At 37.4% G+C, this 72,089-nt stretch overlaps 6 protein-coding genes, 2 long non-coding RNA genes and 2 pseudogenes across 23 annotated transcripts in view; 6 read left to right on the top strand and 4 right to left on the bottom strand.

The window, feature by feature from the left end:
- LOC147483595 (uncharacterized) overlaps window positions 1-1,313 on the top strand; it is a 6,853-nt gene extending 5,540 nt beyond the window's left edge. For 14 of the 15 annotated variants that reach the window (XR_015204440.1, XR_015204425.1, XR_015204424.1 and 11 more), the window contains one exon: window positions 1-1,313. This exon is cut by the window's left edge. This is a non-coding gene — a long non-coding RNA (uncharacterized LOC147483595). The other variant, XR_015204428.1, reaches the window with a different exon arrangement.
- Window positions 153-2,227, bottom strand: LOC147483594 (uncharacterized). The gene is made up of 2 exons (XR_015204441.1): window positions 1,955-2,227; window positions 153-1,673 (listed from the first exon to the last, which is right to left on the bottom strand). It is a non-coding gene; the product is annotated as an uncharacterized LOC147483594 (long non-coding RNA).
- A 1,477-nt stretch (window positions 2,228-3,704) lies between these two features.
- On the top strand, window positions 3,705-5,069 carry LOC147483593 (uncharacterized). Its single transcript, XM_086579603.1, has 2 exons — window positions 3,705-4,324; window positions 4,547-5,069. The coding sequence occupies exons 1-2, from the start codon at window positions 3,705-3,707 to the stop codon at window positions 5,067-5,069; spliced, it is 1,143 nt and encodes a 380-aa protein (XP_086435729.1).
- A 26,360-nt stretch (window positions 5,070-31,429) lies between these two features.
- LOC147483592 (uncharacterized) lies at window positions 31,430-32,845 on the top strand. Its single transcript, XM_086579602.1, has one exon. It carries the CDS (start codon window positions 31,430-31,432, stop codon window positions 32,843-32,845), a length of 1,416 nt encoding a protein of 471 aa, XP_086435728.1.
- Window positions 32,846-34,990: 2,145 nt separating this feature from the next.
- On the top strand, window positions 34,991-38,137 carry LOC147483591 (F-box/kelch-repeat protein At3g23880-like). The gene is made up of 2 exons (XM_086577335.1): window positions 34,991-36,372; window positions 37,778-38,137. The coding sequence occupies exons 1-2, from the start codon at window positions 35,104-35,106 to the stop codon at window positions 37,796-37,798; spliced, it is 1,290 nt and encodes a 429-aa protein (XP_086433461.1). The 5' UTR covers window positions 34,991-35,103; the 3' UTR covers window positions 37,799-38,137.
- Window positions 38,138-41,559: 3,422 nt separating this feature from the next.
- On the top strand, window positions 41,560-44,379 carry LOC147483590 (DNA N(6)-methyladenine demethylase ALKBH1C-like). The gene is made up of 4 exons (XM_086577334.1): window positions 41,560-41,781; window positions 42,014-42,517; window positions 42,775-43,110; window positions 43,906-44,379. The coding sequence occupies exons 1-4, from the start codon at window positions 41,686-41,688 to the stop codon at window positions 44,179-44,181; spliced, it is 1,212 nt and encodes a 403-aa protein (XP_086433460.1). The 5' UTR covers window positions 41,560-41,685; the 3' UTR covers window positions 44,182-44,379.
- Window positions 44,380-44,567: 188 nt separating this feature from the next.
- LOC147483589 (tetrahydroanabasine acetyltransferase-like) lies at window positions 44,568-49,466 on the bottom strand (annotated as a pseudogene). Its single transcript, XR_015205524.1, has 4 exons — window positions 49,461-49,466; window positions 49,059-49,310; window positions 45,417-45,615; window positions 44,568-45,126 (listed from the first exon to the last, which is right to left on the bottom strand). The product of XR_015205524.1 is annotated as a tetrahydroanabasine acetyltransferase-like (transcript).
- Window positions 49,467-50,141: 675 nt separating this feature from the next.
- On the top strand, window positions 50,142-53,136 carry LOC147483588 (DNA N(6)-methyladenine demethylase ALKBH1C-like). Its single transcript, XM_086578194.1, is given in 6 exon segments — window positions 50,142-50,526; window positions 50,825-51,295; window positions 51,552-51,894; window positions 52,701-52,760; window positions 52,763-52,863; window positions 52,865-53,136. Coding segments are annotated over 6 exon segments (1,257 nt in total). The 5' UTR covers window positions 50,142-50,349; the 3' UTR covers window positions 52,970-53,136.
- Window positions 53,137-53,267: 131 nt separating this feature from the next.
- On the bottom strand, window positions 53,268-55,134 carry LOC147483587 (tetrahydroanabasine acetyltransferase-like). The gene has a single exon (XM_086578193.1). The coding sequence runs from the start codon at window positions 54,836-54,838 to the stop codon at window positions 53,441-53,443; it is 1,398 nt and encodes a 465-aa protein (XP_086434319.1). The 5' UTR covers window positions 54,839-55,134; the 3' UTR covers window positions 53,268-53,440.
- An 811-nt stretch (window positions 55,135-55,945) lies between these two features.
- On the bottom strand, window positions 55,946-58,329 carry LOC147483586 (pentatricopeptide repeat-containing protein ELI1, chloroplastic pseudogene; annotated as a pseudogene).
- Window positions 58,330-72,089: the final 13,760 nt, after the last annotated feature.

Here is a 72,089-nt window from a genome sequence, read left to right as displayed (position 1 = left end):
GAACCAGCACGTATTCGGTAAGGGTGTTGCAGGCTTCCTAAATCTTCAGGCATTGGTCCACTTAACTAGCTACCTGAAACTAACATATTAGTGAGTTAGTCCCTTCTTCAGATGTTTTATGACCTCTGTTCTACTGAGTTTTTTATCCTCTTGGGCCTGTTTATATTTCTATAATATAAAGGGAGAGGAGTTATGAAATGGAGACATAAGGCCATTATAGACTGGGGGTGAGATTTAAAGCTTTCTTTTGCATTTGCTACATTTTCTCTTCTATGTGTTAAGTTTCACTTAAATTTTAGAAGTTTTTCAGGTGAAATTGTCATATATTCTGTATAGGCTGCCATCAGTAAGGATATAAGAAAATATTGGTTAGAAAGATTTTATTGGATTTTAAAATGTTGACATAACGTCACAGTAAGAGTTTTGATTCTATGACGACCAAATAGAGTTGCACTTAGTCGATACATCGCTTTTCATTACCAGCATGTCATCTCATGTTCCATGATAACTATAGTATATACCGAACCCTAAAAAAAAACTTTGGTCTACTGCCAAGCATGGAGAAATTAATCGTGTCTTGATAGTAAGCATCAAACTTGGTCTTGGAATTGAAGCTTTGACAGCATGTCAATAGGGTCATACTGTCATTAATTGTGACAAAAATCCACTGGTTTAGCAATCAAATCTTTCAATAAATCAAATTTGGCTTATATGTTAATGCAACTCATTCATCTATACGTTACGTTCTTTTATGAAAATTTTTTGTTTATAAATGTAATCTTTGTACTAACTTTATTGGATTGTTGCAACAAAACGGCTGTAGCTATATTAAGGGTTCTGATACTGCAGACAAATGATGAGTGAGAAGGTACTTTTGAAACTGAATGCCTAAGAGGCTAGGTGCAGATATAGTTGTAATTCTTTTGAAAATTTGCAGCTAGACAAAGTAATTATCATGTGAGATAACTTGGAAGTGATAAGAAAGCTGAAAAATAAAGGCAGGGGAGCTGGATTGGTGACAAGAAAATAGAGTCCATATCATTGGACCTCCCTTATCAAATTTTTGTTTGGAGTTATAGATTTAATAAGTTTTTGGAGTAACCTTGGCGGCAACCTGGGAGTCTCAATACAACAAAACTTGGGTCAATACTATGTGACTGTTTTGTATCTGTATATGTATGTGCATAGACTTTAGTCTTTTCCTAGACGTTATTTTCTGACTTTTGTCTCTGTACTCTAACTTAATAGCTTCTGTATTATGGTTCAAAAGTTCAATACAATTCTGCCATGATGGAGATGTACAGTTCTAAGAATACTCACTGTCTTATACAAATAGTTTGGCATAAAAACACGTGCGTATGCATGTGCATCTTACTCGTTATTGTTAATTGTTGGAGAAATAATGAGACCTTCCAACGATACCTGTCCATGATATATTTCTAAATTGGTATGCTAAATCCCAAAAAGAGTGAAGTGACTTTCCAATAGATATATAGTCATAGCCCATAGCCAATGTTCCAAGATTATTTATGTCTAGACAAATTCAACTCTATACATATCTCTACAGCTTCCTGAAAATAAGGGCTTTAGACCAAGCTCCTTTAAAACAATTAAATTACTATCTTGTTTGTACGTGACCTCCTTGTCATCCAATTCCATTCCTTTTTTGATACCTGCAATGTGTAGCAGCAAATTAAAGTAATTAAAGAACACAAAGTTTACTTTTGAGTCAAATGCAACACAAAAGATGTAAGGTAACACTGAATAACAAAATCAGAATTGGTGTAAACGTACTTCTATAGTGGGTCTAAATAACAATAATCCAAGTATGGTATTCAACAATGTCATTTATATAAAATGATACATATGTTTTTAAAAAAAAACTTCTTCGCCTCACATAAATTCCTTTACCATTACAACTGTAAGTAGTAAGTGATTGTACATGAAGTTATACCTATTGAACCGTTGTAGTAAAAGCATCTCTAACCCCAAATTTGACAACATAATCAGAACTTTTAATTTGGAATTTAAACGATAGAAAAAAATCAACAAAAAAATTTGAGTATCGTAGCCAAATTTTGAATAGTTGTAGTCGTAGTGATCGATCTCGAAGTTTTAAGAGACAGGACCGTCGCCTAGTTATTTGTTTTCATGTAAGAGAGAGAAATCATTTGGAGTTGGAAGAAAGTAGAATAGAGAGTTTCAAGCGTAACCAGTTGAAGAACAAAATAAAATACGAATGTTTTTTTTTTTTTTTTAAAAAAAAGATTAAAAAAAGTTTGAGAAAGTTTTGTTTAGCGACTAATAGTGTTTGTAAAACTTTGGTTGACAGTTTAAAAATTGGACCCAACTAATTTATGGAACGAATGAAAAGGGAATTACTTTTACGTAGTAAAGATATTTTAAGGGTAATCTTGGACATACCAACAAAACGCTCAGTACCTGAATTTTAAAATAAATAAATAAAAAAAGATTTTAGACATATTTAGTTTCGTAAATTATCCTTTTTTTTTCATTAGATGTATCCAAAAATATTTAATGACTAAATTAAACAAGTCATTTACTCTACGTGATTCAAAAGAAAAAGACTGCGGTTTTTTTTTCCTTCTTCTTCAATAACCTCTTATTCTTTTATCTCATCAATAATTTTATCTCATCAATAAACATGCAGACACCAACTTTTGATTTGAATCAATCATACAAAAGTAATGAGGATGAATACCAACTAAACGAGAATGAAGAAAAAAATTCAAAATCAAATTTTAACGAATGGGAGAACGCAGAAGACTATTATACTTTGGATTAATACAATGTACAGATACAAACACCAAACAAAAGTGTGAGTTTGTTTGCAATATTAAACAAAGTGCTATTTTTTTTGGGTGCATACTGAGTATAAATAAGAAACCTAAACCATTTTTTTTTTTTGATAAAATTTTACTTTGAACAGCCTCATTCTATTAGTAGTGCATCTCCAAATGCATTGTCTTTGCTTCAGCAGAATTATGAGTCAGAAAATGAAGAGTAAGAAAGCCCAACAGAAAACTATAATTTTGTTTGTCCGGATACGACCGATACATTTACAACTGCAACAGTAAGAATTTGAAGACACTTTTATATATTTAGTATATCGTTTTTCCGAATGGTGATGTAATACAATCTATAACAAAATGATTACAAATATTTGAAAATCGAAAAGACCTTGTTGATTGGTGCAGAGAGGTAGGGAGCAGAGAAATTGGTTTTGTGGTTATCATTACAAAGTCAGATAGCGTTGAAAGTGGCCGAAGACCTAGGGTGCTTTTAACTTGTGAGAGAGGTGGTGTTTTTAAACCTCAAAAACCAAAGAAGATAGATCGATACAAGCTATCCATGAAACTCCCTTGACAGACAGGAACGAAAAAGTGCAAGTGTTCATTTAAGTTGAGGGTTATCAGCGTAATCAAGGGGGATGGGAAGTGGTAATAGTTTGTGGAACTCATAATCACCGTCTTGCTGAAAATCTTACAGGCTATTCTTTTGTGGGAAGGCTAACACGAGATGAAGAAATGATTGTGATCGAGATGTCTGAGGCTAACGTTAAACAAAGAGAAATTTTGAATGCTTTGAAAAGGAAAGACGACCTAGAGAATTTGTCAACCCTAAGTACCATCTACAATTTTCGAGCGAAACATCGTCTTACAAAATTGCAAGGGAGATAACAGATGCAACAATTATTGAAGATGTTGGACAATCGCGATTACTATGAGTCTCATAGAGAGAACGTGATTACAGGAGAATGCAAGGATCTTTTTTTTGCTTATTCGAGATCAATTAAGTTGGCCAAGTGTTTTCCAGAAGTGTTGATTATTGATTGTACCTATAGGACTAATCTTCACAATCTGCAATTGCTAGAAATTGTTGGGTTTACGTCTATAATGAAGACGTTTGCTATTGTTTTTGCATATTTAGATTCAGAGAAGGAAGATAACTTTGTTTGGGCTTTGGAAATGTTATACAGTGTTTTGGAAGGCAAGGCATCTAGTGTAAAAATTATTATGACTGACAGAGACTTGGCATTGATGAATGTTGTGGTACGTGTATTTCCCAAGGCTAAACACCTCCTTTGTCGTTGGCACATTCAGACTAATGTGATTACTAACTGTAAAAAATCTTTTGAAGAAAACAATGAGTTTCAGAAGTTCTACGAAATGGTTTGTGATTTATTCAGTTCACCTACTAAAGATGTCTATAATGAAAATTTGGTTGTGTTTAGAAATGAATATGCACATATGACACGTGTAGTACAGTACGTCGAAGAGTTATTGAACAAGTACAAGGAACAGTTTGTGGTGGCTTGGGTTGATTTAGTGATGCACTTCGGCACTCACACCAGCAATAGAGTAGAATCCCAACATTCATCTTTGAAGAGAAATTTGAGGAGTTCGCGCGGCAATTTGTACCAAAATTGGGATGTGATTGATAACCTCCTTGAAAATCAGCTCAATAGTATACAAACTTCATTTAATATTAGTTGCAACATTATGTGTCATTATAGTTGAGACAGGGCATATAGTGAGATTAGAGGATTTATCTCTAGGGAGGCGATTGATATGTTGTCGAAAGAACTTGTACGTTCAAACAAAGTGGGCATTTATGAAAAAGAATGTGGGTGTGTTTTGAGGCGTACTTGTGGTCTTCCATGTGCTCATGAGTTGGTACATATGGTAAAACTTGGTGATTGTTACATACCCTTGAGGTTCATAAATCGTCGTTGGCGGCAACTTGATTTTGAGCCAATGGAACTTCCAAGAAGGTCGCTGGACATTTCACCTGAGGTGGAAGGAATTAAGAAGAAGTTCAACTGCTTACCAGAACACCAAAAACTAATGTTGATGAAGAAATGTTTAGAGCTTGCTGATCCAAAGACCACACACATGCAAAAGCCTCAAGAAAAACTCAATGTCAAAGGTAGACCATCAATTTTAAAGAAACATGTGAAAGTATCAACTCAAGATCAGAATGATACAAGAAGAGAACCATTTGCTTTTGAGTATGCACAGACGCAAGAGGAGAAAAAAAACAAGTGAACAAGTTCGGAAGAAGAGAGGCAGACCACGTAAGAACCAAGGAGAAATGCAAGCAATTGAAAAAGTACCTAAAAAAATAGGCAGACCACCTAAGAAGCCAGCTCAAACATCTTTGCTAGAAGATTTGAATCCATTGCTTAGCAATTTTATTGTTTCATGTGAGGATGTCCTTGGGGATGGACACTGTGGATACAAGTCCATAGCAAGATTATTGAACTATGGTGATGAGACTGGATGGTTTACCGTGAGGAAGAGGTTGTTGGTCGAGTTGATGGAATATGTAGAAGAGTACATTGAATGGTCTGGATTCACCATTTTCAAACACTTAATTCAAAATTTACAATGTACAAAGTCAATGACGATGAACCCGACTGAGTGGTTTGAACTTCCTGACATGGGTTAAGTTGGTTAACTGCTTGTGCTTATAATTGTGTGTTTGTCACCCTAGCGCCAAAGCAGTCGTTAACTTACCTTCCTTTGAGAACTCCACCAGACTTAGAGCATACTCTCATTATCTCAATTGCTCATATAAATCACGGCATATATTATGTGCCGCTTAGACTTAGTGATGATGCTCCCTTGCCACCAGTTATATCAGTTTACCACAATCTAGCCTACTCGGGCATTGCTGACTTGTGGATAGCAAATGTTCAAGAAAAACTTGCCCACTGGGATAGGAAGGTAAATTCAAAAAATAAAATAAAATAAAAAATTATAGGCTGGACTTGGGTGGAAGCATTTTTGGTTCTTGATTTGAGTTTGTTAAATTATGTTGAGCTTGTTGAATTAATTTTAGTAAGATGTTGAGCAAGTTGTATAGGAGCAAACTAAAAGAAGAACAAACACAACACATGGGACTTCAAAAAAAGAGAAACAGAAACAAGAAAGATTTGTCATATATGTATATATACTTGTGTAGGATTGCATATATTAAACTATTTTTAGGTAAGTAGATTATTTGTTGGTAATGGGCATCGATGGGGTCTCGAGTTTTAGTCAATAAGAGTTTGTTTTGATTCAACTCCCTTACTGCCTTACGTACTAGATTGATACTTTTGAGATATATTTCCTCTATGTATGGGTGTTTCAGTTCTAAATGGCAATCCTAGCAGCTTGTTTTATGTAGTTTAGTTTAAGAGTTCTGTAGTAATATTGTATATCTCGGTTTGTTTGTTTTTTCGGTTGCCTTGGTCTTATTTCATTTTTGCATAACATTTTAACTTGTCTCATACTTATTTCTTTTTTGAAGAACAAGGTGATACAAATATTGCTCAAGGCACAAGCAATAACCAAAATGTTCATTCTAACATTGGTGAAACAGCTGCATGTCCCAATTCTTTAACCAGCATGTGCGGACTACCTGATTTAAATGAAGATGTTCATCCTGAAGTGAGTGGATCGTCTGACCTTGATTCGTTTAGCTTTCAAGAACTCATTAACGAGGCTAAAGAGAAAATGAAGAGAAGCAGAAAAAAAAAATACTAGGTCAGAGATAATTCTAAAAGATGAAGAAATTGAGCATAAGTGGGAAAATATTTTACGTGATTTTAATCCTTTGATCTGTGATATGATTAAAGATTTAGTTGAGGTAACCCCGGATGGGCATTGTGGTTATAGATCCATCGCTACACTACTAGGATATACAGATGATTTAGCATAGTGGGCGATGGTGGTCTTATCTTTGGAAGAGTTGATGCGACATCGCGAGATTACTATCTGAGAGGTGTACGGTAATGACGGGTTTGAAAACCACAAAAGAAACTTAGAGTGTACCAAGTCTTCTACAGTGAATGAGAAAGAATGGCTTGATCTCCCGGACATGGGTTCCTTAGTCGCAAATGCTTTTAATTCTGTTTTTGTCACCATAGCGTCGCGGCAATTAGGTGTCACGTACTTTTCGTTGAGGACAGGTCCAGAAGAAATGTTCTGGATAATCGCCATTTTCCACATAAACAAAGGACATTTTGTGCCAGTTGTGCTAAAGGATATTGCTCCTCTACCTCCGATTTGGCGAGATTGGCAGTCTGTTAGATAGTTAGAAGCAGCAGTGTGGAAAACTGTTTTGAAAGGAAAATTGGGCAGGTGGGCCGGATCGGTTCCGATCAATATGCAGAACCTACAATATGTTTTTCCAGATTAGTTTTAGTTGTTGGATAGAAAAATAAAATAGTTAGTTGTAATTTCTCAAGAATTACTCTGTGCTTATTTCATTATAGAACATGGCTTATGGCAATATTGAGGTTTAGTTGTTGGCAATATGTATGGCTTATGGCTTATGGCAATATTTCATTTAGTTGTTGGCAATATGAGGTTTTGAGTGTCAACAGAACAAAGATCTCTTAATATAGATATGCTTAACTTGCGTAGTTACTATAGAAGAGAGACCTGCATTTCACCATTTTGCTGTTTCTGTTGATGCCCCTTTAATTTTTTTTCCGTCGTCTATGATGGGAAGTGAAGTGTTGATTCTTTGAAATATAAGGAAATTTGGAGGGTGATTCGAGGTGAAGGCGGTTTGCTTATGAGAAAACAAATAGTCGACAAAAGAGAAGTAGAGGTGGGACTGTGGGAGATCATTTGCCACTTGACATAACTTGGGTTTCATAATTGAGCACATTCTAAGACCAATGTCACGATTGATATGAACTTGAATTTAACAGTGAGCAGAGTGCCCACTTTCAATGAAATACAAAGCTTTGTAACGGTAAACATACTATATATGGTGGCATGGATCACGCTTACATGCAAAATCCTGCACTAAAACTTACATAACTATAGAAGCAAACACTCTTCTTAGCTAAGTTCATTATAACGACACAAAGAGCAACAAACAGAGGAGGATCAATGGTGAGGAAAACATCTCAAAAGATAAAAGACACTTTTCTTGTATCATGATATTAGACCCAGGTGGATTCGAACCATCAACCTCTCAACTAGTGAGCGCTCTTTCCATTTTGAGCTTATGGATCCACTGATAGCAAACACAGAGAAACAAACATTTATTTTGATAAAGTAAATAAAAACCATCCAAAGTCGTTTACATCACAACTAAAAAAATATCTTAGCATAGATGGGGGATCTTATCACAGCACGGGGAAAACAGAGACAAACATTTGATTAGAGCAGCAACACAGCAAGAAGAGGGTACAGGAGCAAAGAAAGACACAACACAGCCAGTGCATCAAGGAATATCATCAAGAAGTGAAAAAATTCGAAGCAAGTGGAAAGAAGTGGAGATGGTTGCTGGTGTTGTTGCTGTTGTTGTACCTGTTGAGGATACTGCTGAGGCCATTGCTGTTGATACGGTGAAAATGGTAGCCCATAAACATCTCAACAGCAAATCGTTCGTCAATACCACCTCTCCGGGCCTACAAATGAGGAAATTATTGGGCAATATGAAAGCACAGCAGCATCAAGTAGATATTTAAAAATAAGATGGCTAGCTGCTTTCAAAAAAAAAAAAAAAAGGATATATACCAATGGTGGGAGGCGACTAGGGTCTTCTTCGGGTGGGATTCAGCCTTGGTGACAGCCATGATAACCAAGCAATCCCCAGAAGGCACAGACTTGACCTTCCCCCTCAACCATCCTGATGCAGCAGTAGCCGACGCCATCCTTGAACAACAAGAAGAGGGTACAAGAGCAAAGAAAGACAAAACACAACCTGCATATGTCACGACTGCTGGCCGGAGTTCGAGGGGCTATAACAACTATGTCACTACAAGGATTAAACAGGAGCATGGCAGCTACATGGTTATCGTGGCTGGAGGAGGGAAAGGACACTAGCAAGATGCAACACGTCTGCTGTGGAATGGGGTTAACTTCAGGAGCGGGTAACTGCGGAATTTTTTCACTAAGGCACAACAACAAATGCTCTTGCTGGAGAATTTATCACCAACAACTAATAGAATAAATGCATCCACCAACAGACCTAAGAACTCAAGAGGATCATTCCTGGTAGATATATAAGCAAGAACTTGAGCAGATATTGAGTTGTGTACACTCCAATGGCCAATTTAAAACTGCCTACAGAACTCTTAAAATCCCCAATGCACAAGAAAAAGGCACAACCTGGTTTGGGATAAGCTTGTATGGCATTCCTTCACTAAATGACGACTATGTTACAGACAACAAGAAAAAGCTTATTCAAATGGTTGGATGTTGGCTATAGATGTCGACTTTGTTACAACAGAAGGCTTAATATATGTTGACATCTACCAGACGGCACACCATGTGAATCTACAGACATAATTAATTAATTACATACTTTCAAGTTTCAAACCCAGCGTCCATATAAAACAGATTACTGCTAAGGAAATTTTCACAATCAACAAAATTGATCACATTTTCAGATGGATAAATTCAAATTTATACAAAAACACATAACTTCACAGATAGAATAGATTAAGCAATCAAATAATAGTAAACGACATGTAATTCTGCAGATACATATAATGATATAACACAAAGTCACAAACACTACAAAGAACACAACTCAAAAGGACTGTAATTATAACTATGAAATAATGAGAAACAAAACAAGAAAGATTGCTGCTCACCGTGTAAAAGTGTCGACAAGCTTCTACAAGATCATCCACGAGTTCTTTTATAGTCTAGCTTCAGAGGAACTCTGGGTTTATGAAGAAGAAGACTGCGAAAAGAAACAACACAGTGCGCATAAACTGATGTCTGACGCACTGTTTTCTGCCAACCAAACTTCCAAACATCATATCTACCACCACAGACCTCGGAATGCAACGAGGCCAATTGGGTTGGAAAGAAGACTCAGAAAACTCACTTTTTCATGTTTTGGCGAGAGTTTGAATCTGACCCTAACTAGGTGAAAACTCGATTCCAAACCAAGTACATATTCGGCCCAAAAACAAACTCTAACCCAAAGCCCATCTAGATTAATAGAATCCGGTCAACTTAAAATAAAAAAGACCCAGCCCACAAAAATAATAGAAACCAACCCAACAACTCAAGGCCCAAAACCATAAACTACTTAAGCCCAAAAGTTTATAAAAACAACTCAAGCCCACCATTCAAATTCGGCCCAAACCCAACTGAAAGAAACTAAAACCCAGCCCACTTCAGGTCGTCTTCTACCTCCGTCTTCTTCCCCAACATCCCACACCACCACCGAAACAACCACCACCCCTCTCACTCACTACCACACCAAAACCATTCGATTTTGATCCCACTCAAAAACCCAACTTTTTGCCATCTTCAAAACCCAATTCCATCACTTAAAAAAAAATGACCCCGATCCCATTAACGACAATATGGGCGACTTGAACAGTATCCAAACATATACCCATCACCCAACAACAACAACCAACAAATTTTAACCACCAAACCACTTGATTCAAATACCACAACCCATATATTCACTCAATCACTCGGCAGTATACAATAACCCCTATACCCAATCTAAATTGACAGTATAAAACAACCCATATACTCCATCTTAATTGGCAATATAAAAGTATTCAATACCCATTACTTTAAATTTAAAGAGAACAATTTTGATAGAGCATACAGAATAATTTAGAACGGCACAAAATGAATAAAACTTAACTGACACAATTATATGTTATATGTAATCAGTTTTGAATAAGCACTGCACAGTTATATGAAATCAGTTTTATCGAATCAGTAAACCGTTTGTTTAGAGAGAAAACCTGTCACACCCCGAATTTCGACAAAATTCGGAAAAACAATATTTGTTTCCGACTCTTCGATTTTCGAGGTGTGATGCACTCTCCACTCCTAAAAACCCATAATCAGTTTAAATACGCGGATAATTAAAAACCAGTAAAAATTTCAAATTAACAAAAGTCATCTTCATTACAAAAATTCACAAAACTGATTAAGTTATAAATCTCCTTTCAACCCTCTTTAGTTATAAATACAACTGAAAATATAAAACAACATTGGTCTCAACTTAAAATCTATTACACCTTAAGGGAAAACAAAACATATCCTGAATGCGACGCTAATGCAAACCACAAGCAGCAACCAACCTTCTTCAACATGAAACCTGACAAGACTTATCAACTATGTTCATTTAATGAACACACCCGATAAGCAAACATGTAAATCGGGCCAACATTATAAACAATGCTGGTATGAGTAGCTTTAAAATACAACATATACTTATACATATACATACACAATCCATAAGGCAGTTAGTTCCTCCACCAAAGCGCCTTAACTTCCAACAACTAATACGACATTCTTAACTACAATAAGTAAGGCAGGTAGTTCCTCCACTGAGGCGCCTTAACTTCCCACTAACCACACAACAAACCATACGCATAATAAAAAGGCATTTAGTTCCTCCACGAGGCACCTTAGGTTCTAACTAAACGACCAGCCAAGCATATTTTATACTTACCGCATTTCATGCTCAATTACAGAGTGGGTAGATCTCACGCCAAGTAATAGGTTTGACCCACACTACGCAAAACCATATACGATCATCTATCTAAAGATACATCATTAACCAACACATTACCATAATTATATTAATTAAGGCTTTCTTTTGCGTGTCCCTAAAATCCGTCAGATCTATGTCTTACCTAGTTTCCTAGCTACCATAATCGCTTCCCAACATGTAACATGTACATCCACATGCCTCCCTTCACATAATGAACCACTTCATATGTGTAACTACCCGGCGGGATGCGACACGGTAACCCTCACACGAAAGCCATTATGCAAGAAATCTTGCCACTATTCGCATAAAATATCGCGCATCTCGTTCTAGTTTTGCGAACGGAATAATCAAGCCACCATTCGGCTACGCCAGAAGGGCCTTTCAGCTTCACTGAAACGCCAGAAGGGCCATTCAAATTCACTGAAACGCTCGAAGGGCCAATTTTATCACATACGCCCATCACAAAGGCCAAATCATATGAGTTGTGGTAGCTAGGTTCTAGGATTTTCGTTACGTAATTTATTCAGGTGTCATACATTTATATCTCAGAATAATTCTTATTCTATCTCATGCCAGTATACTTAATTGTACTGAAGCTCAACGTTTCTCGTTATAATACAATCCACATTATCACGTGCCAATACTTTTTTATTCTTTACACCCTACTCACGTCAAATCTTAATTAGATAATGACAAACAAAGTTATACAATATTGACAATATTTTATTACTACCTTTGTCCATATTCTTTAATATATGAAAAACTAGAAAAAGTCAACATTCCACAGTCAACGGTCAACAGTCAATGGTCAAAGTCAAAGTCAAAGTCAAAGTCAACACGTCATTTCCATATTCAACAAGTTCATGGTCATAGCCATGATTCATGGCTAAGGTCAAAGGTGCATGGCTCATGGGCTCATGACTAAGGTAATGGTTCGGACCCAACTAGCCAAGCCCAAACCCAAAGAAAATAGAAACTGGCCCAACACTCTACTTAGTTTGGCCCAAAACAAAAGAAATAGAAAAAATGACCCAAAGCAACTATGTGGTTCGGCCAAACCAAAAAAATAGAAATTTCGGCCCAGCAACTAAACCACCTAAGGCCCAAGCCCTAAAGCCCAAACCGACCAATAGTGTCATCTTCTCCATCAGCCACCACCAGCACTAGCTCGCGCGCCGGCCACCACTCCTCACCTCCTCATCACATCGGTTTGACTCCCCATAAAAAACCAACTAACTTTAACAAAAGCCCAACTCGATTTCCTATATTGCTAACCCTCCCCCTTTGAATGGGATCTGGTCGTCCGCCATTAACAGCTTGTTTCAAGCTTCCACCAGCACCCATTTGCAGCCCTCCATCACCAACAACCCATTCAAGCCGACTAATTTAAAAATCAAAACGACAAGATATCAAACAACATCAGACAGGCGACGCCATTAACGTCTCCCTCAAAGCTTCGATAGCACCCTTTCTCCACCACCAAATCATCCCCAATCATCAATCAATCCCATAACAAAATACAACAGTTTAACATCACAAAAAAACATAGTTTAAACAAATATGAACAAGACGATTCCGTTCCTCGGGCTTAATTGCATTGACACCCTTCGCCTTGAGCTTGAGCGGCTCCCCTCACAATGTACCACCACAACCCAACATCCATCCATAAACCCCGACATCAGCCAACCATCAAGACTGTATACCAGTTCAACCCATTTACTGGCTGATACTTTCTTTGGGCTTTAGCCGCCATTAACGAGCCCAAACAAGGTTCGACAGTTCAATAATAACCAAAACAATATACTAATAATTAACCAGTTTAATAAATAACAAGACATGACGAATAAGAATGAACAGTAAAACTATTAATGTATACTGGTGAAGTAGAAAACTAACTACTCACCTGTATTAAAACTCGACGAATCCCTCATCGTCCGAATTGTCACGCTCCAACGCTCTAGCAATCCAGCTTCTATCTCTGTCTCCATTTTTATTTTATTTTATTATCTAAGAACCCTATTCTCCATAACAATATGAATATATACTTGGGTTTGAAACCTAAGCCCAATACAGACTCGGGCCTAGAAACCAGGCCCACATATCCCAAATCCAATCCAACAAATTTTAAATAAATAAATTAATTAATAAATAAATAAATACGTATTTTAAATATGGGCGTTACAAAACCTTCGATAAAAGTTCAGTGAAATATTAATTAACTCTGTTATGTTTACGAGCGGCGTGAAGGAATAAAAACTTGAAAACGAATAACGCCCCGTAACAATCGTCAGAAAGCAATCCCCATAATCTTTCCCTTTCTCTCTGTTAAAAAAACTCCGTGTAAACTCATGTATAAACTCTTTTTTCTTTTTCTTTTTTTTCAAAACCCCCGAAAATAGGGATGAAGGTTTATCTCTTTACCTTTCCTATCTCCACTAATCTTTATATTTTTTATTTTATTTTATCTATTCTTATTATTCTTATTATTTATTGTATTAGGAAAATAGAAAAAAAGTGTGGTGTTATAATTATTATTATTTATTGTACTAGGAAAATAGAAAAAAAGCGGGGTGTTATAACACTCAAACGGTCTCGCCATATTGTTTCAGTGTACACTCAAGCGGTCTGTGCATATCGTTTAAGACAAAGTTGTTGGGTTTTTAGTTAGACGATATGGCTGGGTCGTTTGGGCAGTCTCAAAGATGACATGAATCGGTCGTTTGGAGATTCTCTTGGGCGACATGGCTGGGTCGTTTGGAGACTCTCAAGCAATGGAAACCATCAACAAGAAATCGTGCAAGTAATGGAGTTATATAACAAGTTGTACATTTTGGTTTTTGTTCTTCAAGACTACAAATTCTTATTCAACAGAACAAAAGTTTGTTGGAAGAAAAAAATGATATGCTCAATGATGACATTTGCATTGATGTACAAAGAGCTAGAACAACTTATACCCCTCAAGTTGCAGCCGAGAATTTGAATGCACTGAAGTTAGCTGCTTGTAGGGGTGCAAGTGGATATCCAAATATTCGAATTCGTATTCGAAAAATCGGATATTATCCAAAAATTTCGGATATCGGATTCGGATAATTTGTTATGTCCGAAATGGTTTCGGATACGGATTCGGATTCGAATACTGCCATATCCGCATCCGAAAATATTCGATTTGATTTAAAAAAATTAATAGTTATTATATATAATTAAATAATTAATTTATTATTATATAAAATATTATCTAAAATCATAAACTAATAATATAAAACTATAATAACAAAATAACAATAATAAATGACAAATATATATATATATATATATATATATATATATATATATATATATATATATATATATATATATATATATATATATATATTTATAATAGTGTTTGATTGGTAAAATGAATTATTCAAAGCAAATAAAATTTTAATCAATATTAATTTTCGGATTGGATATTATCCGATATCCGATTCAGATATCCGAAATCGGATTCGGATAAAATTGTTCTACATCAATAGTTATAACAATGTTGTTCATATTTGTTTTCTATAGAGAACCAGATAACCATATAACAGAGGACCAAAATCAAAGACCATTAATACTGAGTAGTTGAGAATGCTCCTAGTGAAACACGTCAGCCCCCTTTTTACTCTAATGTGGACACGTCATTGTTCGGCATAGAAAATTGAAATCCACACCCTTTTCTTTTCAATTGTTCGCCCAATAGATTAGGGAAAAAAAAAAAAAAAAAAAATGTCCAAAAGAAAAACCCTCTCTCTCTCATCTCTCATTGCCATCTAAAAAACAAAATTGAAGACCTCTCATTGACGGACGAAGAAGGAAGCAATATAATCAACAAAATTTATTTTCACAATTTGCCAGTCCAATGATTTGTAAGTTTTTTTTTCTTTTTTCATTTTGTGTTTTTGGGGTTTTGAAATCGATTCAATCAAAACTTTCCTTCTTCTGAACAGAAAAAGGAGACCCCCAATCACAATGACAGAATCATCGTTCTAGGAAGTTCAATCAAGTCAGCATTTTTTTCCCATAACCTTCAATTTCGACATTGTAAATCACTGGAAATTTTCATGAATGCATGATTTCATGTTGCCATGGCATTAAAGTGGCTAAATGGATTATACATTGTCGAGGAATTTTTTGCATCCTTAATCACAAATCCAATCCAGTCAGGCATTTCGTCTATTGCCTGGAGCAATCCAAGCGTTAATTTGAGATATTGGTATGAATTCTAACAGCTACGTTAGTTAACTTTTCATTTGTTAATTTTCTTTTGTAATACAACTGCAATAGCAACAATTTTGATATAATGAGATGCTTTTTTAATGTAGGCTCAATTTTCTTGACATACTTGACTTCAAAGATATATATTGATTGTGAACAGGGAGGGAATCACGAATCAACATATAGATAAAGGAGCTTAATTATGAAGTAGGGAATAAGACATGGCAGTGAAGTTATGGTGGACGCCAAAGGAGGGGATTGAGGCAACAACAAAAACAGAACAGGAGGACTCCTTACAAAATATGTTCTACTTCAAGTGCTCATCTAAACTGACTGTGAAGACTGACCTGCAAAATTCAGACTATGTTGTTGGGTCATTAGGTGCTACCCGCAACTTTGAGCCTTGGCAACGTGCTTTGCAATTTGTGGATTGTATATGATTTTTATTGTGGGTATGGTTCCAGTACTCTTTGAAACGTAATTGTGGAATTAATTGCTAAGTTTCTATGTATATTTTCTTTCAGTGGAGAAATGGGGGATGCCATGCGTGAAATCGTTGGATAAGTGGCCATTCTTTATTTCTCTGTATTAAAAGTGGGTTTATTAATCTTGCCCAGTATGCTTTTTATGTGTGACAAAGTGATTATAGTTCAAGTTGGGTGGTCTTTATTTTGCGAGATTAGAACTGGGTATTGCTTAATTTTTTAAGATATGCAGATTATCTTTCAAACCATTGATTACCGAAGTGGCGTATGGGAAAGACAGGGCTTGAAGAAGATCATAAGAGAATATCAAATTTGATCATAGAATAAATGGGCTTCCGTTTCTTTCTTCACTTCTAATTCCATGTATTAATTATTCTTACTTCATATACATGATACATTCACCTAAACCAATTTTAAAATTTCATTAAGAATTTTATTTTTGTGTTTGTCCATCTTGCATTGAGCTAAACACGTGCATACTTTTAATTTGTGTTTGAAATAGACAACTCTAATGATGTGTATACTTTTAATTTCGTGTTTCAGATTACTTGCTAAGAATCTGGGTTGTGTTTTTGTTTTGTTTTTAATAAATAATTTGCAAGCCATTGATTTGGTAGAGTTTAGAAATTAGAGAGTTACAAGAAATGATAATAGGTTAAGGAAGCTGTGGAATTTGGTACTGTGAGGTACAAGTATCGGTCGAGCATGTCATGATTTCAAAAATAGATTAGTTGATTATTCTTGAAATTAAAGACTAAAGCTGAAAAATTCTGAGTGTAGTTATTAGTCGTTTATAGGAACTGAATCTTGAGAGATACATTGGTTCCTCTTGATTGGTTTAGGAGTTTACATGGTATTCATACATTGCTTTGTTCAATTTTCCTTTGTGTGTTGTGTACTTGAATTTCTAACCATGGAACCTTTTGACGACCTATATGATACCTCAGTCACTGTAAAAGTTTCATATCGTTGGCATCCCATATGCTCCTTTAATTGGTTTTTTCTTATAGAATTATTTGTGATTCCAGTGATAAGTGACTAAGCATCATCATACAACACTAAAAAAAATGAAGAGGGGTGGCGTCAAAATCGCTAATATGTCATCAATGGGGTTCAAATGATTTTAACAGGCCTCAAGGTATGCTCTTTGCCACCTTGCTTTTTGATTCATTAGAAATTTGTCAATTTTCTTATTAGCTTTTCTTTACTGAAAGATGTTTTTTTTTTTTTTTTTTTTGCCAATTTGAACAAGTTTTTGTGCCCAATAGATGTTGTGTTTTTATCTTTCTTCTCCAATGAAACCAACGGATATCCAAGATGGAAGAAAGATGGAGGTCCAACAGATTGCTTGCTTAATGATGTGGAAAAAATATATATAAAAGTTCGTCCCATTTTGGTTACATGTACTTTATCTTTTCTTTGGTTGCAAAAATTAATCTAATTAGCTATTTCATAATTGTCAATGTAACTGAGATTTTGATGGGTGGTAATTCTCAGAATATTAAAAGTTAACGATGATCTTCTCATCTCACACAATCTTTACAAATCAAGTATCTATAATTTATTTTTTTCATTTCCGTTGGTAGATTTATATGAGTTAGATATATTACGATTGTGCAAGGATGCCTTGGGTATAATTATAAATGATATTAGTATTTAAAAGTTGGTTGCAGTTGATATGACCTAAAATGCGTGGGGAAATAGCTTGATCCAAAAAGCACAACTACGTTAGCAAATTAGCTGAAAAAACCCTTTAAGAAAATGAATTGATGGAAGCCAAAGAGTTGTGTTGCTTTGGTCGACGTTTTGCACCCAAATTTTCATTGTTAACCTAACAACAAGAATTGTAGGTTATACTCCCTTTTTCGATATATATCTTTTTTTGTTTCTTACTAACATATACCCATTTTTTAGCACAACGTATGGTTAGTAAGGGACAGATTCTGTCACACCCCAAATTTCCAGAAAATAAAAATAGGGAATATATCCAAGATATAATTATTTCAATCGTCACCCTATTCCATTTTCTGAAAACCCAGGATGAAACGAAACCCTAATAATCCATTACTAAACACGATATAGAAAAATGAGATCAAATTAAAACCAAAAGAACGTACAACTCTTAATGTACGAATTCAAGAATTACTAAACAACTCTATTACCTCTATTACCTCTGTTTCAAATCAAGACTTTATACTTCATAAAACTTATACCAGTAAGACTCCAAAAGCGAATCCAAATTAAGTGTCTTCATCCACTACATTCTACCATCTATGTTTCCAAGAACACACCCACGTTGCAAAAGAAAGCAAACATGGGTCAGCAAATTGAATTTGCTGTTATGAGTAGACCAACAACATAAAAACAATTTCATACTTTAATTATCCAAACAAACACTTTATATGTATCCATAACTTAACCATTCTCAGCTTGGAAGACAAGTAGTTCCGTCATTTCAACTAGCATAGTTTCTTCCCAAGCAAAACATCCATATCATTCTATTAACTCATTATAATAACTCATTTTAATAACTTAGTAATTGAATTAAATCTTGCCGATATCCACTTCTGTATATGGGTAGGACAGCGTCCCTACACAAAATATCATTAAGTCCTACCCTCCTACAAAACAAAGTTAGGTTTCCCAAACCTAAACATTTAATTCATACATCTACTTCTCTCACAATAACCATGAGAATATACAATCTGACATAATATACCATCAATATTAACATTCATGTCACCCCACTGTATCAATTATATCACGTTAACAACATTTACATTCCTTTGTAAGAAATCATATGTATCTTATCATAATACACAACCAATCATATCCAATAACTTGCTCATACATAAAGCCAATATTTTTCTTTAAAACCACTCGTCTACTTATGAGAACGAGAAGAATCACAACCAATGAGTACATTCATCCCTCAAGAGTATCAACTCACACAAACCACATAAACATTTCTCATAAGAAATCATATACATGATAATATATAAATATTCATATGCAATAACTCCATCACACGTAAAATCAATGTTTTACTTTGCTTATTAATTATCTCGTTGACTCATTTATTAAAAAACACAACCCAACCTTTAGTTCCTACACCACAATTTGCACTTCACACATTTGCCAAATCACACATATCCGTGTGCCTCACTCACACCGAGTACCACTATAAGACATACATCCCAAGCGGGGATATCGTCTCCAGAAAACATATTTTCATCTTGTAAACTCGTAACTTGTGAGTCATAGCCATCTCTAGGCTTTCCATATATATAATCACAAAGCCTCCTTTGGGCAAAACAAAATATCAGGTCATTCATGGCACATTCAATGAATACCTCGGGTCATTCCAGCCACATTCAAGGAATACCCATCATAATACTAACAGGTCATTCATGGCACATTCAATGAATACCTTGGGTCATTCCCGCTACATTCAAGGAATACCCATCATAATACTAACAGGTCATTCATGTCACATTCAATGAATACCTTAGGTCATTCCTGCCATATTCAAGGAATTCATGCCTACATTCCCGTACACTCAAGGAATACAGCCCATCCGTAAGGCGAATGCCTTAGTTCCTCTATAAGGCGGCTTTTCATATGACATCATTAGTCATAAATATTTCTTTTCATCAAAGAGGCGTGGAGAGATCTAAAGATGTGGGCGACATATTAAATTTTCACCGAACACTTTTACACCGGATTTTAACACTCAAGAATTATCATTTATTATAATATTTTTATTATAAAATAAACATTGTCTCAAGCAATAGAATTATTAATAAAGATTCTAAACATAATAACCAATCAACTCACCTCATTATCCATTATATAAATCATAGATATCACGATTCTCAATTATGATTAACACGTTAATTAAATGCCTCGTGAATACCTTTTAAACCACCACAAACATGTACACAATTAAGTATTAACATTGTACATATATAATTATCACAATAACTATTATATAATATATAATATAGTATATAATATAGTATAGTAGCTGCACTTTTGCTCAAAGCTGCCTATGTATCCAAATCTTTCAAGATTGGAATCAAGCCTTCGTAGTTCTTATCAGCCACATAGTCAAAATCAAAGTCTATCAAAGCCAAATATATATTATTACATAATACCACGCCAAATCTTTATTAGATAATGACAAACATGTTTATACAAGTTTCAACACATCCTATTATTGGATTTGTCCACAAAGTTTAATATGTCAAAAGTCCGAAAAGTCAACATTCAAAAAGTCAACGATCAACAGTCAAAACCCAACAGTCAACAGTCCTAAACTGGTGGTCATCTAAACAGGTCCTAACCCAAACCCATGTTTAAAACAGTTCAACCCATTGTCATAATTCAATTAAACAAGACAAAGCCCAAAACCAAGGCCCAAGGCTTTATAACATGGCCCCCAAAAGTCTAAACCGATTTAAATGACTCAACTTGACCCACTTTAAATCATGTGAGCCCAGCCCAAAGAAAAGAAAATAGAATCGGCCCAAAGAAACAAAAACTGAGGTGGTCCGGCCCAAAAACAAATCAAAAGGAACTGGCCCAAAGAAAACAAAACAAATGTTTCAGCCCAAGCCCAATCAACCAAACAGCTAAACCAAAAAAATAGATTTGGGTGCACTGGATCGCAATCATAATCACCCTTTCCAGCGCACCACCACGTTCCAGCCACCACCACCTCTCCTCTTCCTCCCCTTTCAACCCAGTGGTTTTGGTCCTAGTGAAAAACCCTACTACTTTAACAAACACAAAACTCTAATACCTAAACTTCAAAATCACTCCCCAACCATAGATCCGACCGCCATTAATGCCTCTTTCCAGCTTTTCAACAACACTCAAACGCCCCACCACCACCAATCATCAATCAACCAACACATAATACCATATAATAGTTCAAAATAAAATAACAACACAACAACAGTATCACAGTTCAAAAAGTATATAGGACAGGACGATATTTGGGACTCGCGCCTCCATTAACGCTCCTTCAAGCTTCAATAGCCCCATCCAATCGACCAACAACCAACATCAAACATTTAACCCCCGACATCAACCAACAAATTCAAAACCACAACAAAAAAAGAGTTCAAACAAAAATGCAGGATGATTTCTTTATTTTAGGCTCGCGACGCCATTAATGGCCCATAAAGCTTCAACCATTCAATCCCAGAGTTTCCATAATACTACAATTTAACAAGTTTTAACAATGACAGGACGAATAATAATGACAGAAGAATGAGCATAAAACATGAGTGGAAACCTTGAACAGTAAAATTATCTCTGTATAGACATGAAATAGAAAAACTAAACTACTCACCCGTGATACGCTCTTGATATCCGCTGATATCAGCTATTAGTAAATCTTCAGCAAGAAACCTCTCCTCTCCTCTATGTGAAAAACTCTTTATATTTTTTCTTCTCTGTGAAAAAAATAAACTCTACGTGTGAACTCCTTTATATCTATCCTATTTTTGTTTTATTTATTTATTATTATTATTATTATTATTATGGTACTAGGAAAAATAAAAGAAATAAATGGGGTGTTATAGATTCACAAGTGAATACAACCGACATACGTAGAGATGGCAATCTAAAAAAAGCTAAGAAAAAATATTCGTAGTGGAGGTGAGATCAATTCAAGTTTTAACTGTGTTTTTTTTTTTTTTTTTTTTTTTTTTTTGTGCTTTTATTAATAGCCAATAGATTAGTTGCTAAAGGTTATGTTATCGGTAAAGCAGTGTTGTGACTTTCTTTCTATTTTAATTTGGTGTGTCGTTGTTAGGATGGGTAACCTCACAATATGCCATGAGAAGGAATAAGAGTTCATCATTTTGGTTCGATAGAATATTCTATTAGTATGATTTCTTACGGTGCCTATTATAAGAGGCATATAGATTCACTCTAAATTGTATATCATGGATTTCTAAGCAGATGATGTCTTATAATATGACCTTTTTGAAACAGACGTTTTTGGAACAATCATCATTTATGAACAGGTAAGATGGAACAACTTATTGTTTTTTGTTTTTACAGTTGACGTATTGTTATAGTTTTGAGTGGCAAGCATGTAATATATACCCTCAAGTTGTTTTTTGTCTGATTGTTATGTTACTTTTGTATATATATTTACTTATTATTTATGATCAAACTTGAATTAGGATTTTAGTTCTATTGTGAAGGAATTGGTTTGTATAGATTACATGAGAATAGAACATAGATTAGTTGGATGATTATGCCTATAACACATTAAAACCATGTGAAGGTTATGGGTGTATGGTTTAAACACATAGACATGCAACAGTTTGAGTGTCTATTCTCGCTTAGGCTTGCGCCTACCTAGAGCATCTGCCTTTATTAACTATATAGAGTGAGAACATAGGATAGACTGCAGGTAGATTTTTTATAGTGGTACTTGTCTCCTTCATACATAAATATGACTAGAATCCTAAATCCCTTGGTAGATGCCAAGTTAAAAACGCACACGTAAATCCATCTAACAAGTTATTCACAGCTTAAACAAGTTCACTTTATTAACTAGCGACTTTGTTTTTGAATTATTCATGGAAAGCAGGTGCATGGAAGCACATATAGCATGGCAGTGAAATAATTAAATCACAAAAGTTTTATAGGTTGGCTACTTACATATACTTTCAATCTTTTGTTACGCCAAAAAAATAGTTGAGAAGACCCACTTTGATTTACTCTTTGATTTCCCTTTACTTTGCAACCACTATAGATTCACGTACGTCACAGGAGCAAAATCGTCATTTCGATCGCTAAACTCTCGGTTTTTCCTCTCTCTCTCGGTCTCCTCATTTTGCTCTCTTCTCAAGCTTCAAGCTCGCCAACCCTTTCTCTCTACTCTAACTCTCTAAAAATATTATCTCTACGCTTCTCGATTATTCCTCTCTCTCTGTGCACGGTCTCCTTCTTCGTCCTATTTTGTTATTGTTGTTAGAATTGGTAGAGTGGTGGAGATGATGGTAATGCTTTTAGAAGAAAGTTTAGTAGAGAAGGCTATCTAGAATCGTGTTTGTCACTGTGAACACCAGGTTTAATTTTTTTTTTAATACTTTAAATTTACTTTTACTAATCTGGTTATGATTGATGTTTATTGAATAGGATGAGGATGAAGATGAAGGGTGTTGTTTGAGTTTTACTGTTTTTGTTTGAGTTTTGGTTTTTTTGGGAAGAAAAAATTGTTGACATGTGGTGTAAAATGTTGCGAAAGGACCGCCGGTGCAGAGGAAACCGTTGAAGCATATGGTTTATTGAAGTGGACTTTGAATCTCGATTGGGAAAAACACAGGTTAGTCAGATTGTTTTATTTTTATTTTTGTTTATTTATTTATGTGAATGTTGAGTGTGTTTGATTGTTGATTTAATGGTATGACTTAATTGAATGTGTTTGTTACAAGATGACTATTGTGTAATTGAATGGAATTGAACAAGTTAAACTTCTAAGTCAGTTGCGGGTTCTTAGAAAGATTTTAGAAGACTAGAATTAGAACACGAACACGGAACACCTATATAGAAGTGATTTATAACAGTTTGGACTGAGTTCACATTTACCAATCGTTGGAAAGTAATGTGGATAAGCATTTCAATGATGCATATGTCGAGATTGATTTTTTTTTAATAGTACAAAAGGAGGGAAAGTCAAGATGGGAATATCTCCATCTCCCCTCTTTCTCTCTCTGCTGAAGGCTTCGGTCTCTATCTTTATCAAATTAATATGTTCTAATTGCCAATATTTTCAAATAAACTATCAAAGTTATTGTCTCATTCTCTTATGACCAATTTATCAAACAAGGTGTGCTGGAATTTGGGTGGGAAACTAAGTTTGATGGGTTACTAAACAAATTGTCGGTGTCAGCAGTTTGTTAACTTGGTTATATGGAAAGGCTAATTGGCAAATTTGATTGTAGAAGCTTGGTGGATTTGATTGTGGAAAGAAACTCTCAATGTCAAAAAATTCCGGTTTAACGAGGCAAGGTTATCACCCAATTCACTAACAAACGGTGTAAATTGAGTCCGACCGCAGGTGTCTATGTTTAATTAGAAGATGGTTCCTTTCAACTACTCCTTTGTTCATTTCCAAAACCCGATATATGTTACGGGTTACCTGTTCCCAACTCTATAAGTTACGTATACAAGAATATTATATCAAATGGTTCAGACGTTATCAATATTACTAATCATTTGGAATAGAGTGATAGATGACTATGATTAAAATATGATCAATTGATATTAGGAATGTTGTAGACTGGAATCCCGCAGTTTAATTTCCAAAATAGGCATGCATTTGATCTTCCTCTTGGTTTGTATGTTTATAAAAGTTTAACGTTATGCCCACAGTTGCTACTCAATCAATGCCTTAGCTCTATTGTAGTGCACGATAGACGTTTACGCCACATTACCACATGGGGCAACGGATAGTGATGGAGCCTTTCATTTCAAATCTGTGTTGGTGCATCTGTGCAACCTACCCCAAGTGAAATATATCTCTTTAGATTGGTCTGTTTTTACTGAATTCATCATACATAATACTTCTTACTGATGCAACAAAATCTGCAATACTGTGACATCAAGGTTTGAGAGCTTGCAATCTCTTAAAAAAAAATAGAAAAATATAAACCCTTCAAACAAAGTATGCAATGAATCATTAGCTATCAATATACATATATTATTTATTCAAGCGGACTTTAGGCTTTTGAGTCATTAGCTATCTATGTAGCAAGTCCGGCCAAAGGTTGGGCCAAATGGCTAGTATAGGAAAGTAGGAGACATAAATAGTCCAATATCTGTGGCTTTATGATAAATTGGTGAAATATTCCATTCTATCAAAATTTTGTGGAATAGGTTTGGGATAAAGAGGACAAAGTATTTGGAAAGGGAGAATCTATCACAATCAATTCAAACACATCGTTGTAGACACACATATGTGTCCTCAACTCATCATGCATATATGAATTTGGTCGCGCCCGTCATGCCAATGGTAGTCATTTTTAGAGAAAACAATAAAACGTCCAAGAAGACAATCATTTACTTTTAAAACTTTCTACTTTTTTTTTTTTCGATAAAATTAAGAGGACTACTAGGACTCTAGGGTCAGGTGTACTCATGCACATTTTTTAGGCCCTTGACAAGTGCTTTGTAGAGCAATACACGGTACCTTTGCTGTTATGAGTGGCCTAAATTCAATACACCACTCTCTCTCCTGATGCACACTAGCTTTACTCCAGGAGGATGCAAATTAATATAGACCCAATTAATATTATTGAAACGAGCTAAGTACAGGTAAATTGTTCAATGACCATTTTTTTGCAGGGTAAATTGTTCAATGACCTCATTCCATGTAAACTCGTGAATCATTTCAATTGAAAGAGACTGACAGACCTTAAGAATTCCTTGAAATTAAAGCACTAGACGTGTAGATAGACTCCATAATATATATTTGCTAGACTCCACAGTATATACTGTTACTGAAAATTTAGGCAATTAACTAAGGGTATGAGGCCATATAGCTGGCCATGTGAAAATGTGGGTGTTGTATACCATTTTTACTAGAGTGTGTGTGTTACTAATAAAAACTTATTGAAAAAGTGAGTATTACTATGGTAGGGAGTGGTTTTGGGTGTCGATCATAGTATCATATATATCTTTTTTTAGTTAACTTGATTGAAAACGAATTGAAGGTGCATGATGTGAACGTGATGCATGTTAATACCCATGTGAAAATGTGGGTGTTACCATCTTACAAGAGTCTGTTTGTTTGTTTGTTTGTTATTAAGTGCAAGGGTTTGTGCATGGCCTTATATAAAGAGGAGGAGGAATTGATGAATTGCTTATCAGAAATTCAGAACATCTCAAAATATATTTTCTTTAATACTAGATAAAATGGTTTCTCATTTCTACCTTTCAGTGATATTGTCCTTTGTGTTATTCCTAATCCTTATTGTTGGTGGTGTTGATTCATGTGTTGGCTGTTCAATACCAACCAACCATGACTGGTGTCCCTGGAGGAGGCCTGGCTATATTCACAATCCATGGCCTATGGCCATCAAATGGTAGAAGAAGTTTGTTCAATTGTGATCCACTTAACAGAGACCCTTTCGACCCTTCCAATCAAGGACGGAGCCTGGATTCTAAGTCAGGGGGTGTGAGATTATGTGCACACCCCACCCCCACCCCCCAAAAAAAAGTATGCAATTTTTTTTATTTTTTTGTTAGAAGGTCTAAATAATAAATATCAACAAAATTATATATTTATTTCAATTCACAAAACTATAGTGCGTTGATTACTATGTCTATATATATCTACATAATCTAGTCCATAAGTGTACAACAATTCAACAAATTGTTAACTTCCTATAATATTATAAATCTATATGACCCTACTATCATGTGGAGAAAACTATAAAATATTAACATTGAAAGTAAAAAATTACTTTGTTTTGTTTTGTTTTTTTTAAGTGAAAAATTTATTGATAATGATAACGAGTTTTACAAATAATTAGGACACGTGTGCAACAAGCTGCGCCGCAAGTCCTTTCTGAATTTGTTTTTTGTTTTTTGTTAAGATCTGACGCTTATTTAAGAATTGAGAGTGAAAGAAAATAGGAAGAGCTTACGAGTTTGTTATGGGTAATTAGAATTATACAAACTGACCGGTTGGGCTTTGGGCCTTTAGCTATTTGTTTTAGTCTCATCAACCCATCAAACATTCAAAAACACATTTGTCCCTCTTTAATGGTTTTGGGTTCAAAATAAATGATAAATGATAATTTTGTAAGGGCAAAAACAGAAGTAAAAAAGTTGGTTTATTGGAATGTTTTTTTATTAGTTTTTTTTTTTTTTTTTTCATAATATGGGTAAATGACGTTGGCGCTAGTACAATCGAAATTCAACATAGAGGTTGGATTAAAATTATATGTATATATAATTCAAAGCGAAACTTTAACATCTCATTAGGTGGATTAAAATTACTTGTATAATTCATAACTAAACTCTTTTTTAACATCTCATTAGATTCATTAATTATATTACATTTGCAAAACATTGCGATACTTACACAATGTGCATTAAGATAATTATTTAACAATTGCATCTTGAAGACAGTACGAGTTCCCCTAGGGTATCCAAGACTACTCAGATCGACGTTCGGTGAAGTTTACGAGATCAAACGCCTTCTCAAAATAAAGGTATTGTCTTAGACCTAAGTATGTGCTTTGTCCATTCATGCGTCCCAAATCCCCTAATTAGTATTTCCATAAACCCAGTTAGGTCATGCCTTGAATAGCCTAGACTATAAGTTTAGTATCTACAAAAAAATGAGACAAAAGTAAAAAACATTTTGATCAGTAAAATATAACTTCAAGTAGTATGGAGAAATCACTAAAATAAAAACTCTAGCTAAATATTCATTGATTATAGTGTGCAGGCATGCTAAACAGTCTCAAGTTTTCTCGATCACAATAAGTGTCACTCTGTCCACCAATTTCAGGCCATAGACCATGAATAGTAAATTTTAGTAAGCCTCCATTTCTTGTTATAGTAGGCAATGGCGGAGCCAAAGGGGTGGCGGGCAGGGGCAGTTGCCCCCTCTAAAATTTTAAGAAAAAAAAATGAAATATATATCTTTCTCTCTTTTTCATTTTCCAGAAGTTAATTGTTTTGTCTTTTATATTCTTTGTTTGGGCTTACTATCTAGTGAGAACAGAATCGATGGGCCCTTGACATAAATTAGACCTTTGTGAAGACCGGAAAGTCAAAAATCTACCCTCTAATAGATCAACTACTCCGTCTCGTGTTGTCTCTTCCGGTTTCTACAACAACAACAGAAAGAACATTTTCTGCAATGAAATTGGTTAAAACTAGGTTTCGGAACAAGATGGGAAATGAATTTCTTGCATATAGTATGACAGTGTATATCGAAAAGGAGATTGCAAGAAAATTTAGCACTGATTCATTGATTGTAGACTTTGACGTCAAGTCTCGTAAAAGAAAATTCTTTTAAGTTTGAAGTTAAAACTTGATGTTTTTTGGTCGGCCTTCATTTTGCATTTAGACATACCTATTTATGATTCTTGGTATGCTTATAATATGTTGAATGTTTTTGAGTTACAAACTTATTTTGCTTAATATTATCAATGTGTGTGAAAACTTATTTGACTAATTTAGAATTATAGAATTAATATATGTGATTTGTTATAAGTTTTTTTGTTAACCCAAACTCCGCCCCTTGGATAAAAATCCTGGCTCCGCCCCTGATAGTAGGGGAATACTTAAAGGCTAGTAGAAATGAGTCAACAACACTAATCGTGGAGATCATGAGTGATCAACTAATGGGCAAAAGAGAACAAAAAGAAAATCCATTTTTTTTCCTACATAATGATAATTGGAAATGACCATGATGAGTTTTTGATTAAGTTGTAGACGTAGAACTAGGCTGTGTTTAAATGTTTAATCACTCACTGTGATATATAGAAGAGCTTCTAATCTTGCACTTTAAATACGTTTTTGTTAGACTAGGTGGTGTCGATAAATCCAAGATTCCAAGGCGTGGTTGTATTCTAGTGTTTGGTGTGTTATTAAGAATTTAAGACTAAAAAAAGTGTATGATGTATTTTAGTCCCTTTAAAGTCGATAGTAATACAAGGTGTCTTTGGTTTGCCTTTGGTAGATTATCAAGTTCTTGGTACTACTTATGTTGGATTTACTTTTGTATATGGGGAGCCCATTGCTAATAACATAAAGAGAGTATGGGATTTTTACTGCCCCCTGGATCATCTTCGGGGACTTCAATGCAATCACTTGTTTAGAAGAAAAGGAAGGAGGTAATAGAGTCATTAACAAAAGCATGATGCAGTTTAATGACTTTATAAATAGCATTGGGCTGATAGATTTAGGTTATAAAGGTTCAAAATTTACATGGTGTAATAACCGAGCCTATGGAAGCCACATTATGGAGAGACTTGACAGAGCACTTGCTACCCCCAGTTGGCTGGAGTTGTTCCCTGAAGCAAAAGTCACAACCATACCAAATGTATCATCAGACCACCTAGCCTTATCCATAACCTTTCACAAACCAGAACTCATACAAAAAAAACCCTTCAGATTTTATGAAATGTGGCTGCGAGATGACAAGTGCAAGAACATTATCAATCAAGCTTGGAATTCTATAGAAGATAACAAGATGCTCGAGCATAGTCAAGCGAGAAACAAGAAGCCACAAGAGAGAAACTAAAGGTCTGGAACAAAAGGGAGTTTGGTAATGTAGTTTTTGAAATACATAAAGTTAAGAAGCAGTTGGAGAAAATGATGACAGGAAACATGAATGAAAAGAAGTACAAGAGCATTCAAAATCTCAAGAAGGTGCTAGAGGAATTACTTTAGAGGGAAGCAAGCATGTGGAGGCAAAAGTCTGGACAAAATTAGGTTAAAGACTATGCAAGGAATACCAAATTCTTCCATATATCGACAATGTATAGAAGAAGAAAGAACAAGATTGAAAAGTTGAAGAACGATGAAGGTACATGGAAGAAAGGAAGAGAAGAAGTCGATTGAAGTAATCAATACCTTCTTCTGAGGATCTTTTCACCACTGATAGGCTCATAAATGATCAATCCATTATGAACCTTTTCAAGCCAGTAATCACCAATAGAGAAAATGACATTCTGGGAGAAGTACCATTTGATGTGGACATATGGAGAGTAGTGAAGAAGATAAACCCCCTCAAAGCACCAAGCCCTAATGCCTTCCAGGGGGTGTTTTACCAAAGTTGTTGGGATATAGTGGGTTCAACAATCAATAAAACTATCAAAGATTTCTTTATCTACAATATTCTTCCGCCTGACCTAAATGAAACTTTTATCACCTTTATCCCAAAAATTCCATGCCCCATGCCCATATCATATATCCAAATTCAGACCAATAAGTCTTTGCAACTTTACCTACAAAATTATCTCAAAGCTTTTAGCCAATAGATTAAAAGTCCACCTCCACAAGATCATATCCCCCTTCCAAGGAGCATTTGTTAAAGGAAGGAACATAGGTGATAACATTGGCCTTGCAAGTGAAATTCTCCATCATATGAGAAAGATGAAAAAGAAGAAGCAAGGATGGCTTGCGCTCAAGCTGGACATGAAGAAAGCATTTGATAGAGTGGAATGGCAATTTCTATATCAAGTTCTGGAGAAGCTTGGATTTAGTAAAAAATGGATAACAATGATCTCGAAATGCTTGGAATCAGTCTCTTATAGAGTGCTTTTGAATGGCTCTCCTCTAAGCCATATCTTCCCAGAATGAGGGCTCAGACAAGGGGACCCTCTGTCCCCTTATCTATTTATACTTGTTACTGAAGCATTATCAAAACTTTTGAAGAGAGCTGAAGAAGACAAGAAGCTGAATGGGATTAAGGTTAGGAGAAACTCACCTCCGATAAGTCATCTACTATATGCAAATGATTTGATCACTTTTAGTAAGGCTAGTTGGGGAGAAACAAGCAACATGAAGGATGTCCTCAAGATGTCTTGCCGCGGCTACAAGGCAGGAGGTTAGTTGGGAGAAATCTAGTGTCTTCTTCAAAGAAAGAATGTGCATAACAAGTATCGAGAAAATATTGATGAGAAGATGAAAGGTCATAAGCTTTTAAAGAGAAAGAAAAAATACTTAGGAGTCCCAATACTTCTGAGTAAAAAGAAATGAGAGGATTTCGAGTACTTAATAGAAAACTTGCAGAAAAAGGTAACAGGTTGGAAGGCCAAAGTACTTTCTCAAGCCAGCATGACAACAATGGGTAAAGCAATAGGGCAAGCAATCCCTATATATGCTATGGGGGTGTATCAACTACCAAGAAGAATCCACAAGAAGTTGGATCAAATAAACAGAGATTTCTGGTGGTGTGGGAAAAAATATGTCAAGGCTTGGCTTACTTTGAAGTTGGAAACCTTATGCAGACCTAAGACACATGAATGACTTAGATTTCGAAGAGCAAAGGACATGCTATGCTTGCAAAGCATATCTAGAGGTTGATAAATGACAGTGATTCAATCTGGACCCAAACTTTTAGAAGTATTTATAAGTGGGATTCATTTTCTCAAGAGGCAAAGGCAAAGAAAACACCAAGGTCTTTTTTCTGGAGAGGGGTCATGAATAATAAACAAGCAGTTGAGAAAGGATACATGTGGAGATTGGGAAATGGAGCAAGTATAAAAACCTTTACTGAACCATGGATCGCCCTTAACAGTAAACCTATCCTTTTGTCAGAATACATGAAGGACGAATTCTCTTTCTCAGCAGTGGATGATGGTAGTAAAAAAGTTAGTGATCTACTGCAGTCAAATCATATTGACTGGAATCAAGAAAGGTTGGGAGAATTGTTTCCCGAACCAATATCAAAAAGCATCAAGCTCAAAGGAGTAAGACAAGACTCTCAGGATAAGATCATTTGGTGGAGAGATACAAAAGGTGTTTTTACAGTAAAATCAGCTTATAAACATGTTTCTAAAGCAACTGAGCAGGGAGAATGCTCAAAGACAAATCTTAAAACTATTCGGAAAATATGGGAGTTGAACATAGACGCGGGAACTCAGCAATTCATATGGAAATTGTATGTTGGAGGGCTTCCAACTGGGGATGTCTTGTTGAAAAGAAAATTCAAAGGAGATGCAAGTTGTGCTTTCTGTGGTAGAGAACTGGAAACATATTATCACTGCTTCTTTGGCTGTGAATGGAGTAAGGCAGCATGGATAGGATCAGAACTTGGGTTAAGAGGGATACAAAATGCACAAAAAGATGTCAGAATAATACTAGATACTATGCTGAATTGGGGAATCAAGAAGAATGATACTGAAGGAGAGTTTGCCAAACTATATAGCATGAAACTGTTGATGGAGATTTGGAAAGAAAGGAATAGCATCAAATTTGAGAAGAAACCCCCATCTTACTCAGAATTATATCGACAAGCTTCTTTCCACACCAGTCAAGTTCTTGAAGCCTACAAACCCAATGAAGAACTCTTTATGACCAATAGGATCCCTGTGCCTCTTGCACATACTATAGAATTTGGTAACAGAGAGAAGGAGTTATACAAGGATATGCATACAATATATTTTGATGGCGCATATGACAGAGGAACAAACAGAGGAGCTGCAGCTGCGATATGTAAGTGTCAGAGAGGAAGAATACAAGGGGCAATATATACCAAATTCAAGTGCCAAGATGCAATACAAGCAAAATGTGTAGGAGTGACTCTGTTAGCAATGCTAGCAAGGAAACTAGAAGTGTCTAGCATAGTGATACTGGGAGACCATCAAGTCCTCATGAAAGCACTAACTGAAGATTCTAGCTTGGCGTGGATTTCAGAAGAACACTTCAGCATAACAAAAGAAGCTTTTAGAGTATGTCAGGAGGAAAAAGATACCTTCAATGTAAAGTTTTTTTGGATTCCAGGAAATTGTAATGGGGAGGCACACAAAATTTCCAAGTGGGCAAACAAATATGCAGGGATAAGCCCCCCACCAAGCTGGATTTATGACTCAGTAACCCCTATGTATAAAGTTTAGATATAAATGAAAAGTTTATTATCGAAAAAAAAAAAAAAAAAAAAAACTTATGTTAAATTTTTTTTTTCTTGGCTGGTAAAATCATTAGTGGGTGTTTGGGTCTCATTTTTTCTTAAAAAGCATTTTTATGAAAAGATATTTATTCTAAAAACAGTTTTTGAATAAACATGTTTGGTTATAATTTTTCTTAAAAGCTATTTTATCAAATCAGATTTCACACTATATTTCTCGATATATTTCGGTATATCACGGCATATAAAGTATTAAAGTGTAAAACATCCAGGCAATTCATTTGCCTTGAGCGCCCAAAGTGTTTCCCTCAAAGAAAAATAGTTTTTTAATTTGAAAAACAAGTTTTACCTAATTATCATAAAACTAGTTTTTGGGACCAAAAAGTGTTTTTATGATTTCATATTGTTAGTGTGTTATGCAAAGAGATATGATTTTATGTAATTTTTTTTTAATACATGCACATTTGTCATCGATCCAATTGTTAAAAGTCACTGTCAAGATGACATATTATCTCCTCTTGACTTCACTCAGCGTCTAACTAGTCTGGGTATCCAAGGAGAACTCATACTACTTTTAAGTCGCAATTGTTGAATGGTTATCTCAATGCACATCGTGTAAGTATTGCAATGTTCTCTAAAAGTAGTTAACACATCCGTTTATATATGGGCATCCCAGCAGCAACAAATGATTGAATACCAATTTAAACTAATATTTAATTAATGGAATGCACTAAAATTTATAGAAAAAGATAAATTTGAGTGAGAGCATTCCCAATGCAAGTCAAAATAATCCCCCCCTTATCACCGCCACGTAGGCAGTTATTCACCAATTTTTCACCGTTTTAGTAAAAAACAAGGTGAAGCTGTGCAATGCAAAGGTGGAAAAAAAATCTCGGACGGGATGTTGGATTCCGTCTGGAGGCTTTTTGATTGAGACGAAATGTAACATCCCGTTTGGTATTTTGTCTTAAGTTAAAAAAAAAAAAAAAAAATTGAAAAAACACGCGAGACGGAATGAAACATTCCATCCGAAAAAAAAAAAAACACACGAGACGGAATCCAACATCCCGTCCGAAGTTAACAAGTCATCCACTATCTCGATGGAAGGTTTCACCTTGAAATCAACTGGGGAAAATAGTCATCAGCTTTTCACCTCTGCATTGAACACCACTTTTTCACAAAAACTGGTGACTATTTTCACAAACCCCCCAAAACCCCCTGCATTGGGAATGCTCTGACAATAATTGATTATATTACGTAGAATTGGGTTATCTCAAATGATGGAAAACCAATTCAGATTATTTCTGTCACGAGACATTTAGGCCTTGTTTGGCAGCATGAATTGCCCAACCAGTAGAAGGAATAAGACCCTGTATACCAGGTCTTAGTGTTTGGTCCCGTCCATTTAATGAATTGGGGCCACAACTAATGAGTACGGTATAAACCAGGTAGATTGTGAAACCAGAAAAAATATGTATAGTGGATCTTTGGGTTTAGGTGAGATAACGTAATACACGAGAGAAATACAGAAGAGAGAAAACATCATTTTATTATTCATTCAAGTTATACACTCAAAAAATTGAGCCTTCTTCTTCACCCACTCATTTTCTTCTCTCACAAATTTCTCCCTTCACCTTTCCAAATTAAAATTATATATCATAAACAGGAGGAGCAAGCAACAAAAAAAACATAAATAGTCTATGGTTTCTTCTTCTTCACCGTCTCCATTCCAATCGACCGACCATCACTTTGATTCTTCAATGAAATTATGTAGAATTGAAGTTTGATTTTTCTTTTTGAAATTATTAATACGGGTTTTCTTTGGTCGATTTGTTTTTTTTTTTTGATTTTTATTCTATTGGGGAGTGAAAAAAAAAACAATGAAAAAAAGACAATTTCTCTAAAGAAAAAGGGACCAAACAGTTTCTATAGTAACTACTTTTTGAGTATCCACCACTTGTTTTTCATACCCTAGACATATCTGAGTACTACCGAATTTCACATGGCCAAACAAAGCCTTAAGATAATATAATACATGACATAATTTAGCTCTAGCAACATAGTCAGTCGGGCTACTGGGCTCGAGCAAAAACTTAAGTTGGGCTTGGGTTTCAATTTGAAAACTTGAAGGTTCTGACAACAGACACGGCGGCATGGCTCTCTCATTATTCGTCGTCCCCAGGTACTAGCCGTTTCATTATCGTTATTAATATTATTTTAAAGAGTAATTAGAGAGAGAGAGAGTGGATGGCAATAATAACGACGAGCAACGTTGTTTTGCCAGAGGATGTGGTGTTTTACATTCTGTTATGTCTACCCGTTGCGTCTCTTTTGAGATTCAAGTCGGTCTGCAAGTCGTGGCGCGCTCTCATTGAGAGCTCTAGTTTTGTTAATCAACATCATTTCAAGGATGACTATAATAACTACAGTCTCATTGTTATGAACCCACCTAGCGCGTTTGGTAGACCTGCTCCTAATCCTGATCTTTATGTTTCCTTACTTTCTGGTAACTCATTAGAGGCGTCCGTAAAAGTGGATTTACCAGACTGTTGTAATGTCAACTTGTATAATGATAGCATTAATGCGCCCCCTAGGTGTAACAGCACATACGGCAGTATCGGCCTAAGTATAGTGGCTTCTTGTAACGGCATTGTTTGCCTATATAATAGATTTTCTAGTGATATTTTTCTGTGGAATCCTGCAACAAAACAAGCGAGAGTTCTATCAAAATCCCCATTCCCTTATCAACCAGAAGATGGTTACTTCAGTCTAGACATCTGCATTGGATTTGGTTTCGATGATAAAAGTAATGATTACAAGGTGGTGAGGTTTTTCAGTTTGTGTAAACAACCCAATGTCACGACACACAGCCCAGCTGAGGCATACAACTTGAGTACTGATTCGTGGAATATTATAGACGCGGTTTTGCCTATTATTTTTATTCAATCTGATCTGAAAGCACCATACAGGAATGGAACATATTGCTGGTTGGTAAGAAATGATGGTGTTTCACAACATGAGAAGATAGTTGGAAAATACATTCTTACATTTGATTTTAGAAATGAGGTGTTTGGGTCTCTGCCATTACCGGATGTTGAGAGTGTTGATTGTCGTCCACATTTAGCTATCTTAAGGGAAAACCTTGCTTGCATTTATAATGTGGAAAATTTTTGTGATTTCACTGATGAGTGGAGGCCTTGGGAGTGTGAAATATGGATGTTGAATGAATACGGTGTCAAAGATTCCTGGACTAAATTGTACACCGTTGGGCCCTTTACAATATCTAGACATATTGCATATGCTGCTGCTGGAAAGATAGGGCTTTCGATGAATGGAGAGTTTTTTCTGATATTCTGGAATAAACAGATATGCACGTATGACCTTGTTACCCAAGAAATAAAAAAACTTGATGTGCATGGTTATACTAATCCTAATAGTATAGAGGTTGCCGCGTACAAGGAGAGCATAGTCTCAATCAAAGGAGGAAATAATACCGCTAATAGGGTGACTTATGCAGTATGACACTATTCTCTTTCTTAAACTCAACTTTTGACCTCTATCAATCAAGTAGGCTTTGTTCAGATAATATATTATGCTTATTGGAACGAACAAGAAATGAACTTTTTCGCTTATTGATATCTTGACTTTCTTGTATATTTTGGCTTTTATGGCTTGATTGGATGTCTGTGATTACGAGAATATAGATTTGAATGAATTAGAAATCGGGTCCACCTTTTATTCCAAATTCATTTATTTTGTACTGCAAGGAATCAAAAAATTGTTTACCAAGTCTCTCATGTTCTCTTTTCCATTTAACATTCTTCATATTCTAAACTTACAAACACATCTCATGATTTATGGCATAGGATGAGGATTTGGTGTTTGTGAATTTTACTCATTTATTTGCCAATATATTGTTTTTTTAGGCTGAGTATGATTTACATTTTATATCCAGTTTGTGAATCCATAACTACTGCCACTACTGCTATAAACTTTTGTAATTGTTGTTTTATGTTTGCGAGTCTCGGCCTTTTATTCCTTCTGTATTCCTAAACAAAATCTTTCATGTCTTTGTGGGCAAACTTGATGCTTCTTCGCTATTATCTCAAACTAATGCACACTTTGTACCACTCAATATTATGTTCTTAAAATTTCCTTGTGCTGTTATTTTGCTTTGATCTAATGCAATCTTGTCGACTCACACGGTTAAATACTAGGGCTAGGTTTTTGCTTAATAAACCCTAAATCTCTCGATTAAATTCATGATTCATCGAAAACAAATTCTTTAGAGAAACCAAATTTAATCTTTCTTAATTGATAAAAAGTAATCTCTCCAAAATGATTAGGCATTGCTAGAACTAAATACAACAGGTCTGCAACTGCAAGCATTTATATATTAGAGGGGGATTGCTTGCTTAGCAACCAACCTAGTAGACTAGGAATCTACTATTTTTTGCTTCATAAGCTAGAGCAACAAGTGTATAAAACTACGATCAAAATGAACAAAGTAGACGTTTGTTGGCTCTTGGACGCATGGTACTTATTGGTGCATGGGTATATGATAGGCATGGTTTAGGTTTTGGCATTATTTATGACTGTTGGAATGTATTTTAGGTTTTGCAGGTTCTTCTTATTTTAAAAGGATTGGTTTATTGTTTTGGGTGAGGTAGCCAGATATCAATAGCATGCCTTTTATTTTGTTGTTTGACCTGCTTTTGATAATGGTCATTGGTCAGTGTCGGAATAAGGTATCTGCCATGGTCCAAGTGCCTATCTCTTGTTAGAGGAAAAAAACGTGCCTTTCGCTTTTGTACTCTTCATTTAATTTGTTATTATTGATTCCCATGCACTTTTACCTGGATGGTTTCTCACGGATTTTAACATTGAAATTTCGTTAACCAAACTTCTAAGTATTGATTAGGTAGAACACTGGTCAGCGTGAGCCTTTGCATGATCCAAATCCAGAATCTAATTGTGTAGAATCCTAAAGCAACAAAATCTTTTTGATGGAAGAGGAAAAGATGGTTCGAAGCTACTCGTGCTGTTTGCTTACTAGCATATGGTAGCGGCCTAGCAGACCTTATATCGCTGTCTGGTGTTTAGATTGTTTAGTCTCATGTCTGTCTGAATCATATATGTTATATTGTGAGTGCCTTTAGTTTTTGCTGTAGCTAGGATGGCTGTTGTGTTCAAGTTGTTGTGCGTCTATTTCTGTACTGAAAATTTCACAATATATTATTGTTTATGGTTGGTACTCTTGGTAGACAGACTTGTTTAATCAGGTTCATATGTTCAGCATCAATGTTAAGTGCTCAGATGCCAAAATGTGCGTAATAACCTCGTTTCTGAATGTATAGGGCATTCTGAAGCCATGGGAGGGTTATTATTTGGTTTTACTTTGAATGGCATGATAAATTAAGTGTAGGTCTATGTCAAATGCAGTATTGCAATTGACAGATATTTTGTGATACAGAGAAAACTACAATTTCTTTAGTTCTTCAAAAACAGTTGCGGGTTAAAACATTGTTATCGGAAATTATTAGTATTTCTTTTGAATGTTTAATTAAAGCATATCAGGTGGCATGATTGGACGAACGAATGGCGGTCAGCGCCTTCTAGCAATCCACTGACAGCTGGGTTTCCAGAGAATACTGACATATCCCTGTTTCATATTTGGCTGTCAGATATGAATATGGTTGGAATAATGTTTTAAAGTTTTTTTCCCACCCAAAATAAATTACGATGAAGGCAGACGAGATGCAATAGATGAAATGACTCAGAGACAAGTAAAGGGAGTGGATGAGTAGCTTGCAAAGCAGGCGGAATAGACGAAGGGTGCCATACTAAGATATGACCCAAGATACCAGCTTACCCTTTGATACTGTTTGTTTCGTTTTCCATCTTCGTGTGCTTTTGAAAGTAACGTTGCAATCGATGGCGTAGTAAATATTATTGGTCATCTGTCTACACAAGTTGCCGATGCACCATCCAAGTACCTCTGTTTATTTTTTCATCTTTGATTACTATTGTAGTCACTTGGTAGGTACTTGGAGCCTGACTAATGATTTGAGTCCGGTCTTAAACAATCTTGATTTGGGGGGCAAAAGTTGCTAAAGCATCATGATGGCTGCTTACATTTTGGCGTGGGTGAATTTGAGTAAGTTTGTTGTACTCCAAATTTGTTGCCTAGTTTTACCTACGAGGGCTAAACTGTATGCCAAGGTTCCTTTTTTTCAATGGCAAGCCTGTTTTAAATGCTGGCGGGCATGCCAAGGTCCTTGAACTCTGGCTATCAGCTCAAGATGTTTATTGATAAGAAAACCCCTTCAGAGGTGTCTATATAAGGTGTTTTAGGTGCCGTGGAGACTGACTCTTGGAGGGAGGTACTAGTTCAGCGTGTACTATAAGATTCTTCAGAAAGCCAAGTAACATTCCAATTAGAAATTGAGTGAAAGAAACTTGCCAATTGTAAAACACCTCATAACAGTTCTTTTATTATAATTATCATCGCCACATCAAACATCAGCTTGCATGCATAAGTGTATAAACTATAATTTGATACACAGTTCACTAAATCATTATCCACACTTCAAAGTGGGAGATCAGCATCCGGCTTGGGACAATTCTTGAGTTCATCATTGTTTATCGTTAATTCATCCTTGGCATTCGTACTTATTTTCAGTTGGAACTCTTGTATCTGCTGCTTGCCGACTGAGTTGGTATTGCACAAAATACGTGGTTTCACTTTTTAAGTTAGATCGTAAGCATTCATCATAGACTGTAAGTTGTATGTTCCCCCCAACACATCTTTAAGTGCACGTACACGTTGAATAAAGTCAATCGCATCAAACAAATCCAAAGCTTTTTCAAAGAATTCATGTTGCTTTAGCCCAGAACAAGTCCCATGTTTCTTCCACTGCTCGCCCCAAAATTTGGCATTGTTAAGATTTTGTACGTCAGGCCAGGCGGCATTCAACCTGTCCTGCAAACCTTTAACCTGTACAAGAAAATGGTTAGCATTTGTACTAGTAAAATGTACTTCATCAAATTCATTAACAAATAAATAGCTGTACCCGCGTAGGATCAAATATATCCCTTGGGGCACAGTTAGAACTTAGAAGGCTGTTTTCCTTTAAGCACGGAGGGCCATAGACCGTGGATCGAAAACATGGGTTGTCCACGGTCCTTTCCAAGGCAATGTGTTCCTGGCTTCCTGCTGCGTTACATACACTGACCCCCCATTGAAGAGCAAAGATATAGTAGTCAAAAGAACTAGGTGAGGGTGCAAGGGTTCATAATACTTGGTAGGATCAGAGAGATTTTTGTAAGCATCAGAAGACACATAAGTGGGAGCATAGACATTACTATCAGCAGCAGGTGACACAAAGTTGAGAGCAGAGACATTATTGTGAGCATTAGCTGACACAAAGGTGAAGAAGGTGAACAACATAAGGTAAGAGAAACATAACGCAGGGTGGAAGAGATTGAAAGAAGCCATATGGTGCTGTAGAGTAGAGATGTGGGGATGGAGAGAATTCTGAAACACATCACTCTTATATAGGTCCCTCATTTACTGCTGTTGAAGTATGATATTACCATATTACTGAATGTAAATATGAAAAGAAAATAAAGGCATCTTTTATAATCAAAATAAACAAAAACCAGGCAGACACCAATGAAAGCTATATGCAACAACGCGTAAACAATCTCTGTAGCTATAGTAAGGTGAAGTTAATTTCTCCTCCTACTCTTAGAAAAGAAAAAAACCACCTCTCCTACCATTTTTTGCATTGATAGCATAGAAGTACGTATTAAGTAATTGTGATAAGAAAAAACAGTCATCTTGTATAATCAAAATACCCCGATGAAAGCTACGCGCAACCACTAAAGAATCTCTAGCTAAAGTCGATGAAGTTCAATTGTCCTTCTATTTATATGAAAGAAAAACTAATAGTCTTACCATTTTTTGCAATAATAAGGTAGAATTATGATTTTTATGTGAGTTAATGTCATGCCATAATATAGCCAGGAAGTTACATGTCTCGTTCACTTGGCCCAGCCACTAATTCTTTGTCCAAAACTCCAAAAGTACCAAAAAGCAACAGCAAAATGTAATTTCCAGAGTACATCATTCATCTTAAACTTGAATGGAAACATATTTTCAGGGAAAATGTGTGCCATAATGCTACCATGAAACATGTTATCAGATCAAAGAAGTCAAACTTTTAAGAATTGGAATGGCTACACTTTCCTTAAGTTCCTGCTCCAATGCCCTATCGGCCACATGTTTTCAGGGAAAATGAGTACCACAACGCCATGAAAACCTTTTGTTAAAATCAGTGATCAACACATACGAAATTTGTCATAATTTTACGAGTTGCAATGGCTAGGTTGTCTTTGATATTATCAGTCCTTGATCTAATCGCTACATTATCGTTTGATACTTCATCTAATTGATACATTTTTCTTGTCTCGGTGACTAGGTCCAACAAGTGGAGGGTGATAACGTATGGCCAGTGAGTTCATAAAATGTTCATAATTGGTTCTATATTAAGTCTCAAGTATTAACTAACAAGAAGATAAAAGGATACTTGGGAAACAAGCAGTCAGTGAAAGCACAAATTTCCACTGAATTCATTAGAGGCCGTTTAAATTCCCAAGAATGTTTTCTTTTTCTTTTTCACTTTCCCTTTACTTTCCTCTTTTTTTCAATATAAACCACCACGGCATCACCTCATTTCTCTCATGAAACAATTCTTCTTTCCCAAAACATTCTCATCCTCTTCCCGCGCTTTAATCTCTTCTTGAAAACCTTGTTCTTGTTTCGTTATGAATCGAGTTAGAAGCCGTGGGTGGTTCCCTAATGTTCTTCAAACCTCTCCTTATTCCAACTCTAATCATGATTCTCCTAATCATCCTATTCAAGTAATTTCCTTCCTTTTTTCTCCATTTTTTATATGTTCAATTTGGTAAACTAGTATCTTGTTCTGATACTTTTTCACCCGTGACACTAATATTTTTCTGGATATTTATTGCTAAAGTGTGTAGTACAGTCGAACACAAAACGATGAGGAAATAACATACAAGTAACTGTGAATGCTGGAGCTTTAAAGTAACTTTACAAGTTTCTAATTACGAAAATTGTTTTCGTCAACAGGATCATTTTTCGGAATTGACTATTGGTAGGGACATGCCATCCCAAATTGGAAGACAACAGGAGAGTCGAAGTTCACAGTGGGATGTAGAGAGCAGTAGGTCGAAAAATCCCCATGAGATGAAAATAGTTGATTATTCCAGTGACCCAAGGCAGCATTTTCAGAATGCGTCTCGCGGTAAGGGCATGACTTCCCGCGCTAAAATTCCAGACCGCTGGGTGATTCAGCAGAAGGGCCGTACTTCTGTGAAGATGTCACCAAAGAGGAAAATGTCACCAAAGAGGGAAGATGGCCAGCATAGTCCAGAGCACACTGACACCAATACCATTCCACCATTCCATATATGTGTGAAGCAGCATGGAACTGCTGTACTAAAAAGTTATCTACTACTTGAAAGTAAAGCGCAAAAGTGTAGGGAAATTGAGAGGTCAATCAACGATCCTCGAAAAACTATTCTGAGGCCTGGGATGGTACTTTTGAAAAATTACATTTCACATGCTGATCAGGTATTCTTTCTCGCCAATCTTTACGAGTTATACCCTAGCATTTTAGGAAATGAAGAGTAACTATTTTTGCCCATAGAAACTAAATACTTTAAGATGGGTCTTCTGGTAAGTGCGATATACGTTACAATGTTTATCTTGGTGAATTTTGCCTTTCAAAATCACATTTGTTAATCTCCTGTAGTTGGGTCATTGAGTTGGTAACAATTTGTGCAGTCAAGCATTCTGCTGACGGAACTCTGATTATATTCTATATGTAGATCAAAATTATCAAAACATGTGAACAACTTGGGGGTGAAGATGGTTTTTATCAACCCGTTTACAATAATGGAGCAAAGCTGCGTTTGCATATGATGTGCCTTGGTAAGGATTGGGATCCAGAGCAAAGATCTTATGGAGATATTAGGTCTGATGGTTTCAAACCTCCTATTATCCCAGCTGAATTGAAAGAGATGGTTAGTGATGCGATTCTAGCTTCCCATGCTAAAATGCGAGATTTAGGTGTAAAGAATCCACATGAGGCGGTCCCTTGTATGGAACCAGACATTTGTATTGTCAAGTTTTACTCTAATAGTGGGAAACTTGGTCTTCATCAGGTTCGTAGCCAAACTGTATCTTTTATTTACTCAGAATATCCAGCTAGCTTGTTTGACTTTTGCACGTTTCTATTCTTATTTGTTGTGTTTGTATAATAGCTTCAGTGCGCCTAGATTTTTCATTTGGAAATATGTCAGTTATCTGTTAATTATTATTTATAGCTTGCCTACATTAAATTTCTTCTCGGACTATTCAGAAATCTATACATTTTAACAACTAATGATCACCGTTGATAGTCAATTTACATGATTTACCCAAAGTTTCTTCCTGGACTATTTTGCAGATTTGTGGAACTTTGTACTATTACTTTACATATTCTGTTTGCTTATTCTTATGTCGTGAATTTTACCTTGTGGGTTGTTATATATATACAGTTGGAGAGTATTGGTCATGCCAGTGAGTTTATCTCGTTGTCTCATTGTAAATTAAATATGTTGTTCATATAAGACCATTTGGAGATGACTAGAAGTCATGCCTCAATCCTGTGGCAATGTATGCACTTGAAGATGTTGTGACATCATCACCATTTTTTTTTATAGATTATTGCTCGAATTTATGATAAATTTCGGTGAGCTTTTAGAGTTGCACTAGGAATAATTGAGTAGTTAGTAATCCCTTAAAGTTTTCATCTTCCTTGGGGTGGTTCGCATGCTTTTCAAGAACTCGGAACATATTGTAATTTCTTTTCAGGATGTTCCGTCGATTTGTGGATAGATAGTTATTGTTATTGTTCTGTGGTTTACTGAAAATTTCTTTTAATAACTTCCTAGATTTGCTTTGTCAACCTTAAGCAGGATAGAGACGAGAGCGCTGAAAGTATTGGGAAAGGCTTACCTGTTGTCTCCTTCTCCATTGGAAATTCTGCCGAATTTTTGTATGGTGATAACAGAGATCCTGAGCAGGCAAAGAAAGTTGTACTGAAGTCTGGCGATGTTGTAATATATGGTGGAAAGTCTAGACTTATTTTTCACGGGGTGCCATCAATTATCCCAGATTCAGCTCCTAAATTCCTAGCTGAGGAAGCAAACCTACGTCCAGGTCGCCTCAATCTTACATTTAGAAAGTTTTAAGACATCCTCACAGTCATCCTACTTTTTCTTGTTAGCTTTTTCAGGTTTTTTTGTTGCTAGTGGTGCACATTATTGCTACTAAATGGATCTCAACTTTATCTACTGTATGTCTGTCTGTAACCAAGACGATCATCTTTGAAATGGAATGGAATGGAATCGTTTTCAATTCAAATCTGAATTGTTACTTATTAACCTCTACATCTGCATTGACTCTGTTCATATTAGCAATCTCGTGAACAATAAGCGTGTTCCGAGGATATCTTTACATTGTCTAAAGATGATTTAGTAGTCAGGAACTCGGGATCAACTTTGATTCTTACTGCGTATATCTTGAACGGAAAGTTGTTCAGTCACTGAGAATCATTCCAACAATATAAACTATAAAGTAGTAAAGTACCATAAAATAATATTCAACCCAAATCCATTTCTTACTTTCTAACAGACAAGTCTACAGTACTACTTAAAGATGTGAAATCATAATTCATATCATTCTCAAGATGAAGAGCATCCATCTCTCCTTTAAACTTGGTCATTGCAGCTTTTGGGAGGCAAACAAGATCTCCATGCCCACCTTTCATGGAGGAAGGAAGATACAAAGATCTAAATACCCAAATATCTTCCATGGCACTGGTATCACATTCACTGCTTCCTTCCACCCAAAATCTGCGTGTTCAGACAGACCCAATTGTTTCCAATCAGTTAACACCATTGACGCACCCTTGGCTTCTAATTTTGGTCTGTGATGGTTGATACTCTCCAAAATCCCCAGCCATGAATTAATGTATTCAGTTTTAGAAGACTATCTCTTACTATCTTTAATCAACCGCACAACCCTAGAGAGTGGCCTTTCTATCAGGTCCCTTCCCTCCAAAACTACCATTGATGGTACAAAAGCATTTCCATAGTAACCGTTAGGCAAAGATGTGTCTAAGAGCTGTTTTATTGTTGGAGTATGAGGGTGTGCTCCCCCCATATATAGTTGACGTATGTAAGTCCCATGTTTCTATAATTCATCCGTATCTTGTATTTACTATTCTCATGCATTGGGTAATTTCACACCCAAGATAGGTTAAATATAAATATGTAACTCTGGATAGAGTAACACAATTCTTTCTAACCCAATTATTCAAACATCTATTCTTCTCAATTTTTATTCTTCTTGGTTTCACTCATTACAACAATGTCACAACTCTCCTAGTATCACCATCAACATGAAATTTAACACTTGTATCCATAGATAGTCATAACTAAATCAGTTTGTCTATCTAGGATCAACTGTAAAGATTTAAACCTAGCCCTCCATATATAAGCACTTAAGACTTCTAAAGTAGTGAAATTCTCACTGAAATCCTCACTAGCACTTTCCTTCATTAAACGTATCTTGAGTCTTTTCAAAGAATCACTTCCCAAGTTGAAGCATTTATGGACTGAGTCCTTCATTGGCAAAAATGGCGAAGTAGCAAAGGACCCTTCACCTATAGGCGGTTGTATGAGCTTATTGTTAGTGGTGATACTAGAAGAATTGTGATATTGTTATAATGGGGGAAACCAATAAAAAGAAGAATGGAAGCAGGAGAAAATAGGCTTAATTAAAGTTATTCTCATACTCTACCCAGAGTTTCATATATATGCTTAACCTACTATGGGTGTTAAGGTACCCCAATACATAAGAATATAAAAGATTAAATTAATTGGCATACCAAACTGATAGTCCACACTTATAGAAACGTGGGACTTTACATTGCATACGTCAACAATATATAGGGGTGCCCGCCCTTATGTAAGGAGCAAATAAGGGGCGCATGCCCTCATACTTCAAATACTTCAACACTCCCCCTCAAGCTGTAATTACGCAAACTATGCATATTACAGCTTGGATGATAGAAATAAAGATTAGAATATTGCTCCCCCTTTCGCATAGAACTGTCTTTAGTTGAAGAACTCGAACAACTGTTGAGACGTTCTAGAAAGTGAAATTGTCGTCAGTTTAGGACTTTAGGTAATGGCCTAACTTGAATACTTAAGTTGTACCATAGTCACAAACGGTAACCATAACACATGTTTAGTGGCGCGCTGTTTGCCTGCTGCTCACTCCATTTGTTGTTATGGCTGTCACAATACAAATTGCAAACAATAACACTAATTTGATGTGTGTTTCTTGGCTGCTACTATCAATATCACTGTTGAAGTCAACAAAATACTGTCCTGGGTACTCCCAAATACAAAAGAGTGCAGTTAAGGCTTGACTGCTACCTAGATACTGAAGAGTGTAGTTTAGGCTTGACTGCTATCTAGATACTGAAGAGTGCAGTTTAGGCTTTACTGCTACCTGGAAACATGAGTGCAGTTTAGGCATGACTGCTACTTGAATACTAAGGAGTGCACTTTATGTAGGAACCGTTATTTCAGAACGAATATTTCTATAAACTGCGAACACCACGCGCAGCAGAATTAATGGGTGTCCAGGATTTGTGATTGGAAAACATACCTTTGAATCCGATTTAGATAACTCTGAGAATCCAAGCTTTATGAAATCTGAAATCAACCTCTTGATCTTCTGTTGTATTCCTTTAGAATAGATTAGACGTTGTGTGGACAACGATCTACCTACCCCCTTCTTTCTCTCAAGATCATAAACGAATTCAGATCTTCTTTTCTTGCCTCTTTTTCAGAACCAGTGAATAGTGAATTTCGGCCAGAAAGAAAGTATTCTATTTATAGGCTACAACAGGGACCATGAGGAGAAATTAGGGTTGGGCCTCCTGACGGGATTGGGCTTTCCATGTTCGCCCAGAATACACGGCCCAAGTCCGTCAACAAATGACTTATTCCAATAAAGGTCATTGTTGCACTACCGCCCTAATCCCAAATTATGTGTCAGCGTTTATGGGCTCCATATTATATGCTCGTTGATCTCCCCGTGTTTAAGATATCGAATGTCCGTTGATTAAGTCAAGTTCATCGACAACTACATTAATCAACTTCTTATGTCCTTGAGTAGTACCACTCAACCTCATTGTCATGTCGAATAAATCCACCGCGGGGTTTACATGACAATCTTTTGAGCTCCTCGGGGACATCATCAACCCGACTTTTGCGGATTACGATTCCTTCTATAATCAACAGCACACCTTACATACAATATCATTACCCAGTCCATCGAGTTTGTTGATTCACAAATGAATCTCACTCATTGATGATTTAAAGCAATGTACAATGCATGTAAATGCCCGTTATTATATCCGGATTAGGAGGACAAGCATCCATAATAACAGAGGCGTTTGTTCTCTTATATAGTCAGTATAAGGAGAAACAACCTCACTTGGTCCTGTTCAATACACACAAAGTGTACTAGTGTAATCCTATAGTCAAAATAGACTAATACCAGATTATACTACAACCGTACTAATGGTTTGTCCAAATCCATCTAGGTTGTGAACGATTACTTATACTTTATAAGGTGCTGATGATATGATCTTCTGTGTGTTCACACTATATCATCTAGAACATAAAGTATTAAACACATGCATATAACTAATATATATAATATGCATAACATTTGCCCATATGATTCTCATTCAAAATATAAAGAATTAGAGTTAATACAAAAGTAATGCTTTTAGTATATAACCCTATCACTTTAAGCTTGATTGCTACCTGAATACTGATGAGTGCAATTTAGGCTTGACTGCTACCTGAATACTGATGAGTGTAGTTTAGGCTTGACTGCTACCTGGATACTGAGGAGTGTCGTTTAGGCTTGACTGCTACCTACTGAAAGATGAATACGTACTGAATAGTAGGGATGTTATTGCTCATATTGTTGAGATGCAAAAGGGGCGCATGCCTTGGATATGCCATGTATGAGGGGCGCACGCCCTCATGACGTCTCCATATTCTCTTTGCCTCATAATCCCCCTCATATACTACTCAGTGTCCTCATATCTCCATATTCTCCCCCTAAAGTTGGAATATACAAGGCGGAGTTAGAACATACAAAGGCTTGTCTATTCCGACTTGAACTTGAAATAGAGGAAACCAAATACCAACACAATAAATAAACTGATCATCCCCAAAGTGATACAACTTGACCAACCAATACCCACTTCAAAAAAAATCAAAGACGAAATTATACGAACAAAGATCAACCAATGCCCACGTCAAGACATGTCCCCACGTCAAAGGACAATATTGTATTCACCAATAGCCATATTCTCATAACGTATAAGAATTAACAAATACCGAAAAACAAAGCAAGAGATACTCAGAGGAAGTGGAAAACTACCACAAAGCATAGTTGGGCATTCTAACAAACACTTGGATGCGGAAATATACATAACCAAATCATCGAAATCGTGAGTTTTTCAGCCAAAAAGCTTCCAAATAGAGTGCATCAAGAGAAAGGGGATATCATATAAGCAAATCAGCAGTGAACAATAACTGTGAATAGTGTTGTAAATAGTGGTGGTCAATAGTGTCCGTGAACAATAATTCAGTGAATAGTATTGTGAACAGTGCAATGAACAATGAACCCAAGAGCATAAAAGAATAGAATCAGATTTGCTCGCCGGAAAAGAAAATCTCCAACTCAAAGAAACAATACCACTAAAAAGAATAAAAGACAAATAAACCTGAGTCCTGTCAACCAAAGAGCTTCCAAAAAGAGTTCATCAAGAGAAAAATAAGACTAGATCAACAAACACCAGCGGAAACGTGCTATTTCATACAGATGGGGACATGCCTATGAATCAAGACAGAATAACTTCAAACTTATTTGTTGGTCTCTTCTTATTAAAAATATTGAAACTTGAATATTGAAAAATAATTGATTTTTTTTTTCTTGTATACTGATTTTGGGAATACCTCTCCTAACATACCACTAAACAGCTCTCCCTCTCCCAAACAGGCTCCACAGTGCACTCATCCTTTCCACTAGCAAACCCAGCCATTGCTTGGAAGAACTAAGCTGCACCATATCCATCACAGACTGAGTGTGATAAACCCGTACTAATTATTGCGAAACCTCCACATGAGAATTTGGTTAGTTGCATCACCAAGGGGTGTTTGCCATCGTTCTCATCACCAAACACTTCATAAACAAAGTGTTGTTCAAGGTCAACGTCAATCCCCTCAAAGTAGTGAAGGGATTTAAGGGTACGGAAAATGGTACCCCTTCTCCGGTGCAATTTATTTGGAGCTTACCATCTTTCAATTTTTATTTCTTTTCACAAAAACAAAAACCACAAAGAAATTTGGTACTTTCCCTCCTATGTATTCACTTCCATCTCTTTCATCTGGCCAACATTAATATCTATCAAGAGGAAAAACTCTTTAATTTTTATTATAATAACTTTTATATAGTTTATAAACGTAAACTCAATTACAAATTGCATCTTTATTACAAACCAAAATTAATAATAAATAGCCAATGAAACCATAATTGTAACTTTTTTTTTGGGAGTTTTTTTTTTTTTAATAAATGTTAGTGAAGAATTTGTCTTTTTTGTGGTGTAATCATGTAATGTCCAACTTTCACTTCAATTTTTTTTGTGGTCTTTTTTGTTGTTGTAAACTGGTTAGTGAGATATAATTGGTCCAAGTATTCAAGGAGAAGGACTCGACAATATCTGCTCCCTGACCATAACATAAAAATGTCTTCACCAATTTGGTCATATCTGGAGCGGTACCCTCCATTCATCGTCCACTTTAAATCAATACAACAACAGATTTCTTCAACATGTTTCAACGCTAGTTTTCGATTCTATAGTAAAACGAGATTGACCAATCGAAAATAAAGATGGATGGATACACTAAGAAAGTTGGCAAAATCGAGATCCATAATGCGACGGGCGAGTAAAGATCTACTAACTCCATTTGGTAACGTGCAAATGTAGAGAGAGGAGAGCACCTACGTGGAGTCTAGGTCCATTGGACCACTCCAACTATTAAATTCCTATGAGGTGAAAATGAAACGGGTTTTGGACTCTTAAGCTTAACAAGAAGATAAATAGATACTTGGGAAACAAGGCAGTCAGTGACAGCACAAATTTCCACTCAATTCATTAAATTCCCAAGAAGAATTTTTTCTTTTTCTTTTTCTTTTTCACTTTCCCTTTACTTTCCTCTGTTTTTTAATTTTTCAATATAAACCCACCTCTCATTTCTCTCATGAAACAATTCTTCTTTCCCAAAACAATCTCTTCTTCCCTCTCTTTAATCTCTTCCTCGAAACCTTGTTCTACTTTTATTATGAATCGAGGTAGAAGCCGTGGGTGCTTCCCGAATGTTCTTCAAACCTCTCCTTCTTCCAGCAGTAATCATGATTCTCCCAATCTTCCTATTCAAGTAAGTTCAATTTGATAAATTAGTATCTTGTTATGATATATGAGAGTTAAATCTTGTTACTTCATGACTTTTTCATCGTAATAGATGATGGGTATGAATTTAATAACTCATTTAGATGTTGGAAGTGTTTGTAATTTATTCACCCGTGACACTACTATTTTTCTGGATATTTATTGCTAAAGTGTGTAATATGGTCGAACACAAAACGATGACGAAATAACATACAAGTAACTGTGAATGCTGGAGCTTTAAAGTAACTTTACAAGTTTCTATTTACGAAAATTGTTTTCGTCAACAGGATCATTCTCCCCAAATTGGAAGACCACAGGAGAGTCGAAGTTCACAGTGGGATGTAGAGAGCAATAGGTCGAAAAATCCCCATGAGATGAAAGTAGTTGATTATTCCAGCGACCCAAGGCGGCATTATCAGAATGCGTCTCGCGGTAAGGGCATGACTTCCCGCGCTAAAAGTCCAGACCGGGTGATTCAGCAGAAGGGCCGTGCTTCTGTGAAGATGTCACCAAAGAGGAAAATGTCACCAAAGAGGGAAGATGGCCAGCATAGTCCAGAGCATACTGGCACCAAGACCATTCCACCATTCCATATATGTGTGAAGCCACATGGACCTCCTGTACTAAAACCTTCTCTATTTGTAAGTAACAGGCAAAAGCGTGGGGAAATTGAGAGGTCAATTAATAACGATCCTCGAAAAACTATTCTGAGGCCTGGAATGGTACTTTTGAAGAATTACATTTCACCTGCTGACCAGGTATTCTTTCTCACCAATCTTTACTAGTTATTCCCTAGCATTTTAGGAAATGAGAGTAACTACTTTTGCCCATAGAAACTAAATACTTTAAGATTGGTCTTCTGGTAAACGTGATATACGTTACAATGTTTATCTTAGTGAATTTTGCCTCTCAAAATCACATTTGTTAATCTCCTGTAGTTGGGTCATTGAGTAGGTAACATTTTGTGCAGTTAAGCATTCTGCTGACGGAACTCTGATTATATTCTATATGTAGATCAAAATTATCAAAACATGTGAACAACTTGGGGGTGAAGATGGTTTTTATCAACCTGGTTACAATGATGGAGCAAAGCTGCGTTTGCATATGATGTGCCTTGGTAAGGATTGGGATCCAGAGCAAAGATCTTATGGCGATATTAGGTCTGATGGTTTCAAGCCTCCTATTATCCCAGCTGAATTGAAAGAGATGGTTAGTGATGCGATTCTAGCTTCCCATGCTAAAATGCGAGATTCAGGTGTAAAGAATCCACATGAGGTGGTCCCTTGTATGGAACCAGACATTTGTATCGTCAATTTTTACACAAATAGTGGGAAACTTGGTCTTCATCAGGTTCGTAGCCAAACTTTATCTTTTATTTACTTGGAATATCCAGCTAACTTGTTTGACTTTTGCACGTTCCTATTCAATTTGTTGTATTTGTATAATAGCTTCAGTGCGCCTAGATTTTTCATTTGGAAGTATTTCAGTTATCTGTCGATTATTATTTATAGCTTGCCTACATTAAATTTCTTCTCGAACTATTCAGAAATCCATACTTTTTAACAACTATTGATCATCGTTGATAATCAGTTTACACGATTTACCCAAAGTTTCTTCCTGGACTATTTTGCAGCTTTGTGCAACTTTGAACTATTACTTTACATATTCTGTTTGCTGAATCTTATGTCGAGTGATTTTACTTTGTGGGTTGTTATATAATATACAGTTGGAGAGTATTGGTCATGCCAGTAAATTTATCTCCTTATCTCATGGTAAATTAAATATGTTGTTCATATAAGACCATTTGGAGATGACTAGAAGTCATGCCTCAATCCTCTGTGGCAATGTATGCACTTGAAGATGATGTGACATCATCACCATTTTTATTTATAGATTATTGCTCGAATTTATGATAAAAATTGGTGGCAACATGAGCTTTTAGAGTTGAGTTTCGAATAATTGAGTAGTTAGTAATCCCTTAAAGTTTTCATCTCCCTTGTGGTGGTTCACATGCTTTTCAAGAACTCAAACATATTGTAATTTCTTTTCAGGATGTTCTGTCGATTTGTGGATCGATAGTTGTTGTTGTTATTGTTCTATGGTTTACTGAAAATTGTTTTTAATAACTTCCTAGATTTTCTTTCTCAACCTTAAGCAGGATAGAGGCGAAGGCTGAAAGTATTGATAAAGGCTTACCTGTTGTCTCCTTCTCCATCGGAGATTCTGCGAATTTTTGTATGGCGATGACAGAGATCCTGAACAGGCAAAGAAAGTTGAACTGAAGTCTGGCGATGTTGTAATATTTGGTGGAAAGTCTAGACTTATTTTTTCACGGGGTGCCATCAATTATCCCAGATTCGGCTCCTAAAGTCCTAGCTGAGAAAGCAAACCTACGTCCAGGTCGCCTCAATCTTACATTTAGAAAGTTTTAAGACATCCTCAGTCATCCTACTTTTTCTTGTTAGCTTTTTCAGGTTTTTCTGTTGCTAGTGGTGCACATTATTGTGAATCTCAATTTTATCTACTGTATGTCTGTCTCACTGTCTGTAACCAAGACAATTATCTTTTTGAAATAGAATGGAATCGTTTTCAATTCAAATCTGAATTGTTACTTATTAAGCTCTACATCTGCATCGACTCTGTTCATATTGGCAATCTCGTGAACATCAATAAGCTTGTTCCGAGGATATCTTTACATTGTCTAAAGATGATTAGTAGTCAGGAACTCGGGATGAACTTCAATTCTTACTGGCTATATCTTAAACGGATAGTTGTTCAGTCACTGAGAATCATTCCAACAATATAAACTATAAAGTAGTAAAGTACCATAAAATAATATTCAACCCAAATCAATTTCCTGCTTTCTAACAGACAAGTCTACAGTACTACTTAAAGATGTTAAATCATAATTCATTCTCAAGATGAAGAGCATCCATCTCCCCCTTAAACTTGATCATGGCAGCTTTTGGGAGGCAAACAAGAACTCTAAGCCCACCTTTCATGGAGGAATTAAGTTTGCATGGAGGAAGGAAGATACAAAGATCTAAATACCCAAATATCTTCCATGGCACTGGTATCACATTCACTGCTTCCTTCCACCCAAAATCTACTTGTTCAAACAGACCCAATTGCCTCCAATCAGTTAACACCATTGACGCACCATTGGCTTCTAATTTTGGTCTCTGATGGTTGATACTCTCCAAAATCCCCAGCCATGAATTAATGTATTCAGTTTTAGAAGACTTTCTCTTACTATCTTTAATCAACCGCACAACCCAAGAGAGTGGGCTTTCTATCAGGTCCCTTCCCTTCAAAACTACCTTTGATGGTACAAAAGCATTTCCATAGTAACCGTCAGGCAAAGGTGGGTCTAAGAGCTGTCTTATACCCATAGTCACAACTAAATCAGTTTGTCCATCTAGGTTCAGCTCTAAAGATTTAAACCTAGCCCTCCATATATAAGCACTTAAGACTTCTAAAGTAGTGAAATTCTCACTGAAATCCTCACCAGCACTTTCCTTCATTAAACGTATCTTGAGTCTTTTCAAAGAATCACATCCCAAGTTGAAGCATTCATGGACTAAGTCCGTCGTTGGCAAAAATGGCGAAGTAGCAAAGGAACCTTCTCCTACAGGCAGTTGTATGAGCTTATCATCAATGGCTCTCCCTACAAGCCTCTCCCTCTCCCAAACAGGCTTCACAGTGCACTCGTCCTTTCCACTAGCGAGCTCAGCCATTGCTTGGAAGAACTGAGCTGCACCATATCCATCACAAACTGAGTGTGATAAACCCATACCAATTGTGAAACCTCCGCATGAGAATTTGGTTAGTTGCATCACCAAGGGGTGTTTGCCATCGTTCTCATCGCCAAACACTTCATAAACAAAGTGCTGTGCAAGGTCAACGTCAATCCCCTCGAAGTAGTGAAGGGATTTAAGGGTGCAATCAGCTATTGCTACGGAAAATGGTACCCCTTCTCCGGTGCAATTTATTTGGAGCTTACCATCGTCCTTGTTCCTCTTGAGCTTGCCTGCCAAGGGATAGTAGTAAACTAAGACCTTAGAGAGAGCTTCTTGAATTAGACATGCTGGATCAAGTTGGTTGCGGGGATTGTCGGAAGCTGAACTTCCATATTCACCATCTGCACCCATGGTTAGCTCATTATGAGTTCTATACACATAAATGGTTTGACAAAGGATCTCAAGATTGGGATCATTGTCAACAGAAGAGAAGGAAAGAATAAGGTCTGAGGGTGTGGCTTGTGAGGGGCTTAACAAGCACAGATTCTTTTCTATCAACATGCAGGGTAGCACTATATGCTGCCATGTATAATTGGTGCTAATCTGAGAGACTTAATAAAGGTTCTGTTGTGAAACTGTAGTAATGGTTCTCAGCTCGCTGCCTAAATATATAGCAGTAGGAAAGTAGCTAGTGATCAAAATGTTGTCATTCCCTTCATCATTCTGTAACAGACTAGTGTATGTATAAGTATTGACAGCTCCATCCTGCACTATAACATTTGGATGATCATGAGTGGATAGTTCAGAAGTGGAGATATTGATTAGCTTTCATGAAGTTGAGGGGTTGCAGGCTTGCTGAACCATGTAGATTACATTTTTAGTTGTGTCCAGTAGAAACAAACGTGTGGACCATTGTAAGATTTTATAATAAATCTCATGCAACGAATTATCTTAGATAGCCTTATTCTTTTTCTTTTTTTCTCTCTTTTCGCTAAGTGAGCAAGTTGCATTGATAATAATGTAAATGTACAAAGGACAGTTACATTTCAACCAATGAGGCCAGGAAACAACATCAAGCGAATATAGTGGTATTGCAGATAACTAACCACCAAATACCAATACGTTAGAAAAAGGATTCGTCGTTGAAACTCCCAAAAGCACTTATCTAAATTTGGTCAACTTCCAAGAAATGCTGATATTGTTCTCTAAATCTGACAAGAAAGATGAGACAGCACCAACAATTGGGTACTTATGTGCCTTGGGCAGCATCTGTGAAGAATGCATGACGACAGCATGAAGACAATATTTCATAATCTAATTAAGTTCTAACAAGAGCATGAGTTTGGGGCTGTGGACAAACAGCAGGCTTAAAAATTGATGGTGACCCAGCTTTCTTACACAAAATAAAGGCCATTTCCTGAAAAGACCGATCAGATCATCAGATGACGAACCATTGGTCATTTACTATTGTACCTAAATATACAGGAAATTTTCCTGTCTTTTCCTTGGCCACCGTTTTTCCTTTTTGAATATCAAGAAAAAGAAGATCATAAGGTGGTGTAGCATCATGAACAGAGAATATGTGAAATTCTGTAATTGTGTTGATTTATTGATATGTTATCGTAAACAGGTTAAATTATGATATGTCTAAACCTATGTAATACTGGAAAAAGAAAAACTCATTTCTCGAGGTGAATCATAATAAACACAAACTCGATGCCAGTCATTAACATGTATGTAAATCAAATGTAGAGGTTGGTTGACATCTACTTCGATAGTGTTCATTGAGGTCGGGATGTAAAACCACTTCTACAGACTAAAATTCCATAATAACAGAATGCTACGATATAAAACACAGCTTCCAATTCTTTACATGAAACACTGGAAAGGCGATTTAAGCATGCCGTATGCCACTTCACCTCGCAGCAAAACACATCATTGCAGAACCAATCAACGCCTATCTTGGAAGCCAAGAGCAGATCATATAATTTCAAACAACCAAAATTTCAATTTCCATATTTTTGTGTCCAGCCTCCAGCATGGGAGGCAGCTACCAGTCCTGGTATAAACTTGACGAAGACAGCATACACATTTTTGCATCCCCTCACTAATGCTTCCGTTCTGCTTCCTGCATAATGATAATAGAACTTTAGAATTTTGCAGAACCATCTCCTGATTTGCGATACAAGTGAGATCTCAAATTTGATATCCTTGTGTTGCTCTCCCTTTTAGAGAACTTGAGCAGACCTGATTCAACACTGTAAAAGTAATGTAATGATATCCTCTTTATTTCATGTATCCCTGTTTCATGGTTGAGTAAGTATTAGAGACCAAGCACAGCCCGCCACAGCCCTCACCAGTGATCACCACAAGAACAAACTCCATCATTGAATCGATGAAATCGATTTGAATCCTGCCACAATCTCTCTCCTTTCAATTTTTGAGATAAGCCGTTGCGGCATGGCAATCTATACACACTCGAAGATTCTTGGCGATAGTGATCTGAGCCCCTGGTGGTGTACTAACGAGCCCAAGTCCAATGGCAAGTTTCTCGCTGTGACTGAGAAGTATCTCTTCCTTGGCATGCTCATCCACACTCTGCACGACCACACTAGTATTTGGTACGTACCCATATGTTTTTCATCTTCTTAATCAAACCCTTCAAGTAGGTATAAATGTCTTTATGGAGAGGATGTGATCGATCTCCCGACTCAAATGTGTGGATGGTCTTGTTGATCTCAATCCATGTACTAGCCTTCTCTTTCCTTACTCCTCTATCTACCATCAACCTTCTAACTTTTGAAACATTCTCCAAGTCTCCAACCAGACCATAGAAATTGGATAACAATATGTAGGCTCCAGCTTCTTTAGGTTCCAACTCAAGTAATCTCTCACCAACTCTCCTTGTTAACTCTACATTCTTGTAAGAGAAACACGGTGTTAGGAATGCTGTCAAAAGCTTTGCATCAGGTTCGATTGGCATTGTCTCTATGAATTCAAATGCTTCCATGAGACGACCTGACCCAGCATAAGAAGATCTACCATACGTGTAATGCTCCATTGTGGGTGTCATACAGTATATACTAATCATGCTATTGAAGTTCGTCCACCCTTCATCTACTAGTCCTGCATGACTACAAGCAAAGATAACACCCAAGAAAGTGATTCCATTAGGTACTATACCCTCCAGTTTCATCTGATCAAATGTTTTGAGAGCCTCCAATCCAAGACCATGTTTCCCAAACCCCATAATCAAAGAAGTCCAAGAAACTATATTCTTAAATGGCATTTCATTGAAACATAAACACGCATCCTCCATTCGCCCACTCTTACCATACATATCAAGTGTAGCATTCCCAATGGGAAGATATAGCTCAAATCCATCTTTAATCACCAAACCATGAACTTGTTTACCATTAACCAATGCAGCCATATCAGCACAGACCGAAAGAACACTAACCATTGTCATAACATTCCCTCTAACTCCCTCTACTTGCATTTTTTCAAAGAAGAACAGAGCTTTTGCACCATCCGAGTTCAATGCAAGGCCCGATATAAGCGCATTCCAAGAAGCCACATCTCTATCAAACATATTTAGAAACAAATGGATTGCTTCCAACGTAAAATGACTCCTACACAACGCAGTGATCATTGCATTCCTTGCAACCGTATCTCTCACAGGCATTTCATCAAAAACTCGCCTAGATTCTTCAATACTAAAGCATTTTGAGTACATGTCCACAAGGGTTGTCATTAAAACCATGTCTTTTTGAAACCCAAGTTTTAAAATTTGGCAATGAGCTTGTTTTCCTTCTTGTAAAGCTCCATTACTTCCACAGTTTTTGAGAACAGTGGACAGTTGAAATTCGGTTATTTTCTGTTGAGGTTGTTGGAGTTTACGGTTTTGGCCTTGGGTTACACGAGAAATAACGTTTTCAGCCCATGAAGAGTGAAGTCTATGGAGAACTTTTGTGAGGGCATTTTGGAAATAGAATTGTGGTTTAGGAGTCAGAGGTACGTAAGACATGTTGCACTCTGCCTAAGTTGTCCTATTGTTCAGACTTCAGAACACCTTATCAGTGTATATGCTTATATATAACCGTGTCAAAGTTTATGGGGTGGGTCGCTTATCTTTATTCTTGAAAATTTAGGTTGAGAAAATGAGATTGCATTGAAAAAACCAGATTGCTGAATAATGTTGGTGACAAATTTGTATATCCTTTTTTTTTTCAATAATTAACAAATTTGTATATCCTGGAGCATTGTTAGAGCATCATCAACGCATTTCCATTTTGTGTTGTGACACCTCATCAGTTTTGCCGTTCAAAATTTCTAAAACTAAGGGAAGAACCAACGCATTTTGGGTAAAATTTGCTTTTTAATTTTGGACGGGACAAGTTGTCTCGTGCCAAATTACAAAAGCCCAACAGTCCAAAACCCCAACAGTCCAAAACCCCAACGGAATTTTTTATTAAAAAAAACAAAAAAAAATCTGAACGGATCAAATTGTCAGTCTTGCGAGACATTTCTATTTTGGTTCTAGATTTGAATTTTTTTATTAAAAAAAAAAAATGTTGGACTGCTAAAGTAGTCCCGTCCCACTCTTGGACGGGTCAAGTTGTCCCGTGCACACCATTTCTATATTCTTTACCAATTTGGCTCCAGTTTTGACAATTCTTAAAATCAAAACAATCATTTGACAACGCGATGGTGACGAAAATTGCTATAAAAATTGTCAACTATCACATTGAAAATGAAATATCACAACGCGTTGATGATGCTCTTAGGGTGTTTTTTATTTGTGGAAAGTGTATCCATGCGCAAGTTCTATTTCACTTCATTTTGGATCATATTATTTATCTTTTATCTTTAGGGAATTTTTTACCATTTTTTTTTTTTTTTTTTGCTAGCCTATTTTAAATGATATCAGTAACTCATTGATACTAGCCAAATTCGAACCTCATGCCTGGTATCATTACCCAAATATTTTACCAATGTCACGCCCCGAGACCCAACACACATCCCGAGGACGTGGAATGAATCTCGAGGCAGACACCTATCCCGATTCTACCGAAATTTCGGCTGAGTTTCCTTTGTTTGATCGGCGTTAAGTAAACCCTAAAACTGTCATAACTTGTCATAAACCACGGACATCTTATAATTCCCCTTCCAACAACCATACATACATCCAACAACCATATATACTACACTTAACTCTAACTACTACAGGGATATGGCGATATAACTACAAAACAAGGAGAACCGATTTGCCAAATCACGATTATTACATCAAAATGACCTAGCTCTCTATATATACAACAAAAAGAAGGAACTATCTCTATACATCCAAAGAAAAGAGCTAGGCTCATTATATCTGACAAAAGAATAACCTAGGTCATCTCTATACGGTCCAAAATATAAACTTGACTCGCCCTCGTCAAGCATGGGGAAATCCTCCCAAATCACCATACCCGAGTCATCACTAGGGTTAGGGAAACCCTCCTCATGGCAAGAATCGCTCGTGCGAAATGTTAAGTAGGATGAGCAAACAACTATGCCGGATGAAAGCGCACATAGCCAATAAATAGTTTACTTATAGAAAACATTTAAAACATGCGGGGTTTCTATAATAGTATTCAAATATTGTGACTAGGTATATATACATCACTAACTAGCAGAAATCCTCTTGACATGCTTCATTGATATATAAAATAGAGTTTTCACAATCATCATACAACTATTGTGGCATTTGCATCCTATTAGAATGGTGAGGGAATGCGGTACTCACCCGATCCGCGAGGCAATCTCGGTTCGATACTTCCCGATTGTGAACCATGCGCGGTTGTTTTTTCGATTTTTCACCGCGGGGAGTTGAAATGCCGTTGTTGTGTTCGTACACACACAAAATCCCCAAAGCTTTTAGGGCTCGGGTGGGCCCGTGACCCACGACCCCATACGGGCTGTCACCTAACTTACGGTGGTCAACCGTTCGGACGATCGCAGACCGCCAGATCGGGGATCACATCCATCGAGTGGACTAAACTCTCACTCCTCGGCGTCTAAACCTCATCGAGGGTAACATGTAACCCCACTCAAGCTAATCACCATACGGTGACACTACAAGCATGGTTATCTAGAAAAGTAGAAAAGGAATTCCCGGACTACATCCGGTGATGCATCCCTTTAAAGGTGGCCCACCACCTCGAAGGTGTACACTACTGGTTGGAATCTAGAAATGACTGCCGTCTCGAAATCGACAGCGGTTCCTTCTTTATAGAATTCACAGTTCCTTTTCTAAATCTCCTCGTGATAAACATAGTAATATCTATATATATATATACTAGTATTACCGATTATTTTCAAATACTCTAGTTACATATCTAGTTTTTCTTTTAAAACTGTTGATTATATAGGTGTGAGTTCCTGGATTTCCCGAATCGAGCAGAACAACCTATGACTCCCAAACGGGCCAGTCATAGTAAATAACAACCGATGATTCCCAAACGGCGAATCATCGTAAATAACACGACCATCCCGGGACCAATCCAGAACCTCGCACCTAGTTACAAACAACCGGGTAATCCTTACCCGCATTACAAAATCCATCTCTCTGTCTCCTTGCTGAGACAAGAGACGCGAACCTTTCCCCAAAACCAGTTTTTTTCACTTTTAACCAAGAAACAATCCCTCGCTACCCCGATTTTACAGAAAACCATTTCACGCGAAAGCTATCCATATACTTAATTCATATCGAGGAAAACTACAATGCAAAAACATGAATATCATATATACATGCATGGTTGATACGAAAACTATTTCTTAACATTTTAAACAACTCAAATCATGCATGAAAATAAGCAGACTATATATTGGTATGTAGGTTCCTACCTTAGCAAGCTCCGTTCTCCTCAAGCCCACTTAACAGAATCAAGCTCGCTTAACCGAATCCCCTCGTATTTCCTCCTACACATCATATATATATACGTCGACCATTAGAAGTTATCGAACGAACGAGAATTCTTATATAACGTAAGTCGAGAAGAATCTCGACACTACGAATTTAGTTTCGGGTAACTTTTTATCTAACTACCGGATTAGCGAGCTCTACGGGCCATTTCGCCTTTGTTACTCGACGGTCTCTACGGCTATTTCGACCATGGCGGGGCCCTCATATCGGCGCCAATCCTATTCTATCAATTCCGGTCAAATTTCAACTACAACCCATTCTCCACTTCTCAATTAACATTAATTCTATTAATAAAATCGGTGGGTGTTCCTTATCCCTCGATCATTACTCAATCAACTCTTATACAGTTATAAATCGACATAAATCTCTTGAAATTGTAATGAATAACCAAATTCTTACCAAGTCAGCAGCAACAATCGTTCCTAGCTCGCTGCCTCACCAAAATCGCAGCTCTCCTTCTCCAAACCGAGCTACTGCCGACATCAAACACCCCTATTCAATTAATTCCCTCCATACACTCCTATCAAGTCGAAATCAAGTTTACATTATCGATTGGAGAGGAACTACTCTTTTGTTTGCCCCTGATTTTCTTGGTATGCTCGAATGCACTAGCTACTCAACAAGCTTCTTGCCGAAATACCACACCCCCGTTCGATATCTCCATCAATACATCACAATCTATCACCATCGAGTTTAAACTAGTTGTTTGAAACCATTAAACCCACCCGGCAGCGGCGGCAGCGGCGGTACGACGCAAATTCCACTCAATTTGAATCTTCACGCTTGGATTTTAGTTTTTCTAAGATTGGGGTGAGGAATTATGGGTTTGGATTACTGAAATTGGGGAGAATTAAGTTTCTCTCTCTTAGGGTTTTAGGTATTGCGAATTGGGGAAGAAGAGAATTGGTTTTAGCGATTTTTTTTGCTTTTTCTTGTTGGTTTAGATTTTTTTTTTTTCTTTTTTCGATTTGGCCGATATTTTTGGGCCCAAGCCGATCGCTTCAATTGGACTTAAGGTCCTAATCGCCCTAACCACCACTCGTTTGACGTCGGCGTCGTAATTATTTTTCGGCTCATCCGCTAACTTTAATCTTCTATATTCTATCTCTCCAGGCTATAACAATAACCCACTCTGCGGCAGAGCGGTAACTTCGTGCGGCCAGCGACAAGACGAACAACCGCTAACCGGCATTTTATCAAATTTTTGCATATGGGTCGCTTACCTAACGTGACTTATGAGTCGGAGTTAAGTTTGAGTAAAGTTACGTACCTTTGAAATATAAACCCGACGACCAAATTACATAACAACCCTGGATTTGATATGAAATTTACAAAAATACCCTTAATACTAATTTGAGGGACTTTACATCCTACCCTCCTTAAAAGAAAATTTCGTCCTCGAAATTAAATCATACCTTATTGCTCGAACAATTCTGGATATTGTAAGCCTCATATCGGCTTTTTCTCGGGTTGCTTCCTCTACATTGTGATTTCTCCACAAGACCTTTACCAACGGAATGACCTTTGACCGCAATCTCTTTTCTCTAGCATCTAGAATCCAAGGCGGCCCTTCCGGATAGGTAATGTCTTCTTCCAACTCAACGATTCCAAATCAACAATATGTAGTGGATCCGGCTCATACTTTGCGTAGCATCGAGATATGGAACCGTTATGAACACGTGATAACCTTTACGGTAGCTCGAGCTTATAAGCTAGCTCGAGAGATCTTGAATAATCGGGAATGGTCCCACATATCTAGGTGCAAGTTTCCCTTTCATCAGAACCTCGAATACCCTTATTCCGGAGATACTTTCAAGAATACCCCTGTCACCTTCATAAAATTCCAAGGGCGCGTCTACGCTATCCGCATAGCTTTTACGGCGACTGGCCGGTGAGCAACCGATTCATTATCACTCTAATCTTCGGTGGTGTCACTAACCATCTCGGCCCAACATAATACTATCTCCGGTTTGAGTCCGGTGAGAGGTGTTACGCAAGGTGCGCCATCAACGCTTCAAGCGGAGCCATACCGATACTAGATTGGTAAGCGTTTATTGTAGGAAAACTCAGCCCAATGCCAAAATGAGTCTTCCAACTACCCCCAAAATCAACCACGCAAGCCCGAAGCATATCCTCTATGATTTGGATGACTCTTTCCGATTGCCCATCGATTAGCGGATGAAATCTTTGTCTTGAATTTCAGTTTGGTCCCCGATTCCTTTGAAGACTTCTCCAAAATGAACCGGTAAATTGAGTACCTCTATCTGAAATTATAGAGAGTGGTGCCCCATGCAACCTCGGTACATCGACCGTAGATCCTACTTAGCTTTTCAGCGAGTAAGTAGTTTTAACAGGTATGAAATGGGCGGACTTGGTGGATCTATCAACAATGACCCATATAGAATACATTCCCTCATTTGGTCCTCGGTAACCCGGATACAAAATCCATGGTTATATTCTCCCACTTCCATTAGGAATCTCGGAGGTTTAAGAAGACCGGTGGTCTATGGTGTTCGACTTTCACTGTTGGCATGTGGCACATTTCTTCACATATTCCGCAATGTGCGCTTCATTCCGGCCACCAAAGCCCGACGGCGCGGATCTCGTACATTTTGGTACCACCGGGATGAATGGTATGCCGATCTATGTGCCTCCTTCAAGATACTATTCATAAGGAGTGATCAAAAGGCACCCAAATTCTTCCTCACGAATCGATGCTTCCATCTCCGGATTTTTCCCAATCAACATCCTCAGCATTATCCACATATCCTCGGTACCTAGGTCCATCCCTCGAGGTATTCTGAGCATTCACAATCTCTTGAACCAAGGTGTTTTCTGCCGTCACTGTCATCTGTGTTAAATAACAGCATTTCTGAGGATCTCCACTTCCATTTCCCGTGATTTCAAAACCATAAGAAGCAGCAGACTCCAGCAATTGCCACTCCTTCATCATCATCTGAGCACAAACATGTTCTCGCTTCCTACTCAATGCATCGGCAACTACATTTGCTTTACCCGGATGGTATTGCAATGAGAACGTATAGTCCTCCATGTACTCAACCCATCTCCTCTGCCTCATATTCAAATCTTTCTGCGAGAACAAGTACTTGAGACTCTTGTGATCGGAGAATATCTCAAACATCTCACCATACACATAATGTCTCCATATCTTTAGAGCATGGATAATCGCCGCTAACTCCAAGTCATGAGTAGGATAATTCTTCTCATGGGCATTCAATTGTCTTGACGCATATGCTATCACTTGGCCTTCTTGCATTAAGACACATCCTAATCCGGTGTTAGAGGCATCAGTATAAATCACATAACTCTTCTCCGGATCTGGAATAGTCAAAGCTGGTATTTTGTTACCAATCGGCGTCTTTAGCTCTTGGAAAGCTTTCTCACATGCTTCGTCCATTCAAACTTCACATCCTTACGTGTCAATCTAGTTAAGGGCGACGCTATGCTAGAGAATCCTTCTACAAAGCGGCGGTAATACCCGCCAATCCCAAGAAACTCGATTTCCGTCGACGGCGTCGGTACCGACCAATTATTCTTTGCCTCTATCTTTGAGCGGTCAACTTTGATTCCATTCTCCGATACAACATGCCCTAAGAACCTCATTTCATTCAACGGAACTCACACTTGCTTTGAACTTGGCATAAAGGCGATGATCAACTAATGTTTGGAAGACAATCCTCAAGTGTTCCTTGTGTTCGCCCTAGTCTTGGAATAAATCAAGATGTCATCTATGAATCGATAACAAATTGATCTAAGTATTTCCACATCACTTTCGGTGCATGAGATCCATAAATGCAGTTTGGGCATTTGTCAATCAAATGGTAACACCAAAACTCAAAATGCCCTAGCCGGTAATGCGGAAAATATCTTACGTATATCTTCTTCTCGAATTCTCATCGATGGTAGCTTGTTAGGAGATCTATCTTGAGAAATACTTGGCACCCCTTAACCGATCAAAACGGTCATTAATCCTAGGCAGCGGATATTTGTTCTTGATAGTCACATTATTGACTTAGATAATCCCACATAGCGAAATGACCCATCCTTCTTCTTCACAAATAACACCGGTGCTCCCCAAGGTGGTGGCTTTCCCTTATAAACCCCAATCTTTTCAATTCATCTAATTGGGACTTGAGTTCTCTCATTTTGAGAGGAGCCATTCGATAAGGAATCATCGAAATAGGCGGCGTTCGGCATTAGATCTATTACAAAATCTATCTCCGCCGGAGGCAATCCGGCAATGCATGCGGGAACAACTGCCGCGCCAAACTCACTAACTTCTGAGGAACAAGCTCGGAAGATTCGAACCCGGCCCGCGGAGACTAAGACCGCTAACAATCCATTATCTATCATACTTGAAGTCGGACTTGGTCTTCACCACTCGAGATACCGTATTTCTAATCCCCTCAAACCTGACCTCGGTACGTCGGTACTCCTAAAAGCGTCCTTTGTTTTGGCAAAACAATCTACATGGGCATGATACTTCCCTAACAAATCCATCCCTACGATGACATCGAAATCTTTTAGGTCCATCACCGTTAGATCGACTATCATCTCCCTATCACCTATCTTTATCACCTGATGGTGACAAACTTCAAAGAACATAGTTTTCTTTCCTAGAGGAGTAGATAGAATAAGCTTCCTCGGTATTAACTACATCAAACCAAGAATCTCCACCATATTTTTAGCAATGAATGAATGAGTAGCACCCGTATCAAACAAAACATGCACCTTATGAGTAAACAAACATATCATACCTTCCACCACTTGATCGGTAGCTGATATCTGCCCATAGCATTATATACCGTGGCTTCCTCTTGGGTGATCACGGGGATCCACAACTTCTTCCTCGGCACTAGATAATACACCTTGGCTGTGGTCTGTTCCACCCCGAAGTGGACTTGGGACAAAACCGCTTGATATGCCCGAACTTCACCGCGCAACCATAGCAAACCACACTCTCTCTCGATTTGTGTACTCTCGGGGTATTACAGTTGCAATCTAGCTCGACCGGAGGCCTCAAATTCTGCTTGGTGCTCTGCAGTGCGAGAAGGGCGGTACCCTCGGTGGCCTCGTGATCCACTCATCGGTCGCAATTTGGTAGACTCTGTGGCGGCCTAACCACATTCAAACCCATTAATGCGATTTGGTGCCCTCCTTTGTGGTGCTTTTGATGAATGACCGGCCTATACATCTGTTGTGACCACGAACCACTACCCGGTAAACCTGCCTCTTTCCGGTATCCGCCTACCACGGATGCCGGTCGTCTTACCGCTTCCAACCTCTTTGCCTCTGTAGCAATAAGCGATCATCAACTCTTTCAATTCCTTGAGCTCTTCTCACGACCCTCGGCATAAGTATCGATCGGAAGGACCGACATCTTGCTCTGCATATCACGGTTTCAAACCCGTCGATGAATTTCGAGCCTTAGCTTTTTACGTGGAAATCATCTCCTTCCGATATCGTGAAAGAGCGGTGAATCTCTCTTCATCTTGTCCCACGGTCATGTTTCCTTGTTCTAACTTGAGGAATTCCATTAAGCTTCTTATCTCTCGCCGCCTCGGTGACATACCTCAAAAGGAAGAGTTCCTCAAACTTAGCCTGACTCATAGGAAGCGTCTCCACATCCTTAACACGATCCGGTGTTTGGCTTCACCTCTAAGCATGAAGGCAGACCAAAGTAACCCGTTACGCATCGGTACACATCATGGAGTCCGCCATACTAGACATGTCTAACAACCGGTCTTGGCTACTTTAACCTCGGAAGACCCCACAAATTCAGGTGGGCGTAACGATGAAATTTGCCCGGTGAGAAACCCGATTGACTTTGCGGTGGCTGAACTCCTCAACCCTCAGCGTGGTGGGGATGCTACCTCGGTGCTACACCGGTGGAATAACGATGGATGTCGAAGAAGAGTTTGGGGCTCGTTCGACTAGCCCTCAAACTTTCAATCTCGAGCTCTCATCTCATTTTTGTGCTTGAGCCATTTGATTCATCATAGCGAGGAGCCTATCCATTCGGTCCTCCGACCACGATCCGTAGTATCATCACCACTAGTACTTTCGGATCCATGGTAACAATTACGCACATATACCGCAGAGCCAATTCGGTGCATGATAAATGAGAGAGAATTTCTCAAAATTATGCAGAAGCGCGCAGTCCATATATGGAACTCACATGCATAGAATGGCGAGTAGCATTTCAAAAGATGGGTCAGTGCGCTCTTCTGGAAGGCACCCTCCACCTTGAAATGAAAATTCCCTCCGACTTTATAGTGTCCGTTTCGTCAAATGTTTCTCACTCGTGTCCGAGCTCTCCGCTGTGACCAGACAACTACCCGTGCGACGTCTCGACATTGCTAAACTAGTATTACCGCTTAACGTAGCGTAACCACTACTTAGGGTTTTATCGGGTTCCGACTAAACTTTCGAAACACGTCGCGACCGAGTCCCCATTTCTACGGCTCAGGGCCGGATCTAATAGTGGGCGCTCGATACCGCGTTTTTCTGTCGCCGAGACCCAACACACATCAGGGGCGTGGAATGAATCTCGAGGCGGACACCTATCCGATTCTACCGAAATTTGGTGAGTTTCCTTTGTTTGATCGGCGTTAAGTAAACCACAAAACTGTCGCTTTGTCATAAACCACGGACATCTTATAATTCCTTCCAACAACCATACATACATCCAACAACCATATATACTACACTTAACTCTAACTACTACGAGGGATATGGCGATATAACTACAAAACAAGGAGAGCGGATTTGCCAAATCGATTATTACATCAAAATGACCTAGCTCTCTATATATACAACAAAAGAAGGAACTATCTCTATACATCCAAAGAAAAGAGCTAGGCTCATTATATCTGACAAAGAATAACCTAGGTCATCTATCTGGTCAAAATATAAACTTGACTCGCCTCCTCGTCAAGCATGGGAAATCCTCCCAAATCACCATACCCGTCATCACTAGGGTTAGGAAAACCCTCCTCCCATGGCTGGCTCGTGCGAAATGTTAAGTAGGATGAGCAAACAACTATGCCAGATGAAGCGACATAGCCAATAAATAGTTTACTTATAGAAAACATTTAAAACATGCAGGGGTTTCTATAATAGTATTCAAATATTGTGACTAGGTATATATACATCACTAACTAGCGAAATCCTCTTGACATGCTTCATTGATATATAAAATAGAGTTTTCACAATCATCATACAACTATTGTGGCGCATCATCCTATTAGAATGGTGAGGATGCGGTTTTTCGACCCGATCCGCGGGCAATCTCGGTTGATACTTCCCGGTGTGAACCATGCACCATGCGTTGTTTTTTCGATTTTTACCGTGAGGGGAGCTGAAATGCCGTTGTTGTGTTCGTTACACACAAAATCCCCAAAGCTTTTAGGGCTCGGGTGGGCCCTGTGACCCACGACCCCATACGGAACTGTCACCTAACTTACGGTGGTCAACCGTTCGACGACTACCGGTTGCTTTCGGGATCGCACACATCGAGTGGACTAAACTCTCACTCCTCGGCGTCTAAACCTCATCGAGGGTAACATGTAACCCAACACTCAAGCTAATCACCATCTGCGTGACACTACAAGCATGGTTATCTAGAAAAGTAGAAAAGGAATTCGGACTACATCCGGTGATGCATCCCTTTAAAGGTGGCCCACCACCTCGAAGGTGTACACCACTGGTTGGAATCTAGAAGCTGAACTGCCGTCTCAGGAATCGACAACAGTTCCTTCTTTATAGAATTCACGGTTCCTTTTCTAAATCTCCTCGTGATAAACATAGTAATATCTATATATATATATACTAGTATTACCGATTATTTTCAAATACTCTAGTTACATATCTAGTTTTTCTTTTAAAAGCTGTTGATTATATAGGTGTGAGTTCACGGATTTCCCGAATCGAAGCGGAACAACCTATGACTCCCAAGCGGGCGGTCATAGTAAATAACAACCGATGATTCCCAAGCGGCGAATCATCGTAAATATACGACCATCCGGGACCAATCGAACCTTCGCACCTAGTTACAAACAAGCGGGTAATCCTTACCCGCATTACAAAATCCATCTCTCTGTCTCCTTCTTTGAGACAAAGACGCGAACCTTTCCCCAAAACCAGTTTTTTCACTTTTAACCAAGAAACAATCCCTCGCTACCCGATTTTTACAGAGAAAACCATTTCGCGAAAGCTATCCATATACTTAATTCATATCGAGGAAAACTACAATGCAAAACATGAATATCATATATACATGCATGGTTGATCACATAAACTATTTCTTAACATTTTAAACAACTCAAATCATGCATGAAAATAAGCGGACTATATATTGGTATGTAGGTTCCTACCTTAGCAAGCTCCGTTCTCCTCAAGCCCCTTTAGCGAATCAAGCTCGGCTTAACCGAATCCCCTCGTATTTCCTCCTACACATCATATATATATCGTCGACCATTAGAAGTTATCGAGCGAGCGAGAATTCTTATATAGCGTAAGTCGAGAAGAATCTCGACACTCTTAATTTAGTTTGGGTAACTTTTTATCTAACTACCGATTAGCGAGCTTCTGAGGCCATTTCGCTCGCGCGTTTACTCTCGACGGTCTCTCTGGCTATTTCGACCATGGCAGGCCCTCATATCGGCCTTAATCCTATTCTATCCCAATTCGGTCAAATTTCAACTACAACCCATTCTCCACTTCTCAATTAACATTAATTCTATTAATAAAATCGGTGGGTGTTCCTTATCCCTCGATCATTACTCAATCAACTCTTATACAGTTATAAATCGACATAAATCTCTTGAAATTGTAATGAATAACCAAATTCTTACCAAGTCGGCAGCAACAATCGTTCCTAGCTTTGCCCCTCCACCAAAATCGCAACTCTCCTTCTCCAAACCGAGCTACTGCCGACATCAAACACCCCTATTCAATTAATTCCCTCCATACACTCCTATCAAGTCGAAATCAAGTTTACACTATCGATTGGAGGAACTACTCACCTGTCGCCGCGATTTTCTTGGTATGCTTTCGAATGCACTAGCTACTTAAAGCGCTCCTTGCCGAAATACCACACCCGGATTCGATATCTCCATCAATACATCACAATCTATCACCACCATCGAAGTTTAAACTAGTTGTTTGAAACCATTAAACCCACCGGCGGCGGTGGCGGTCTGACGCCAAATTCCACTCAATTTGAATCTTCAGCTTGGATTTTAGTTTTTCTAAGATTGGGGTGAGGAATTATGGGTTTGGATTCGATTGAAATTGGGGAGAATTAAGTTTCTCTCTCTTAGGGTTTTAGGTATTTGCGAATTGGGAAGAAGAGAATTGGTTTTGCGATTTTGTTTTTTGTTGGTTTTTTTTTTTTCTATTTTCGATTTGGCCGATATTTTTGGGCCCAAAACCCGATCGCTTCAATTGGACTTAAGGTCCTAATCGCCCTAACCACCCTTTCGTTTGGCGTCGGCGTCGTAATTATTTTTCGGCTCATCCGCTAACTTTAATCTTCTATATTCTATCTCTCCATGAGGGCTATAACAATAACCCACTCCTGGCGTAAAGGCGGTAACTTCGTCGCCTTTCAAGACGCTTGCATGAACCGCCATTAACCGGCATTTTATCAAATTTTTGCATATGGGTCGCTTACCTAACCGTGACTTATGAGTCGGAGTTAAGTTTCAGTAAGTTACGTACCTTTGAAATATAAACCCGACGACCAAATTACATAACAACCCTGGATTTGATATGAAATTTACAAAAATACCCTTAATACTAATTCAGGACTTTACAACCAATTTCGCTAGTTCACACCTGCAAGTGGTTAGTTTAACGAGTAGGGTGAGATTAGATCTCTCAAATGTAATCTTTTATAATATGGCGGGATTAGATCTATCCATCAGTTTTAATTATAGCCCCATTAAAAACACATTTTGGTGGTTGGGGTGTTATATTTGCCTTTTAGCCGCCCATATAGGCCCCATTGGACTTGCTCTTAAAGCCCTCATCCCTCGTCTTAAAGAAAAAAATTGGAAGCCTGATATGATATGATCGAAGTTCCATGTAAAGCGGTCGACAAGCTTCATGCCCTTAAAATACTTCAACGCATAACCTGAAATCATAATGTTCCACACCACAACATATATCCTTGAATTCCATCTCCTCAAAGAACACTCCCTAGCAACCTCCATCTTCCCACATTTTACAAACATATATTTTCAACTCCATATAATCATAAAAGAATTTTTCAACTCCACATTTTACAACCTCCATATATTCACAAAAGAATTTCCCTCAAACCCAATACTCAACATATAATCATATACATCCCTACCTACCCTATAGTTTTTCAACTCCGAACACGCTTTATAAACCTTATTCACATTTGTTAGCATGGAAGCTGAAATACAGGGCCGGCTCTGGGGCAAGGCCAACTAGGCGGCCGCCTAGGGCCCCGGAGTCAAAACCCAATAATAAGGCCCCCATTCAGTGCTTGGGTCCGGGGTTTATCTACTATATATCAAATGATCTGGATACAAAAATACTCACAGATAGAGAAATTAGAATAGCAACCAACTACACTAAATAATTTTGGATGCTTATTAGGCATTTAAAATATTTTTGTAGCATAAATAATAGGTTATTTAGTTCCTTTTTAAGAATTTGCCTTGGGCCCCCACAATCTCAGAGCCGGCCCTGCTGAAATAGACCAAGTTCTACATGGAAAAAGAAGCAGAGAAACTTACTTTGGTGGGAGTGTTCAAGTTGGTATGAAAAGCAAATGGAGGTGAAAGAGTT

Source organism: Coptis chinensis, chromosome 8, assembly GCF_015680905.1.
Source record: "Coptis chinensis isolate HL-2020 chromosome 8, ASM1568090v1, whole genome shotgun sequence".
NCBI classification, from domain to species: domain Eukaryota; kingdom Viridiplantae; phylum Streptophyta; class Magnoliopsida; order Ranunculales; family Ranunculaceae; genus Coptis; species Coptis chinensis.
Note: the sequence above shows the minus strand (reverse complement) of the source record. Positions and strands in the feature narration are given on the sequence as shown.

Bases quoted from the DNA above. Each gene is read 5' to 3' on its own strand.
- LOC147483593 (XM_086579603.1), top strand. From the start codon at position 3,705: ATGCAACAATTATTGAAGATGTTGGACAATCGCGATTACTATGAGTCT. The intron at 4,325-4,546 runs GTTTGTGGTGGC...TAGTTGAGACAG, and splicing joins TTGAACAAGTACAAGGAACA to GGCATATAGTGAGATTAGAG.
- LOC147483590 (XM_086577334.1), top strand. From the start codon at position 41,686: ATGAATCGAGTTAGAAGCCGTGGGTGGTTCCCTAATGTTCTTCAAACC. The intron at 42,518-42,774 runs GTATTCTTTCTC...TTCTATATGTAG, and splicing joins ACATTTCACATGCTGATCAG to ATCAAAATTATCAAAACATG. The intron at 43,111-43,905 runs GTTCGTAGCCAA...AACCTTAAGCAG, and splicing joins GGAAACTTGGTCTTCATCAG to GATAGAGACGAGAGCGCTGA.
- LOC147483587 (XM_086578193.1), bottom strand. From the start codon at position 54,838: ATGTTGATAGAAAAGAATCTGTGCTTGTTAAGCCCCTCACAAGCCACA.
- LOC147483591 (XM_086577335.1), top strand. From the start codon at position 35,104: ATGGCAATAATAACGACGAGCAACGTTGTTTTGCCAGAGGATGTGGTG. The intron at 36,373-37,777 runs GTATGACACTAT...AGTATTGATTAG, and splicing joins CTAATAGGGTGACTTATGCA to GTAGAACACTGGTCAGCGTG.
- LOC147483592 (XM_086579602.1), top strand. From the start codon at position 31,430: ATGAATAATAAACAAGCAGTTGAGAAAGGATACATGTGGAGATTGGGA.